Below are 62969 nucleotides of genomic sequence, written 5' to 3'. Positions count from 1 at the left end.
TTTTACTTTTGTATTTAACTATTTAACAGTTTGTATAATTATTTATCTGTGTATTAGTTTATATATCTATCAATCTTATGATGTATGTATCTATTTGCCAACTAATTTTTTACAAATCTATCCAAAGAATTGTCAACTGATCAGTCTGTCTGTATATTATCTAATTTATTATATCATTAGATCTAGTCTTTCTGCCAATGTATTTTTGTATCTATCTTTCTATATATTCTTCTGACTGTCGTTCTCCTAATCTTTCGATCTAATTATTGCATATTAAATTTTTTTATAGGTCAAACCAAATAACTATAATCAATCTGTCAATTCTGTTCAATTTGTATATCTGCCTTTCTTTACAGGACCAATATTCTAAATCTTTGTTTAACTAAATATTTTACTTACTATCTATTAATCTTTTGATCTATTTTCTCATCTGTCTGCTTAATATTCTTTATTGTATGTACAATTTATTTATCTATCTTTAAATCCTTGAGTTCGTCCATGTATCTTTGTGGTTGTCTATCTTTTTATTTATTTGTCTGGTTAATTATTTATGTTTTTCTCTCACTATCTATCAGTCTTTCAATCTATCTATTTATCTTTCCATATATTTATCAATAGATCAAACAATCTGACTGTGTACTTGAAAAAATAATTTGTCTATCTTACTGAAAAGCTTATTAATGTATTTATCTTTTTTTTATGTTTCTTTCATGTCTATCTTGGTATTTTTCAATTAAAATGAACAATATTAATCTTTAATTGTGTTTTCATGAATTTTTATATAGGCCTTCACCGCTTTGTAATTTATTTATTTTAATACTATACAGTTTTATAAGTTTTTATTGTCAATTGACCTTTATAGAAGATACACCGGAGGAGGACAAGTTGGATCCTTGGGTCATGCCCGAGATCCCGTTGAGCTTCGGCACCGCCGCTGAAAGAATGGGAATCACCATCGGCGGCGAAACTCTGACAGGACTCGCACACACTCAGATCAAAGGATTCAGGTGAGCATTACGCCTATTTGTCCTACTCGTTGAAAAATTACAATTTGAAAATTTTTAAGGTCAAATTTGAAGAATAAAAACAAGCTAAGGGTAGAGATTGACATATTCAACAGAAGGTTGAATTTAGAGGGGAACTACACCGCTGTAATTATGGGACCTGACAGTCCTTCCATGTCCGAAGGAGATTTTAACGTCACTATTAGTGAGTTTCTTTTAATTTTCTTACTCTTTCTTTGTAAGCATTGGAATAAATTTAATTAAGTATGAACTAATTATTTATTATAGGTTTGTCTTATAATGTGCAGATGTACAGTAAACAATTCATGTTTAATTTTTTTATGCAATATTTATTATATATATAAATTTGTAACTTAAAAGTTTTTTTTCTTATATTAATTATGTAAATTGTATTATGTACAATTTGTAAATTATATTAATTAGTAAATTGTTCTTGCGCAGCTGGAATACGAGGTACATTGGTCCTTAAAGGACATGTTGTCGAAAGAGATGGTCAGGAGTATCTGAGCATAGATAGGGCTGCGCTGAAACCACAAGTCACAGATTTACACATAGACGTAACGAATGCCAATGACCCGTTCCCTGAGCTCAGTAAGTTGAAATAATAATTTTAAAAAATTAACAAATAATTAATATTTTAATTTCCAGCTGGTATAGTCACATCTCTCGTCAACCAATATTGGAGGTTGGTTTACGCTGAAGCAGTTCAATTCATCGAAGAAGGGCTTGATGGTATAATCAGGTCTTATGTTCAAGAAGCCTTCAACGACGTACCGTTTGACAAAATCGTTCCGGCTTAACTTCTCCTATTTGTTGTAAATTGTGATACAAATTTTAAGTTTAAAGTTTACCTGCAGTACAATTTAACGTGACCTCAAAAATCTTTTGAATCTGAAAAGGAGAAAAAAAACAATAAATTGAAAAATTGTGTATTTGAAGCTTGCTAAAACTTTCAGTTTTCTAGATTAACTAGATAAGCTAATTTTTCAAAATGTTACTAACATATGGAAAAAAAATTATTTTGAAATAAATTAACAAAAATAAAGTCATAATTATCAATATATTCACCTCAAAATTTCCTCCCTTTTTACTGTGTAAAGTTCTACTTTTGTTAACATGCTTATAATAATTTTTGCTGTTAAGCCAGCAGATTCAGCAAATTAAACACCATCTTTTTTTAAAATAACCCCTGATGCTTGCTGATTTAATATCTGAGTGGACATTTTATGAAGCCAACCATTTCATGATTTATTTGAAAAGAAAAGCTCTACATTGAATAAGTTAATTAAATTTTTCCTAGTCAAAATATTTCAAACGACTTTCATCCGACAAATCATGGTTTGTCGATTCAATATCTCGAAGACCATTTTTGTTTTAGCGATTACTTTCTCTTGGCTATAGTGTCTTTTGAAATGGAAATAATTCAATATGAAATAATCTTTAAATTTCATGATTTAATAAAAAATAACAACAAACGGCCACAATGATTAAGGGGTTGACAGCCACTCATCTCTTGGTAAGGTAAAAGGTCCAGTGTTCGAATCCAGCGACCCTGTATTTGAACCCGACATTCACAAATGGGTTTTTAAATAAAAATGATTTTTAAATGTTCGCACATTTGATTGGTCCATTGTTATTTTAAACATTTATTACACTGGATCAAAAAGCGTTGAAACACCCCACTTTTTTCTTAAATTTCAAAAATATAAAGGTTAAATTGTATGACACTAAATTTATTTTAAAACTAGCATTCAATTATTAATCTTTGCTCGCAACAAATTGAGCACATTAAAAATAAGATAAAAATAATAAATATGAGTATGAATTTTAAAAGCCAAAATATATATACATATATTGGCCCAGTAGAGTTTTTTTTTTTTTTTTAATAAAATTTTATACATTTGATTTGCATCAATTACAGCCTGGAGTAGTCGTGGCATTGAGGATACAAGGTAGTGGGTTATTTCAGGGTATTTGTTTGGTACACGAGGTAAATTGTGATTTGCTGATTTAACAACTCCCCCAATGTCGTGGGCTATGTTCAGACTAACCTATTTTTTTTAAATTACTTTTTCTTCAGTTTTTTTTTCTTTTTAACTTGTCTTTGAATAATTAAATGCACAATAATTTAACATACTAAAATTACATTGCTAGAAGAAAGGGCGTACAATAGAAAATTTCAAAAGTTGAGCTATTAAAAAATAAATAAGAAAAAACAAAAACTATTTTACAAACATTTTTTTATTTTTTTTTAAACATTGTATTTTTACAAAGACAATTTTTTGAAATATAATAAGATGAAAGTATGTAAAGGGTTTTTAAAAACCTCAGTGCATAAGTTAGAAGAAAAGGAATCCTTAACATTTACTTTGTTCAAACACCTCCATATTAAGTACAGACTTGTGTTTATATTTATTTTATTAAAAAGGTGTTTTCTTCTAATTGTAGCTTTACTCAAAATGACTACAATTAAAATTCACTCTACTTCTTAGTTTTTTAAAGTATTGCACCTTACTTATTGTGGAATAAGCTGGTTGAATGGGATCTTGAAAGTGGCCATGTTAAACATTGGTGTAAGGATTTCATTGAAGTTCTCTTCGGCGTAAGGAAGAAGCTCTTCGTACATCACCTTCCAGAATTGGTTCATCAAGACGAGGAAGAGATTGTCTGAAATGTTATCCGGTCAAGTATAATCGCCGATTTAGTAAAACACAATGATAATGCACTTACGAAGTTCGGGGTATTTGTTGTTCTCGTTGGTCATGCTGATGACCATGTCTCCGACATCAGGCCTTGAGTTTGATCTGATAACCTGTAGATATTCTTCACCGTCGGATTTTTTGACAATGCGGCCTTTTATTTTAAGGGTACCACTGACATTACCTAATTTCAATTTTTTTTAAAAAGTTATTTCGGTTAAAAAAATAAAATGTGTTAATTATGGAAATGATGTGTTTACACATGATAAAGGTGAGTATGTTGTTCAACTACTTTAAAAGATAGTTGTTACTCACAGTTTGTCGTTTTCAACAAACCGAATTTCAAGCATTAAACATTCATCATCAGTAAGAGTGAACCCACCAACAATGTTCCAATGAGAAGCTGGTTTTTGATGCCACTCAATTTTTTACATGCGAAAAACATGAATTACAACACAACTAAATATTATTCTAATAAATATTGTAAGAAAATAATTTTATATTTAATATGTAATAAAAGTAGATCTTATTCATTTATCTCCATTATTTTTATTCTAATTATTGAAACCAAATGAAATCCAGATCGTTGAAACAGAAAACTATGAGTAGGAACTATGTTTCAAAGTAAGTAATGCATTCTTACTCATGCTGACGTTGTATTTGCCACTGGCAAGGACTGGAACGTCGGAAATCAACCCTTCAGCGTTGTAATCTCCTTCAATGAACACTTTCTTGTTGGAAAAGTCTATTTCCATAGAGATTGCCTCTGGGTCATCGAAGTTGGATCTGGAATGCGGTCGCTGTTAAAAATGAAGAAAAATAGCAAATTTTCAAAAATAATCACCTGACGTTCAGAATCTGAAGTCTAGAAAATCCATAAACGTCCGAGTTCTTCACATGCATACTGACTTTGAAAGGGGTACCCGTTCCGTAGTTAATTGTCAATTTGTCAACCCTCCATGGGTCAAGGCTGGGTACTTTAAGCTGACGGATACCATCTTTAAAAAAAAAATTATAGTACAAAAAAGCTGTTGATGATCATGGAATTTGCATTATTTCAAAAAATTAAGGTAATAATTGGTAGATTTCTAAGTATAACTGCCAAAAATTACATACTTTATAAATATATATTAGCTACTTATTTATCGACAAAGCAGCAAGATTGCTAGACAGAGTAAAACTATGTAAAAAGAATATTTGTGTCAACAATGAAATCATCCTTTGTACATAAATTTTTATTAATTTTAGATGAATATTTGTTGACCTGTATTCTCCAATACTGTTAAATGGAGAATCTTTAAACATGTCTAAAATTGTTACAAACAAAAAAAATTAATGAGTGATAATAAAATATTTTTGGGATGATTAGGGTCAATATATCTTTTCAAAGAAACTATATTCCCTAAACATCCAAATAAATGTTTAAAAAAGTAACAAATTTACTTTTAAAAAAACCCGCATAGAACTTCTTTTTTTTAAACAAAACAATAAAATAAAAATATATGACAAGGTTAATAAAGTGTAAAATATGTTAATATCCACATCTTATATCTTTTTACAAAAAATATAGACCTGATGATGTGCTTAAATTCCCGATTCGTACAAATAAATGTAAATAAGGAATGTTTTTACTGTTTAATTAAGACAAACCGAATGTAAATGCAACATAAGCAAAAAAATAAAATATTGCTTGAAAACGTAGTTCAACTCTGAACTCAGTTTAACCCACGCTCGACGACAGTAAGTTGAGCCAGGTTCATAATTTGTACACGGTTCAAAATAAATTAAAAAATCTTAATTTTTGAGTTCAACTCGATTCAATACTGAACTGAGTTTAAACCAAGTTAGTGCAACGGTATCAGGATTTAAACTGGGTTTACTGGAACCTAGTTCATATTTGAACCAAGTTCAGAGAAAGTGGTGAACAGTAACCTGAATTGAATATTTTTTGATCCTTCATTTCTCTCTTTTTATGTAAAATTTATTTACACATATTTTTTTGTAAATATACTTAATCGAACGTTTTATCTATTGGAAAATTTTGAAAAACAAATTATTGATCAGATCTAACGCTCAAACATACCGAAATGTTAAATCTGACAAGTAGGCCGGTGATTACACAATTTAAAACAAAGTTTAACAATTTAACATTCAAATTGTCATTTGTGTGTTTCGACACGACTTAGGCGATTTAAAAATCAATCACGCGCTTAAGAAATCGCTTGTGGCGAAAGAGAAATTGCAGTACTTTATCTGAGAAATCACGTTACACCGAAAAAGCCGCCTATCGGATCTATGTGATTTATTCTCTACGAAGACAATGTGCTCTCCTTGATTCTGAGAACTGTGAGAATGGGGTTTTATTGTTGATGATCCGTTGTTTTAATCTACCTATCGCATATCGGCCTATTTTTTATTTTGACGAGATTATCTTTCGTGACCTGAAGACATCATCTCATTACATGACTCAACAAGTCGAGTTCGATTAACAACTAATGATTTAAAAAAATATAAATTGTACGCATTACATTCTAGAAAAACTGGTTTTTAATTGTATCTTATGTAAAAATACTATCAACCTCGAATCCCTTTGTATCCCTCTATCACTCTCTCTCTCTTTCTCACACTATCTCTCTTTCTTTCCTCATTCTCTGTCACTATCTTCGTTTATCCCTCTGTCTCTCTTTTTCTCTCTCCAACTCTATCACGTTTCCTCTCACCCTCTATTCCATAATGGGTAAAGCTAAAATTTTAAGAATTTTACTAAACGCATTTTTTTATTTGTTGGCGTAAAGTTTATTTTTTCTGTAACATATACATTCTCTTCCGACAATTCTATCAGTATAAACTTTAGTTTTGACTAAATACAAGTTGACATTACAAAATGGCTAAATAAAAGTAACGACTTGGACATAGATTTTCAGATAAGTTACACGATGATGGTATGGCCTCCACCCATTGTTATAAACTAAAACGTGTATTGTTAATGCCCAGGGCCAATTTTAATTCATCAAGTGTTTAAGTCGTGCTTCAACTGTAAAAAGAAGTCGGCCCGAAGATCCTTGTTTCAAGCAAATTAAGCAGTAGAAAACGTTTAAATTATTGTTTTCGTATAAAGAGATTTCGACCGCACGATTAAATTCTATTGACATATTTAGAAATCGGCCAAGGAAATCTTTTCGTCCATGGTCAAAAACTTGTTTATAATGACGGCCAACAGGTGGAAATGAGGTTTAACAAAAATTTATCGAATAGAAGTATGAAAACAGCAGAAAAAGTGAGCATACAAAGTAGGGGCTAAGCTACAAGGCCGATAGCTACCCAAGAGGTTCAAGGAGAACGGGTAAAGCATGTAAACAATGTAAAACAACGACAGTCAACGGCACATGTCTGTTTCAAGATTCGGTCGAATATAAAGTGCAATTTACAAGGTGTTGTAAAATTGTTGCTGAATTCACATGAAGAAACATTTCTACGGATCTAAGGGTCCTCTGATCTATTGGAACTAAACACTGGACGAAATAGACATAAAAAAAAGTCGGCTGTAAGTGTGTCGAAACAACTTTCGTAATCTTTAATGGCTGGAATACTTGATGCAGTCTAACCCACATTCCTAGTTGGGTGATATTGTTTCATCTGACAATATTTTTTGAAAAAGAGAATCCTTAATTTACATTTTTACACTGTTTGTAGTATCGTTTTCTATTTGAACTGTAAAATTTTATTCGGTTTCCACTCGATAATCAAGGAATTTGGGGGGTAATAAATAATGAACTAACGATAAACTGGCATAATGTTGTACAGCATATATGAAACATGAATTATTACCCATTTTAATCCCGCATTTGGTGAAACATGAGTAAGTTTAAACTTTTTTTATATCGAAAAGTGCGATTTTTATAAGTTAAATAATCATCCTGGGAATCATGTTCGATGAAAAATACTTTGTTGATTCTTGTCTTTCAAGTAGAAGAATATCTATGTAATTTCTCTTGTAGATTATTTCTGACTTTAAATCTTCCCAAAATGCCTTCTAACATTAACTTCTCAATAGTTTACTTCTTAAGTAACTTTTAATGTTGTAATGTTAACTTTTACAACTTTTAACTTCTAACGTTAGCTTCTAAACAGTTAACATCCCAAAGTTTTAACGTTAATTTGAAAAAATTCACATTCCAAAAACCTTTACATCCAATGTTCACTTTACAAAAGTTAACTTCTAATGTTAACTTCTAAAAACCTTTAATTCTAAGTTATCATATACAAAAGTTGTCTCCTAACGATAACTTTCCAGAATTGAGTCGTAATGTTAAATTTTCCAACTGTTAACTTTTAACGTCGGTTTCTAAACAGTTAACTATCCAGAGTTTGACTTCTAACGTCGGGTTCGATAACGTTAACTTCCTACAGTTAACTTTTAACGTTAACAGGACAAAAAGTTAACTCCTAACGTAACATTAAAAAAAAACATTACGTCTAAAGTTAACATTAAAAAAAAAAAGTTGACACCTAATTAACTTAACGTTTCAAACTTTTAATTTTTAACGTTAGATTCTAAATAGTTAACTTTCCAATGTTTGACTTCTAACGATTAGCTTTTGCCATTTTGATAGGATTAACTTTTAACGTTAACTTTTATACGGCAAACTAATAACCTGAACTTTATAAAGTCAATTTCTAACGTTAACTTTCCAAAATTTTACTTCTGTTGTTGGAGTTTAACTGGTTAACTTCTAAACGCTTTGATTTAAGTAAAGTTAATTTATGCCGATGACATCGAACTATAAACTTCTGACATTCAATCCCAAACAATTTTTTCCATTGAATTAAGAAAATGTCTACTGTTGCCTCAAAAGATTATTTATAGACGTTAACTTTACAAAAGTTAACATCTAATATTGATTTCCAACAATTTTTTCCATTGAATTAAGAAAAGTTAATGTCTATTGTTGGCTTCAAAAGATCAACTACAGACGTTAACTTTCCAAAAGTTAACTTCTAACGTTAACATTAAAAAAATACTACTAACTTTAAGGTTGTAAAAAAGGGACCCCTAACGTTAACTTTCGAAAAGTTGACTTCTGACTTGGGCGTCTTCAGTGGAAACTTCTGAAGCTGCCTTCCAATCTGTTAATTTTTGGTATAACTTCTGAGTTAGAAGTAAAAATTTAAGTTTCATGTATCTTAGCATTTTTACACGTATTTATCGAAAAGTTATAAAATTAATTTTTGTTTCTAAAGAGTGTTCTACAAAGGAAAGAAGTTAAGCCAAATTTCCTTATTTGTATTTATCAACCGTTGCATTCCAAAAGATATACATTTTGGAATTTCTATGATTTGATTTGAATATTTTAGTCCGTTTATAATTTGTTTTACTCGGTTTGAACTTTATTACAACGTGATTTAACAGGTTAGCAATTTAAATAAATACAGTTTTATATGCTAATCTTTTTTGAGTGTGATTGTTCAATAATAATTTCAATAATTTAAAATGATTATTGATTGATGATATTTTTTGATAAGTCAAACGCACATGCCATGGTTTTTTTGAAATTTCTTCCCTCTAGAAGACCAGAACTATCACGGATTTCTTAAAAATTCGGCGTTCTGTATTGTGTGTTAAAATAATAGGACTTTTATTTTCTTTGACTACAATGTACTGGAAATAATAGATTAGATTATTTGCATGCAACTCTGCCAAATCCTTCCTAAGTGCCTCAGAAAGTCTTTATGTCACCGGGAGTAGAAAGTCGACAGATATAACGTCTCAAAAGTGCTTAATTGGGCTTGAAGGAAGTACTCGTCGGTGAAAAGTAGTCCAGCAAAACCAAACTTATTTAAACGTGGTTGTTCGTCCCTTTCAATATTTACCAACCAACCATTTAGTCAATCATTGATAACAGAGAGAAGGACAAAAAACATGGCAAAGGTAACCGCATCAGGATTAAAAAATTAATTTAATTTGGGACTTTCTTTACGTAATAACCTTAGGATATTTACGGATTTATATATTTGAGATGAACAGTTCATCAACTTGCAGTCCAGGAATCCATCTAAGGTTTAATTAAAGGATTAATTTTAACATTAATCCTTTGTCGTTATTATATGCTAAATACCAACCTTTGCTGATTTTCTGTATGGCGATTTGAAGTGACTCTCTGAAGCAGGAGTTGAAGTCTATCTGCGACCTTCTACAAACTTTGGCATAGGTCGCTGAAAACAAAAAAACATCAGGAAAGTGTATAAAATTGTTTTTGCTTTTATACCCTGTCAGCAAACACTTACGAATTGTGTCCCCGTTTTTGAGAACGGCTCCATGAGTTAGCGTGGACAGTGCCACGAGAAAAAGAGAAAGCCGAAGTGCCATGGTGTACTGGACTCTCCTGCCAACCAGACCAGGACTTATATACTTCCCCCTCTTAAGTATCATGTCCTTGATGAGACTTGATGCCTTTTTCAAACACGAAAATTCAACTATTTATTTTTTAACCTGGAAACCCACCATAAAAAGAATAACAATTAAAACAAACAAAAAAATTGATGAAACTGACTTACCGCAATCAATCAAGCACAGATGTATTGATGAGCCACGAAAAGAATTCAGACTGCAGACATTTGCACTCAACATATACAACTTCAACGAATTTCTTATTAAAATTGATTGAATAGATCAACAAATGTCTACAACACAATTGGCTATGGTCAAGGTATATCATTGATCATTCGACAGAGTCCTTGTTCTACTTTGTTTCGCACCTGTAGTCATTGGGTTCCACTTGTCTAAATTTTCAAGTTTAAATGATCGTCTCTAAAAACGCTTTTTCCGATCGTAATATCGCTGACATACAGCGGGAATTAGCGGACCAGACAAGAATAAGCGCAAACTGTTAACAGTTAACATTGATTTCATTTAAATTAATTTTACTATAACTGACAATCTCTAGCATGGTGTTAAATTGACTTATATCAACACGAGCATAACCGCAAATCACCATGGTCAAGTTTTATCATCATTGATCACTTAATGAAGTCCTTGTTCTACTTCTTGTGCAGTTCATTGTGTTTCCCTGTTATGATCTCGCATTGTGTACTTAATTACTGTTAATATATGCTAAATTCTAATTGCGTTAGTTAATTAAATCTGTGTGTATTTAATTTTCAAGTCTTTATTATTATACAAAGTATTTCTCATCTTTCAATTAATTAAGGTTTTTAGTTGAGATAAAAAAGTCAGTGTCACGAGCGGGATTCGAACCCACGTGTCAGAGTGGATCGAGGTCACCTCAGCTCAAGTGGTAGAGCAGCGGCTTATCTAGCCGAAGATCGTGCGTTCGAATCCCGCTCGTGCCATTGACTTTTTTATCTCAACTAAAAACCTTAATTGAAAGAAATTAATTGGTCAAGCGGACCACGAAAACTAGTGAGTTTGTCTCACCGTTATGACCGTTTCTGTACTGTCTTTTACTTTTGTATCTATTTAATATGGTTGTCTCAATTTTTTTAAGATTGCTTCGTGCCAAAACGATCCTGTCTTGCTAATTTTGAACCAATTTTGAGGTTCGGCTAAGGGTAGAAAAAGGTGAAATCGTTAAAAGAGCAAAGCGAAATGGGATAGATTCCGGTTAGAAAGCGATGCCATTTCCAATCAATGGGCCTCATATTGTATATATAAAACGTTTTAACAACATTATTGAAAGTACAACGATAAAATTATATGCTTGTCTGGTGGTAGGGTGTACGAAAGGTCGTTTTCTTATGAAAATAGCCGCCATCTAGGAAGTATGATTCTTATGCAGGTAGCGTTAACAACAGTTACATAAAAAAAAAACCAATAGACCTTTTCGCAGTGTAATTAGCCGCTAGCTAATAAAAGGGGGTAATAAAAGGCAAATGAAAAACTTTTTTTATAATTAAACACTAATTTGTTATATAAAGCCCTAAAACTACTTTTTCTCTTTGTATTCTAATTTGTTATTTTTGTTTATTATTGAACGAGTTTTCTCCTTATATGAAATATTTTATCAAATTAGCAAGTTCAAGATAAGAAAAAAGCATATTTTTTTTAGACCTAGGTGCTTTTTAAAATAAGATGTCTTTTTCTTAACGCACATATCGTTAGGGGAAGGATTTTTAAATATTTTGCTCAAAATCCCGTCCGACATCGAGAAATGTAACCGGAGCAGCACTTAAATTTGTTAAACTTATGCATGGGAGGAACTTAGGACAACTTCCATTTCATTGGAATAAGTAGCAAGGAGGGTTACATTTAACGATTGGTTAAGAAATATATAGCTTTTATTTTTGTAGTTTACAAAGGATTTGAGGGATGATTTGGTCAAATACAGGAGCATTTTTGATCTTTGGCACTCCTTGTCAAGAGAAGATACAAGAAACATGATGACACCATTGTATCGTGAAATAGTGACAACACCAAAATTGATGGGCCAGGTTATTATTAAAGGATTGAAGGATGGCAATAATTAGTTTGTAGGGTTTTTTTCATGGTTTTGCCCCCAAATTGATATTACAGGAATTTGGAAAATTTGTCAAGTTTAAGGATTATGAGAACTCCATTGCATTTGGAAAATCGATGGTTGTGTCATAAAGTGTAGTTAAGAAAATTTTAGCTTTTTTAAAATCACAAAGGATTTAAAGGATGATACAATCAAATTTATGAGTTTTCAATTAATTATTCTTTTTCATCTCAGGTTTTTGTTGAGATGAAAAATTAGTGTCATGAACAGGATTCGAACCCATGACCTTCGGCTCAATACGCTGCTGCTCTAAACAATTGAGCTATCATGACTTTGATCCCATCGGACACCAACTTCCCATCTCAACCTAAAACCATTCGAATTTTCCCTCTTTTTGCCATTTTTAAAAATCATGTAATCAGGATACGGTCACGAGGAGCTATTACTTATTTAAATTATTACATTAATCCATATTTTGTTTAATGGCCATAATTGAACATATTAATTATTCCCATTAATTACTCTTTTTCATCTCAACCAAAAACCTTAGATAAAAAATAATAACTAATTGGAATAATTGATATGGCTACTAAATAAATATGGATTAATTTAGGAGTTTTCTTGACCCTAGACCACCCCTTCTCGAGAGAGGACGCAATAGGACTATGTCGAATTGTGGAATGTAATTGACAGCCCAGAATTTTAAAAGAGGATTCCGGAGTTTGTATTGTATTTCCAGGATTTGGCCAATAAACACAGTGATAGGAATTTGGAAGTTCATGACGTCCAACATGTTTTGAGATTGGGTGATCTATGAAGTTTCCAATGTATTAGGAAAATTGATATGAAAGGTCAAGTCATAAAGAGTAGTTAGGGAAACGATATCTTTTTTATAGTTTACGAAGGATTTATGGGGTAATAACGTGAAATGACCTTGATCTTTGACAATCTTTCTAATGGTGTACACAGCACGATGACATTATTGTACTGCAAAATGGTGATGCCTGGACCAAAATTGATGCTCCTGGATAATATTTGAGTAGTGAAGGATGAAGAAATTTAGTTTGTACTGTTTTCCGGCATTTTTACAACATTGTCAATAAACTTGCTAGGAAGTAGGAATTTGAAAAGTCATTTGCAATGTTCTGGGATTGGGGAACTATGAAAAACTTTCGTTGCATTGGGAAAATTTGTATCGAGAGAGGAGTCATAAAGAGTATTTATGAAAAACATAGCTTTTCGTTGTTTATGAAGGATTTAAAGGATGATAAAATCAAATGCAGGAGCTTTCTTCTTGATCCTTGACATTCCTTCTCAAGAGACGATTTGATGGTGACCACAACACAATGACACTTTTGTATTGCAGATTGGTGAGAACCAAAATAGATGGTCTATGACAGTATTAGATTAGAGGCTTGAAGAATGAGAAGAATTAGGTTGTATAGTTTTTCCAAGATTTGGCCAATAAACTGATACAGTGATAGGAACTTGGAAGTAGATGAGATCCTTAATGCTTTGGGATTGTTGCTGGATTTTGCCAAACATTGTCAACAAATTGATGGGATAGTTGGAATTTGAAAAGAGATAAAGTTCCGAAGGATTAAATTAAGTTCTAGAACGAAGTATTATTGTATTGTAAGGATCCTTGAAATTGGGGGTCGATAGTGCAAGTATGTGGGGTAAGGAACAAATGACAAATTGCTTTGTCTTCATTGGATGAGAAACCCATGAGCCTTCATAGTTACTAGTCGTAATCTCAAACTTTTGTGACGTTTGGACGGTGGTTGGAAGTTGAAATTGCAATCCAAATTTTTGGATGTAGAACATGGAAGCTTAAGCCCCTCTTAATATTAGTCTGCCGATGTGCAACGGCTCCAGTACTAATTTCTTCAACATGACCCATGGTCTGAATTACCAGATAGGAATTAGTAACCCTTCAGTGCAAAAAAACCAAGTGTAAAAAGGGCAAATTTTAATTACATCTTTAGGGGTAGTTAAATATTTAAATTAAATGTATCTACAATATTTTTTATCTTGTTTCTAGTTAGTTCCACTAGACGTAAATATTGATATATTCTTTGAAATTGTATCCTTACTGAAATATTTCTCCCGACTTTATAGAACAATCCCTGAAGATTTCTATTCGATATCAAGTTATGTTAATTTTTAAAAATTATTACACAATACAAGTAAAATGATCAGTGTCGATCAGTTCAACATATGTTCATCACCTGTAGACCAACAAACCCTTCTAACATACTATTGTCTTAATAAAGCAAAACAGGTTGAAGGGTAATCAACGTGCGGACGAAGCGGCAAAGGCCGGGATGTCCCACCCTCTAGACCGGACCATCGCGACCAGGCCCTCTGATGCCAAGTTAGCAGTAAATTACATGATAAAAGAAAGATGGGCCGGGTCGTCCGAGAGGCTTTTGCGCATCAAGAGCACGATTCATAAATGCCCCCCCAGAACCTGAGCCGGAAACAAGGAATCGTCCTAACGCGATTAAGAATAGGCCATACATGGTTGACATACGGGCACCTGCTCTTGGGACAAAGCCCACGCAGGTGCCCCTTATGCAGAGAAAGGTTGCTCGATGTGACCCACATACTGGAAACATGTTATGCCTTGGCTCCCCACAGGGAGCGTGTTGGCATGCCATCCAATCTGAAGATGGTACTTGAGCACTGCAGCGAGTTTCAGAGTCCCCTGTTTCGCTTTTTAGGGGAGATTGGGGTTTTTTATTGTATATATGTCTTATGTGTTGTGTGTCTGTTTTGTCTGAGTGCATGTATTTATTAGCATGAATGGCGAGGGGTGAGGGTGAAATATAACGTCATCATCGTTCCTCGAACGTTGAGAGCGTATAAGTGTGTATTCGGGGTCGATGGCGGAATATTTATAAAAGTACTCCATCAACCCCAATCTAGATTAGTCTAAGTATAGTTCAGTGGAGGAATATCAAGTACTCCACCGACCAAACGAAATGAGTGTACTGTATGGATGTATTTATTTGTATGAATGTAGTGTTGGAAAGGGTAAATAGAATATAGACTTAGTTGGGGGCTGAAATGACCTCGTCGGAAGCCGGAAGCCCCAGTCAAAAAAAAAAAAAAACTTTTCAAGCTTTCCATTTATAACCACAAAATCTCAATAAAACAATACAATTTTATAGTATTTGAATAAATTTAATTATTTGTAAAAACTAATATTTAATTAAAATAATATTGTACAATTCTACTTGTTTTATACTTCAACCAGTACTGTAAATATTGGTAATGGTACAAAAGCAAAATGTCCACATCACAACTGCAATATATTTATTTTACAACATAAAAATAAAAACAGAAACAATTCTTAGATAATCATGAAAAAAAAATACTAATATTTAATTTAAAAAAATACAGCATAATTGTCCTTGTTTTATATTTCAACCAGTACTGTAAATATTGGTAATGGTACAAAAACAAAACAAAAATAAAAACAGAAACAGTTCTTAATCATTAAAAAAAATCATAAACTATAAATATTATCACAATAGTTAGAATATAAAAATCGCCTGACTAGAACTGATGGGTACAGTAAACAATTATAAAAAATAAACTAATTAATTAAAACAAGGTATCATTGAAAGTAGGTAAAAATGTTTACCATACATGGGACTGTAATAAAATATTTACAGCTAATGTTGACACTAACACAGTAAGTAGTTTAACATTAACTGCTAAGTCTTCTACTAAATATGCTAATTTTTTTAAAATAAACAGATAAAATATCACAAGCCAAAACAATTGTTTATAGTTGTTCTTTTATATAAACTCTCCCTTTTTTAAGCTAAAAATTTGTTAGAGCTGTTTCACAAAAATAAAAAACAGGTTTAAAATTTTTTTTTCTCTTTTATTCATTTTACAACTGCATACCAAATGCAACAAGCAAAAATGAGGAAGTTTTAACATGCAAAATTCTGAAATAGCCTAAATTAAAACTGTCAGGTTCATAACAGCAGTGTTCTGATCTGGAAAGTGTCTTATAATAAAATCTGGTTATTACAATTAAAAATTATATTTTAGTATTAAAGTGATAATATTTTATACTTTGGATTTGATAACTGCTTATTCAAAAAGTTTCACCCCAAGGAGAATCTTAAGAGTTAAGGCCACAGTTGAAAGCATAAGGTCTCTAAAATAGGTAATTGCACCAGGTATAATTGCTGATAATATTCTCAGCAATGGCAATCATAAATTTGTCATGATGCACTCCAGTCTCAAGTCCATTAAAATAAGTCCTCAAATCCCAGAAAGGTTTAAGATAAGATTACCCCCACAAAAGTTAAAAAAAAAAAAAACATACAGTCTATAAAAATGTCTTGGTAAAATATTTACAAGGTTGTCTTAGTTTAAGTACCAAGAGTAATGCTTTGGATAAATCTGACTTCATTGTAGAGCAACTTAGCCACCCGCAGATAAAGTTGGTGGGCGTTATGCAAAGAGTTGTCCGTTTTTCTTATAAACGTTATTGAAATGTCAATTATGTGCTGCATGTCGAAGTAGATTTTGTCCTTCTGCATGTTTGTGAGCGTGGCCATTGTTTTTATAGCTTCGTTGCTCAGGCCCAACTCCCTGGAAAATGGAGTTTTAATATAAAAAAAACAAAATAAAAATAACAGCATACACAATAGTTTAACAAACTAACATGTTGTTTGAAGTCAAGCCACCAGGCGAGTGTGGCGTAGTTCGGATATATGGTAACTGGTCGGTGGGCAGCTCGCCCTTTCGCTCTGGCAATTGGCACAATACCAAAGTAGAAAATATACTGCATAGCAGCTTGCACCTAGGTTAAAAGTTAAAATCACACATTTTTCAATTATGTTATAATTGAAGTTTACAAAAAGAAGCACAATTTCTATCCCATGACCTTGTATCCAGTGAATAATAATTAATCTATAAACCAACAGGGATAGGCCAAACTACAAGATTTAAATAATTTAAATAATTAAACAACTATATTGTACAGTGTAATAAATGACCTAACTTACTTGTTTGATAATAATGGTTGTTTCTTGATTCCGATGGCTCCTAGAAAACCCCATGATGGCTTGTACTCGGCCCAGTTATCAGCTGTGCGGACTAGAGTTTTAAGGTGTTTTTCTACAAGCTGCGGCTTTTCATCAGCCAACCTCGACGCCATCACAAGGCACAGATGAAATAGGGGCACAATTTTTGTCTCCAAATCAGGACTGAAAAATATCTTTATTGTAAAGTCTCATAAAAAAAAATATATATAAATAAAATATTACAATTAATTAAGGTTTTTAGTTGAGATAAAAAAGTCAATGACACGAGCGGTTTTCGATCCCACGATCTTCGGCTAGATACGCCGCTGCTCTACCACTTGAGCTATTGTGCCATTGACTTTTTTATCTCAACTAAAAACCTTAATTAATTGTAATATATTAATTGGTCAAGCGGACCACGAAATTAGTGAATTTAATGATTTAAAATGAAGTATACTTCACTAAAGCTCTCCAGGGCCATTTAATTTGTCGTCGAGAATCCAATCCGATTACATGACATTTGAAAAATGGCAAAAAGGAAGAAAAATTCAAAAGGTGGGGTTGAGATGGGAAGGTAGTGCCCGAGTGGATCGAGGTCACGATAGCTCAAGTGGTAGAGCAGCGGCGTATCTAGCCGAAGATCGTAAGATCGAATCCCGCTCGTGCCATTGACTTTTTTATCTCAACTAAAAACCTTAATTAATTGTAATATATTAATTGGTCAAGCGGTCCACGAAATTAGTGAATTTAATAAATAAAATAGTTAAATTTGTGAGATATATGTAATGTTATTCACTAATGCTGGCTTTTTTTTTTTTAAATATAACTTTATTTAAACTTTTGTACATACCTTACAGTTGTGGCATAATGTTTAACGGCATCAAACAGTTCTTGGATCTTTAAGCTTAGCAGCTCCCCCCCATTAATTATTTATACATGATTTCATCTAATTTAATCACAGTTTATCACAATTAATTAGAGTTAGTTATCGTATCAGTGTGTCGCTTGCGCTTGAGTCTGCGGTGTGAACTCCAAGCAACAACCAAGCTGGCTTTTTAAATATTTCTTTAAACAGTTAATATCATTTTATCAATAATTGTAAGTTTTGAGAAACATTGAGGCCATCCATTCACCCTTAGCTTTTTTTTTCACCTGCCCTTAAAATTGCCATTAAACATTTTTTCTATTTACCTAATACAGTATATTTCCCCCTTTCCATTATTATTATTTTATTTATTTTTTATTTACTTACTTTTTTAACAGAAAACCTACAAACAACAACAACAATTCATTTTCTATCTGGCTGTCACGTTTCTTGTATGGACCCAAAATTTTTGTTAATTTATTTGTACTTATAGAATGTTGTAAGTGTACTCACTTTTCTTTTAATGATGCAAGACTCATTACAAGTCCGCTGAAAATTACCGCTTCTCCTTCAAGATCAAATATGGTAGCTAGCTGTTTATTCAAAAGCAAATAGAGTGAAAGAAGGTGTCCTGAGGACGAGAAAGCCTCTTCTGGCGAAGGTCTACGCGGCACAGGCTCCTGAAAATATGAGATCATGGCGTTCCACCCTCCTCCACTTCCTGAAAACATATTTTAAAAAAATTAATTTTACATTTAACCATCTCTGGTAATGCACTTACTATCATTGAATGCAGCTTCAAGGACTGATTCTAATATTTCCCCAAGTGGAGCTGCGGGCTCGAGGGTGGTACCGAGGGTCCGCAGTAACGCTGATGATACGATGCAGTCACCTCTTTTTGACACCCATGAGACTATTGTGTCAGACGAGAGCTTTGGTAGCGGCCCACTACTTAAGTTCACAAGTGTTAAAACTTCACCGATGTGAAGTCCGGCTTCGGCATGATTGCCTCCAGCTAAAAAAAAGTTTCAGTATTTAAAAAAAATTAAGTTATTATATTAAACATTAAATAAGTATAGTATGGAATCATTAAGAACACAAATTATAAAATTAATCTAAAATTGATTTATGCCAATAATTAAAATCACTTACACTGTGGCACAACGGTGTTAATAATGATCAATATATCTTCGATAGCTCCTTGTACTTTTCCCTGGTTAGACATTACTAATGACTTGTATTTACTTAAGCAGGAAACTATCATCTTCATACATCCCCTGACATAAACCTGCCGTTTGCTAGGTGTAGAGCTGTGGTAACATGATTCACCGTGCACAAAGCCAGCTGCGTACCTGAGCAATCTGTAAAAGCAGGTTAAAAAGGTATTCAGAATTTACCGTTTAACAAAACATACTCCATGACTGCATGGTCGATCTGGTTTCCTTCTTCCTCGAGATTGAGAATCACCCTTGGATCGTAGCTCATCACAAACCAATTAACAACAGATTCATAACTAGGGAAATCCACATGCTCCCAGTGAAAAGACTTGCTTGTCCGTAACAAATCTAGAATCTTGCCTGACTGTAAAATAAAAACAAATAAATCATCATCAGTGCACACCAAAAGGTAAATTGTGTTTTGCATCTATAAACTATGTATATCAACATCCTGAATCATTTCTTCTTTATATAAAAATATTTTATTTAGAGTAAATACGAGTACATAACCAATTTGAAATTCTTGATTTTAATTACCGAGAGTTTTAAAGTTCTTAAAAAGAAAAACTCACTTGTCTGACATTAGGTTCATTTGAAAGTTTTATAATGAGATGAAGGAAGGATGATAAAATTTTAGTTGAATTCTGCTCGTTCCAACTGGTCATCGTGTCAAGCCATGAAAGCCAGGGTATCTCGATAAAAATTGCACCAAGCAGAGTGTGACAAAAAGGTACGTAGGTATCTGAAACCTGACGAAGTGTGTTGAGTAAGAGAAAAAACTAAATGGCGAGGAAAAATACTTTGAGCATCAGTTCCAGGTCCAACAAAGAAGGAAAGAACTTATTCCAAGGCAAGGACAGTAAGTTGTCATTAACAACGCTGAGAACGTGTTCAGGTACTGAGGGATTGGCATAAAAGTTGACGTAATACTGCCAGAGCTGACTGAACATATCGTTTGTTCCTATAAAATTCAAGATGATTGTAATAAAAACTGATTTATTAAATCGTTAAATCTAACCTTGAACTGAATCTAAAAAGAAACGTATAGATTCGGTAAAGATGGCTAAGACCTTATGAGCATGGCCTGAATCTGTGCTGATCCAGGGGAGCAAAATAGAACGATCATCTGTTAGTTGCTGTATCCAAGTTGCTGTCGGCTGTGTCATGTTTTTTGTATAGTAAGGGCATATCCAAGGAGAATACATATTAATAAAGTGTTGCCATATATCCGTTCCAACTGAAAAAAATAAACATATCATTTTTGAAAATTAAACATTTTTGTTTAATCTCACCTTTGAAATTGTTTCCTATTCCGTTTTTCTTTATAGTGAGAATAATAAGGGCATGGCTGATGGTACCGAGAACAGTTGTAAGAGGAGATATGTACACCCTGTACTTGGGATACAGACCGTAAAGACCATATTGGAGTCGTTCCGATTGGAAATAGTCACTTATTAAATTTGATATTTCTATTGCCTGTTAACATTGTTACATTTACATTAATAAAAATGTTCAAATTGAAAATAACAATGAATAAAAACCTCATGCAAGGTGATGACTGTTTGATCAACTGCAAACTTTGCCATATTTCCAACCACTTGCGCCAAGGTAGAATGAGGTCTGAACTGAACTCCAGTCTGCCATACTATTGCGTTAACTATGTCGTACCAAACTTCAATTGCAAGACTGTGAGACTCTGAATACTTCAAGGCTACAGACAAAGAATGTGTGAAGTGCTGAGGTGCTTCGACCATCATCAACAGACAAAATTGCCGTCGAAGAACCTTGACCAAAACCACATTAGTAAGTAAAATAACTTATTTTATTTTTTTAATATTACCTCATGAATCATTATAAACTCTTGATGTGGAGTTTGTCCAGCAGATGCTAAAGCCTGACCAACTAGATCGATTAAAACAGATCTGTCAGAAGATCTTGGTTTTTGTGTTTCTATCCAAAGACCTATATCAAACTACAAAAACGAATCAAACAGATTAAAACAGTACTCATTATAAATAATATTTCAATTTAACAACCTTTGTCAGAAAGACAAATGTAAGATCATAATTTGATGCAGAAATCGCATTGAGCAAGGTACGATAAAGTTGAATATAAATTTGGGGCGAAGAGGTTGTAGGTGAAAAATGAGTGGACAGTAATGATGTCAGCGATGGTGTTTCCAAAACCCTACTGAGAAGTAGGGGTCCTTGTGACTCATCAACACTCACAAAACACTAAAAATTAAAGAGAAATTTTTTTACTTGTTATGTGTAAATTTTTTTTAATCTTACTCTGCCAAGGATTTCGATGCATGTCGTGATTAGTTGCTTCATTGGTGGATGAGCAATGGCTTCTTCTGTATATAAATAAGTCAATTGGTAAAACAGGCTAACACCTGTATCATGAATCCTCTCTAATAAATGTACATCTCCAATTTTTCTTAGCTCAATACATTTTTCTTCTAGTGCCCTAAAATTTAAAACAAAACCACAAATTAACACATATTTATATTTTTAAAAAAATCCCTTACCTGACAGCTTGTTGAATTTGCAGGCTACTTATGACCACATTGAATGGTGACGGGTGCATACTACGTTTAATCAAGTTATGAGCCTCGACCCTATTGTTGTGAATGGCGAGGTCAACAGGTTGGTTCACCCTCACTTCCGGAACTTTAATTCTAATCACAGCCGGACCAGCACAGTTGAGAGAGTGCATATTGGTCACTTGCATTCCGGGGTTGTGCGTGTCACAGGCAGCATGCAGAGTCACGTTAGTTTCAACAGTATCATAAAGAAGCGGAACAAGCTCGATTAAACAATAATCAATGCTTGAATGCTCACCTGAGCGAACTTTATGGACCCTTGAAAAGAATAAATCGTAACGTTATCAGTAAACCCTTAAATAAATAAAATAAATTTTGAGTTATGAAGCTTTCTGATAAAAGAACAGTAGGAAATGTTAAAAAATAACAAAACAAGAATAGTTTCCAAAAAAAAAACTGTTATCAAGGAAAGTTTTAAATCTGTAAAATCGTAACTAAAAACAAAAATAGAAACTCACTGTGCAAAACTTGAAAGTGATTTAAAAGGCTCTTTCAACATTTCCAAGAGCTGTGATTTATTAAAAAGTGATTCAATGTAAGTTTCAGGCATGGCAACTTGGATATTTACAACTGCAGGTGGTGGCAAGGGAGATTCATACTTTTGCAATCTAGAAAAAGATCATACAAAACATGTTGCGTCTATAGTTTTTCACTAATTGTAATTTTTTACCACCTTTTGACTGTTCTTGTTAAAGGATCGGGTTCCACTGGGGAGTGTAAGGGGTTACAGCTCAAATTGAGGTGCCGGTATGTGCACTGTTCCCAGTTGAGGACGCTTTGCCTTTGGTTGGCCCTTACGCCTTCGTAATCAATGTATTCGTACCAAAAAGACTAAAGTTAAATTAGAAACTGCACAAGTGTTTTTTTTTCTTTTTTTTAACTTACTTTGTCCCCCTGGAAAATAGTTGATAGTTTTTTAATATTGTACATCGGAGGTAAAGAAGCTATGAACACAGAGGGTTCATGAAGTCCTGGAGAATCCAGCCATAATGAGAATGATGTATACAGCCTTAAAATCATATATGTTATAATAATAGCGATAATCACTAATATTTTTATATTTTTCACAAAAAAAGGATTAAAATGAATAAAGAGTAATAACAACTTTTTGGAAAATCATAACATCATAATTATAACTATTTACTTACTTTGCCATATTGTTGTACCAGTTTTTCTTTTCATCTGATACTATATCTGTTGGGTTGTTGCATTTGGCTTCAAAAAAACTCTGACAGTCGTTCAGCTTTTTTTTCAACTTTTTCAACAAGGCCTGATTTGTTGAACCTTCGAAGAACTTCAAGCCCACAGATCCTAAATCTTTCCTGCTACAATAGCGAAATACAAATTGGAAACAATTTATCGCAAATTTTTATTATAACCGCTTACCTCGTTGTCGGCATCCTTGACAGGAAGAGGAAAAAAAACTTTTGCCACAGTACTGGCATGACAGGATGGTCAACAGGAGTTTCCAGGACTTGTTGCGACCATCTATAAATGGGAAGAGTACTGCACGGTACATAAGACAGTTTTAAACTTGCACAGCATCTCTGCGATTTAACAAAAAAAAATTAAATAATAAATTTTAAAATAATTTTAAAGCCACTAGCCTTGAGAGACGCATCAATGGTTGTTTTGCCTGACCAGCATGATAGGTCGATTAAAAGCTCTGTCCAAAGATTTGTCATCGAGAAGAGTACTTTCTCTTCAATTTCTATGGCGAACAACGAGAACCAAGGGGTTTCGGGTGTTGGCTTATTTAAAAGAGACGTCACATTGCTGTTGCCAGAGACCCAATTAAGCAGAGAAAACTTCTGCTTTGAAGCATGTAAATGTGCCTATGATAAAAAATAAAACAACAATTTTTAAATGCAAAATAACCATAAACGTTTTACAAAAAATCAATATTAATATTAATTTCCTCGTTTTATTAACTGAATGTCAGAAAACAATGGGACGACTGCTATTACAAAAGTGGTAGGAAATAAAAAAGACAAGCTTTCTGAAATGGACGGTGGCTAGCTTCTACACTCATACACTATCCTCCTAACCTCCTTCAGACCTCTTTTAAGAAATGGCCGATTCCATTAAGAGAAATAATTCAGATTTATTGAAAGGCAAAAAAACTGAAGTAGAAGAAACTTTTTCAATTAAATCCAAAAAGTTCTATTGCAAGGAAATTGAATAACTGACCATACTATAAAGTATGATGGGGTTATACTTCTTCATTTGAAAACAGAAGTATAAAATAATTTAAAATTGAAGTTGAACTCACCCCATTAATTTAACTTGAAAAATATGTTATAATCATAGTAATATATTAAATTTAACAAAAATTAGTTAGGTGTTTATATGTATTTGGTGTGTTATCAAGACATATAAATACATCTTTTTTGTAAGTTGAAAAAAATAGATTCAAAGGACCGTGATGGCCGAGAAGTTAAGTCATTAGGCCATCCAACGGCAACACGGATTTGGCCACACCACATCCCTTGGAATTTTAATTAAGAGTTATTAAGGAAAAACAAACAAATATCGTAAGGCCTCGTCAGCAACACCCAATGGGTTTTACACATTAACCTTTTCGGGACTCAGGATGAGTTATCTCACCAAATCACTCCCCGAGATAAAATGGTCCAAAATCTTGGGGTTTGTGAACAAGTCCAAGAGGTTTATGCAGGACACGTGAGCCGACCAAGTCCCGGACCTTTTAAGGATGGGGTACGAGTCTACCCAGGCATTTAACCCCTCGGAACTTGGTCGCCAACCCTGCATTATATATATAGCNGTTATATATCATTCAGGCTTATATGGTTCCTAGGCCTTGTGACTCATCTCATTCTAGGTTTTTTTTTTTTTCCCCCAATTTAAGAGCTCTAACTGGACACTCATGGTTGAGGTTGTATCCACTACGTAGCAGTCACCTCGATGGTAAATGGACACCTCCCAAACCCTTCCTTTCATCATCAATGAACCACTTTTTCTCTCCCTTCCGTTCACAATCTGGCATTATCGTTATGTCAATTGCAACATACTTATTAATGAATATTTTTTGTTCATTAAATTTTAAGAAATAAATTTTCTATTAAATACAACATTGTTTTTCTTTTTCTTCCATTTACTTCCGTTCAAAACTATAACATGTGAGGAATGTGCTGTCAAATTTTTTACAAGTTCGATAACTTGGCTAATAAAGATTAGAGGTGAATTACTCTTCTTAAATAAAAATCGTTTAGATGACGGCATTAAAATGTGCCCATTGTGTAACCTTGAGAAGGATGAAGATGCTTTGTGCCCTATCCTAATTGAATACCGGTTACTTTGATTGTAATTTATGGAGTTTTTTGAATATTTAAATGGAAGGAACTTTGGTTGTTTACTTAAATACTGTAAGAACTCCTGGTAGTACAGGTACAACTTAGTAATTCAATTTAACTTCTAAAGTGTATACCCTATACCTAAAAAAGTATTTGTTGATGGCTATTTTATTAAAATGTCTTCCATCTAATTTTAGATTAATGTTTTGGGTACTTAGATGTGTCTATATATGTAAAAAATTTAATTTTTTGGCATTTGTTTTTAATTGTATTCTATTTACATTTCATTATTATTTCCCTTTATTTCTATCAAGATGATTGTTTTGTTTTTTGTCGTAAGACAACCCCTCAAACCTCAATGGCTGTGAGTAAGTCTAGCGTATGGAATGAAGAAAGAAATGTATAATATTGTATATGTAATTTTATTATTATTATATTACTGTCAAAATTTGAATGGAATTGTTGTACTTCAAAAGGTGTACGAGCAATTTGAATGCCTCCAATTTTGATGAATGATGCAAAATAAACCAGGCAGGGAGGTCATTTAGTGGCTGAGAATATAGACGCGGGAACTCATTTTAGCACCCTAAAATCAATCCTGAATAGGTTAAGACCTTCTATAGGCTAGAATTTGTTTTACTTCACTTTAAATCTATTCCAGGCATTTATTCTGCCCTTCAGTCCTGTTTTACTTTTTGTGTTTTTTTTTGTATTGATATTAAAACTTAATTTTGTCACATGGCTGTTTCCTTTTTCCAATTAAGGATTGATTAAGGATTCTTCCAATTAAAAGAAGAATGTACAACTTACAGGAAGATATTAGAATGTAGGAAAACAATTCCAATATTAATAATTAAGTATTTTTGAATCTTTTAATGTTCTGACAACGAAAAATTTAATTGATAGATAACTGATAGAATTATTTGTTTTATGCAGATTTTCTAATTTACCTAATATTTGTTTAAATTACAACCACCAAACATTAATATTTAAAACACAAACATGCATATCTAAGGATAGATGCATTAAATAAATTCATTTTGAGTTTTGACATTATTCCAGTCTATGTTGAACACACACTTTCACAAAGCATGCCGGGACTATTTTAAAAAAAGAAATAGAAATATGATACAATTGTAAAATTTATGGGATATATAAATTAATGGATGGGAAGATAGAGATGTGATTAATGGATATCAAATTGGAAACAAATGTAATCATTGGAAGGAAGTCTTCAACCTTTGTATTAAAGCTAAATTTCAAAGACTTCATGCTACTATAGTTTGTTACTAATTTTCTATTATATAAAATGTTAGTACTAGGGTGCAATAGGTGAAAAGGCGGTTTGTTCTTAATATTATATGTGACAAATATACAAATGAATAACAAAGTGTATTACATTAATTTTACCGAGTTTCATTTTTCTGAAGATGTTTGATTTTGACATGATAAACTGTAAAAAAAAATCTTTTTATGGTGTGTGTGTTTGCATTCGCATGATGCTCAACATTAAAAAAAAAAATTGGTGTCCTGTTTGAATACAAACTTGCTAGTTAAGTGAGCAACAATCAAATTAAATCCCTACCTCTTTCTGGCAGGCCTCTATGATTTGCTAAAAGAAAATAAATATTCATATACAAACACTGGCAAAGACTTGAAAGATTTTTTTTTTAATTGTAACAACAAAATTAAATTTACATCTAAGTGCTTTTTAAAAAACCATCTCAACATAATTACAGGGGGAAAGAAATTACAATGAATTTGGATATAGTTTAACGACAATATAGTCAATTTTATTTTACCTGGAGTAGTTCAATGAGTATATCACTTGCAATTTCTCTTGTTTGTGTCTGGAAAAAGGCTGCCCTCAACACAATGTCCATAAGGTATGTTGTAGCAGAGGGATTCAGTATCCAAACGTTTGTCAATGCCCGCAGCCAAAGTTCGATAAAAGGGCTAGGTGATTGGAATTTATATTTCCTTAATAAATAAAAGGATCGATTAATAAAAACTTTTTTTTTAATGAATAATATTAACTTACTTTCGGTAATTCTCAATTTGAGATTGTATCATAAAACCAAATTGTTTGAGTATTATGCCAGGAAAACTTGATGAAATGAGACCTAAAGTGTATTTTACGAATGTTTTGTCAGCTGTCAGAAGGCCTTTTATTATCTCGTGAAAACTAAAAAGAAGATGAGGGTCAATGAAAAGAGTGCATACGAAAATCTTTTATCAAATTAGGAAGTTAACTTTGAAGCAATTAAGGCTGCTCTCATACTGGAACCGACTACGTCTGATTTTTTAACGTTCATACACGTTTATACATTGATTTTTCGTGAGTAGCCATGGACATAAAAATCAGTAGGTAATTATTTAAATTCAATATTCTTTTAATTCAAGAAATTGCTTTTAAAATATCTAAAGAAACCTAAAAATTCGATAAAAGAAATTATTCCAAATACATGCCAACCAAAACTGAACCACCTCTACTCTGGAAAAATGTCTCTGACAGGTTTGTTCCAATGTAAAAACTCTCATTGGACAAGTAAGTTGTCCATAGCAGTCAGATATAATTGGTTCCAATGTGATAAAAAAACCATACTTTTCAGATTGATGAAGGTTATCTTGAGATCCTAAAAATAAAGGTGTGATGTGCTCAAGAAGGACCAACACTGCTAGGTAACGATGGCATTGGATTAAAACATTCATCATTTTGAATCCATTCTGTTCAATTAGTGTCAAATTATGGCCAGTCATTGTCATAACCAGTGACACAAATATTGCTGTTACTTCTTTTTCTTTAACGGATCTCGTAAGAGGAGAGAGTTCCTAAAATAAGACATTATGATAATAAAAATCCGATAAATTTTTACAAACTTTTTACATTCGGAAGTGATTCCAACGAAGGAAGTGTGAAAACATTCTGCAAGGGATTCATTACAGAATCAATGGATGCATCTGGTTGATCCATTAAATGCAATCTGAGTTTGAAAAGCAGGGACCAAACCCAAATACCCAGACTTTGTTCCGTGATAGAACGATCCGATGAAAAAGTCAACTAAAATAAACAACTTAACAATTCATCTTATAATTAATAACTTAACTTGTTAATAGGATGTTTAACCTGTTTAATAGTGTCGGCGATGACTGTAGAATGGGCTGAAGTTGGAGTTTCAGGACAGTGGATTATAGACAACCTGACAACAAACAGTGCCACTTGGCAATGGAATTCTCGAGGAAGAAAGAGCTCATGAGAATTGCTGAAATAAAAGTACAAAATGTTATTTTTTCTAGAATACATTGATGCATGGGAAAAGGCCTTACTTCGGATTTAAGCCCCAGTTCATGTAATACAGAATGAATCTTGCTAAGGACGCCTCGATGGAATTCAAAGGGCACGCAAGTAACCAATGTTCAAGCAGGCTTAAATCATCTTCTGTCGGCCTCCAGGAATACAATGGGAGGTCTTTAAATATGTAAAGGCTAAGCTGAAAATTTGGAAAATTTTGTAAATTGATGAACCTGTCTTGAAACAGGTTTCAGCATGGCTTTACTGGTTAATTTGTTATTTATTTTGTCAGTTGTGTCCTCTTTGTTAAATGAGTACTATTTTTATTATGCCAGTGTTTTTGATTTATTGTAGATTAAGTCTGTTATTCTGGTTATTATGTTCAAATGTTTAGTGTTTATTTGTTAAATTGTCACAACGAACAGACCCAAATAGTTTTTTTTTATTTTTTTTTTTTATTTACAGCTATTGTACTCCTTCCTGGTACCATTTTGGCATTTAGGAGCTTGCAATATGTGTGTGAATTGAGCCCCCGGTGTGCCGGTGTTCTTCCTTCTAAGAAACTCATTTTCAAAGGGAGTTGGGACCAAAATCAGGGTCACTGAGATCCGATCCCGCCCCAGACCTTCCATTGATGAGTGCCGTGTCAAATTTAATTGCGGCCAGTGCTCCCCTTTTGAGTAAGAAAAATATAAAGGCAAAGGTAGGAATTGAACCCATGACCACAGATCTACTAGCTGAGAGTCTGACGCCCTAACCACTTGGTTACCGCGGTCCCCTACCCCAGCTGACAGTTAAATCAATATGATCATAGACAATTATGCTACAGAAAATTAAACATTTTTGATACTCTATTTAGGAGGTTGATGATATCAGACCACAATAACACACTTTATTACCACCTAAACAGAGTATTAAAGCTGAGGCCCACAACATCCCACCGCTATATCTGATTAAACATTTTTGATTGCAATGTCACAAAGAAAAATTATTTTCAAATTGATGATGAAGAAATAGTAAATAGTTTATCACATAAAAAAACTCACATTTCCAGTTTGAGGTAATAGGACTCTAAGCTTCTTTAAAACGACTGTAATTAAAGAAGGATATTTTGTAGCCATGTTGGACAAAAGTGATCTGCAAGTTTTATAACAAGTGTCCCTGGTTGAAATATTGACGAACCCAATCTAAAATATAGGATTAATCGATTCAGTAAACAAATCGAAATTATTTATTTAAAAAAATAAACTTACTTGCAAGAGGGATACGGTAACCATTTTTATAAAAACCCAGTCTGCGAACATCCTAGATAATGCCATATTGGAAACTGATGTGAGAATATAATATAACTCGGCATCGGAAAAGTGAACAACCTTTTCTTCCCAGCTTGCCGACCACTCTGCATAGTTTTTGCAAAGTTTTCCTGTTGATGTCATCGATGAGATGCGAAATAAAAACGATCTGATAAATTATTACCTCCGGCATCCGTATGCATCACCATGTGAAAAAGCTTCCACAGAGTGTGCATCGAAACAAGTCCAAACGGAAGCGAAATGAGAAACTGAAGAACAGATTTTTGCGCTGTCGCTTGAAACGCAGAACATGCGCATATAATTATGTTGTCGTATTCGGCCTGTAGCCTGTCCATAAAACTCTCATCCCTGTTCTCACCACCTTCGAACCTAATTATAATTGCGTCAACGATTAAACATCAAAACAAAATTTAATGCAAATTTTTAACAATACTTATGAATTTCCCAGGCATCAGTGGTATACTGGGCTATATGCAAAATGATGCTGGCTAGTCTTTTTGCAAATTGTTGGTACCTGATGGAGTGGTACGTGATTATACCCTGCTCCAAAATTTTAATCAAGTATCTGCTTATTGCAAATATCTTTAATAAATGGCTGCTACTTATTTGTGCAAATACATCATTGTTGTCATTTGTTATTATAAGGAATGTCTGAAATTCAATGGGTGCAATCAAAATCAATTCAACAACTGATGAATCAGTATTATCTTTCTTTATTGTTAATAATTAAAATAAATATTTTTGTTAAAATTTACCTGTCTAAATAAACTGTCCAATGGAATTTGATTAAAAATAGAAATAATGTCATTTTCTTTTAAATTTGCCTGAGAATTGTTCGCATTTTCTTCTTCCTCCTCACCCTCCGAGTCAACGATGACCCATACATCCTCACTTTTGATATTAGAGTTTAACTTTTCAAGCTGTAAACAAATTCCATTAATACAAATACCAACCAAAACAATTTCCGCACAACACACCTGAGACAGAAACAATTCTCTATCCTTAATTGGAGATACGATGATGGAAATTATTGCAATCATGTGGTTCAAGTAGGCAAGTGGGTTGATGCACTTCGGAGGAGGTTGGGGTATTTGAATAAAAGGAACTGCCCACTTTGACATACCTCCTGGACACCTACAAAATAGATAAACCACTATATCAAAACTTCAAATTTCCTAAATAAATCACATGAACAACCAAAGTTACGATTCAAGAAAAAAGAAAAAAAAATTGTAATACCTCTTACCTCAAAACATGACTAAGAATGAACACTTCTAATTTTGTAATTTGCATACTATAAATAAATAATGCATGTTGTTCATGAACTTTTTCCCTAATTGTTGCCAGGTTTGTTACTAACTTAACTAAAGAAAATAAATCGATCATTGTGATCATAGTAATAGAGAATCTGGGGTCAATTTGAATAATTGCACTAATGAAAAGTAAAATATTCATTTTCATAAATTAACTGGCATGTGTAGGCTGTAGAATGCAATAATTAAAAAATTGTACTGTTCACAATTCATTTTTAATAGCACTTCTGCTAATATAAAAATTAATGCGGATTCTGCTTGCAAACCGTATTAATAAAAGAGATGCAGCTATGACTATCTGCACTGACAGCTTCTATTGGTTCCTGACTATCCTAGAAAATTAATCGCCCACCTGGTTAAAATATTCATGAACCCTGTGTCAGTTTCATACTTTTCTCTGACTATCTGACAAAATAAATTAATCATTATGATCATAGTAATAGAGAAATTAAAAAAATTAAAAAAATGTACTGTTCACAATTATTTTTAATAACAATCATGCTAATATAAAAATTAATATTTTTTCTGCTCACAAACTAAATAAATCACATGCCATGACAAAAGTTAAGATCCAAGAAAAAAAAAAAAATTGTAATACCTCTTACCTCAAAACATGACTAATAATGAAAACATGATCATGCCAGGAAGCTACCCTGAGCAGGATGCTGATCAAGTTACTCAACCACTGCCTTGCCTCTTGAATAAAACCTTGGTCTTTGTGGTGTTGCCTCTGAAAATGAAACAGGACAGATATCGCCTGACACAGTTCATTGCTTTTTCCATAGTTTTCCTCCATTAAAGAGACAGGGTAGTTTGACTGAATGTTAGGAAATTTCTGAGCTATCTTCTGCACGTAACTGTCTATCTAAAGAGCCAACAATTGATATAAATTAAGCAAATTAGTTTTGTAATCTAGATCTACAATCTAATTAACGATATACTTACTTCTAATTTTGTAATTTGCACACTATAAGTAAATAATGCATGTTGTTCATGAACTTTTTCCCTAATCGTTGCCAGGTTTGTTACTAACTTTGCGAGGACATCAGTGTTAAAAGATCCAATTTGATATTCATGACTTGCTTCAACTGGATTTCCATCCTGAAAAATAAAAATTAAATAATTAAATAAAAGCATTCTTCTTCAAATTTACTTACTTGGCACTCTCCAGATTCAGTTATTTTTGTGATGTTTAGAATCCACAATTGCTGCTGTATGTTTTTGCTATCTTGAATTAAAGTTTCAACTTCTTTAGAATTTGAAAACTGTTTCTCTCTGAACTTGACATAATTGGCGAGAAGGTCGTAAAGGGGGTGTCGCAGGGCAATACCACCCCTTAATTCACCATCTATGAAACTTTCAATGTAGTTATTGCACCTTCCCACTTCATTGTTTATGTATAAAGAGAGCAGTTGCGCCTCTGTGAAAGAAGGCAGTTCCTGAGTCTGTGACAGGATGTTGGACATATCTGCAAATTCATCTTCAATATCACTGTAAGGAAATTGTATGTCAGTGTCGATATCATCTTTAGCTGTTAATTCCGCTTCAAGACGTTCGTCAATTTCATTTAGCGGATTTGATATAAGATTTTGGAAGTGTGTCGAGGCCAATTCGGGTACTGTTGGTACAACATTTGCAACAATTTCCTCTAATTCAGTACTACCGGAGTCCTTCTCATTTAAATCGAGCTTGTTCAAAAGTGCAACTGTCTTAACAGACTCCACATCTGGGGATTGACAGTGAAGCAGCCTTTCCGTTTCTTCAGCTGATGAATTTTTATCATCATACTCAAAGTGACTCTTGGGTTTTACTTCATCTTCTGTTTTTACAATGCACCCAACACCCACCTCTTCCTGTTCACAAAGAGGAGCAGTTTCTCCTAAATTTACTGTACATTTTTGTTTGGACTTTTTATGTTTGGTCTAAAAATAAAACGTAACTATTATTTAATTATATGAATAATTAATAGCTGAAGAATACAGCTTTTCACATTTTTAAATTTATATATTAAATTCTTTAATGATGTAAAGGTGATCAACCAGCTGTTATTCAACAATATATTTGGTAGGATGTAAGTGAAAATCAAACACAGACACAGTGGCAAAGAATCTGTAAGTTGGAAAAGCGAGTTGATTTTTGATTTTCACTTACACACATGACAATTATGAAATATTATATGTTGTAGAGCCCTTAAGAAGGTGAAATAAAACACTGAAAGCTTGGCATAGTTTCAACACTAGAACATTCTGTGGACCACATCCTCGATCCTACCAAATATATTGTTAAATTATTTAAAACATAAATTTATCTAGACAACGTATTGGTTTAGTTAAGTAATTCTTGAAATTATATGTAATATATAAATCCTCATACATAAAAGATTGTCAGAGACTTATGATTTTTCCTTCTCGAAGGTAGGATAATAGGTTTATTATCCCTATAGGTTCTATAATAGGTCTATTATCCCTAGGTTTATTACCTAAAATCATAAGTTAAACTGTTGAGGTCGAAATATAACAAATTGTCAGGGACTTTCAACGCTAAACACAATTTAAAAGCAAAGTAATTCCTGTCATAGGAGGGCTTAACATTCAACTATCCATCTCAGATGAGGGTCAAACCACTTTACAATACATTTTCTGATTATTCCATGGATTTTGCTGGTGTTTGAACCCGGAACTGCGCTAGTATGGCAAATACTAGTTGGACGCTCTAAAAACAAATTCCAAATCACTTTCTGTCGTATATTAAACAAAATCAATAAATCTTTTTTTTAAATCTACAATATACAAAAATCAGAAACGTACTGCACTTACAAGCAGGAAGTCTGCAAAGCATAACTTTCAACTTCAAAATTTTTAAAAAGGAAAAGCTCAAAAAAATCTATCAAATAGTTACTATTAAAAGTTGAGATTTTCGTATTTTTTTAAAATTTCGTTATGTTCTTTTCTTTAGAGCTTTCCTCTTTCTTTATCCTAAAGTTTTGAACTATTGTTATTTACATTTTCTTTTTTAACAAATCATTGATATTTTCATTTGTTTATTCAAAATATTGTTTGCATTATCAAATTGCTGGGTCACATTTGTACACATAAACAGTAAGATGAAGATGTGTTAAAAACAATTCCTTATAACTGCTGAATCAGTAGCATCTAGACATTAGACTAAAATAGCTATACCAAATCAAATAGTAATGTTTACAGTGGTTTCAATAATTTTGCATAACGTCGTCTTTGAGTTATTTCTTTTTTATTTATATTTATTATATTACATTTTTTATTTATTTTGTCTCAAAGACATTTATATATAATGTGAAGGATAAAGAGAGAATAGAGAAAGGAAGATAGATGGCGACTAGAAAGACTAATAATAAAAAATAAAGAATTAATTAAGGAGATGTAATGATAGGATAGATATATAAGGTAGTTAGAGGGAAAAAGCAAATGAGAGGGAGAAATTAAATGAGAAAAAAAGAGATGCATGCAGAAGTACACAGACTGACATAGTGAGTGTATATGTGTGTTTTAAAAAAAGTGAAACAAGTGAGTGAGTTTTAGTGAGAGACAGCGATTTGACAAAGCGATAATAAGATATATAGACATAATTAAATTTATATAGGGATATAAATATAGATATACGTAATAGAGGGAGAGAAAAATGAAAGGGAGAACACAGAACAAGGTATTTGAGTGTGTGTGTGATTGATTCTAATACCAAGGATTAAAATGATTGATTGATTGTTTTATTTAATCATGCAAAATTAGGACTCTTGGACCTCTCTATCATTTAACATAAGAGGGACAGACACCTAACAAGTCTACTACTTCAGTCCCCGGTAATGGTGTTATCTTTGTCAATTTGTCAACAAACACATAATTCAAAATGGTGAAACGTGACAGATAACACTGAAAAATTACTAAACTGCCTAATTAACTGCTTAAAACTATATATATGAGAGTCACGAGAAATATTCAAAAATAAAAAGTTTGTAATTTTGTATTTGTTTATAAAATTGGTTGCATTTTCTTGAATTAAATGTTGAAAACGTCAATGAGTCTGTTTTAAACCAAATGACCTTCTTGCACCTGTCAACGGCTCAAGTAAGAAATGAGGGATTAAAATATCTTTTTATTTCTTGCCTTAAATTAAACATACAAGAATAAATAAACACTTTTGTTTTTGTTTATAAATATATATAATTTTTTTAAGTTTTGTCTCTATACTGATTGGTACTGAGTCTTTAAATAGGCATAACAATGGATTAGTGTGAAGTGATATCTGTAAAGAAATGACAATAGAGTCGATGAAAATGAAACATATCGACTGATTACACTCACCTTGACCTTTACAGCTTCCATTGCAACAATTATTTCAATTAACAAATGCTCAAAGAACTCTGTAAATATATAAAATGCGGAAAAATCACATTTTTTCCTTTACTGAAACAATAAAATGCGATGAATAGGGCTGGAAGGTAGTGTTTGATTACAAAGGCTACCCCAGCCTGATAAGATTTCCTTGGCATTCGGTTGCTATGCACAGAGTTTATTCTTTGATCTCTTCTCTGATTTTATCCTGGGTGAATAATTAGAAATGATTAGATCGTAATATTTATTAGAAGCTTGAAGCATTTTGGTGTAATAAACTTTTCATTGCGGTGATATAAATTTAACTGGATTGTCTTGAGAGAGAAAGAAAAATTCAAAACTTTTCACATTTGTGTCAATAGAGCATGTCTTAGCTGTAAATGAACTTTAAACGATTGTAAATCAAATTTTCTCATTGAATTCGATCCATCTTGAATGAAAATCCATAAGATTTACAGTCTTTTAAATCTGATGTAAAAAGAATGTTTAAATTTATTAAACGACAAGTACGCTTTATAATATTCTAAGGATCTGTGATATGTTTATCGCTCACTCTCCATCCTGTCTCATGGCCTATTTTCCATCTATTGTACAAACTTAGTCAAACAGTGTGATCCACAAATAAAAAGTCAAATGATAAATACCTGGCTTGTATGGACTGCAGAATGCAATTATTGTAAAAAATTGTATACCGTTTACAGTTTAGTTTTAAAATAACGCCATTGATGTATGAATGTTTATTATGCTGACAAACCATATAAGCAAAAGAGATGCAGCTATTTACTATCTGCACTGACGACTACTACTGGCTCTGGCTATCTTAAAAAATGAATCGTCCAGCTGGTTAAAATAATCATGAATCCTGTGTCAGTTTCAAACTTTTCTCTGACTATCAGACAAAATAAATCAATCATTGTGATCATAGTAGTAGGAGAATCCAGGGTCAATTATTCAACTGCACCAATGAAGTCAAATAATTACAAATTAACTGGCATGTGTAGGCTGTAGAATGAAATAATTAAAAAATTGTACTGTTTACAATTCAATAGCAATTCTCCTAATATAAAATTTGATGTGGATTCTGCTGACAAACTATACTAGTGAAAGAGATGCAGCTATCAATATATGCGCTGATGACTCCAGGCTCTGGCTATCCTAAAAAATGAATCGTCCAGCTGGTTAAAGTAATCATGAATCCTGTGTCAGTTTCAAACTTTTCTCTGCCTATCAGACAAAATAAATCAATCATTGTGACCATAGTAATAGAGAATCTGGGGTCAATTTGAATAATCGCACTAATGAAAAGTAAAATATTCATTTTCATAAATTAACTGGCATGTGTAGGCTGTAGAATGCAATAATTAAAAAATTGTACTGTTCACAATTCATTTTTAATAGCACTTCTGCTAATATAAAAATTAATGCGGATTCTGCTTGCAAACTGTATTAATAAAAGAGATGCAGCTATGACTATCTGCACTGACAGCTTCTATTGGTTCCTGACTATCCTAGAAAATTAATCGCCCACCTGGTTAAAATAATCATGAACCCTGTGTCAGTTTCATACTTTACTCTGACTATCTGACAAAATAAATTAATCATTATGATCATAGTAATAGAGAAATTTAAAAAAAAAATTTAAAAAATGTACTGTTCACAATTATTTTTAATAACAATTATGCTAATATAAAAATTAATATTTATTCTGCTGACAAACTATGATTTTAAAGAATATACAAATACAAATGATTTAGACATTGTCTGAAGAATGATTGTAAAACAGAATCAGCATTGTAATATTCTCAGATCTAACATATTGCTCTCTCTCCATCATTTCTCACTCTTATGACCTTTCCTCTGACTCATATGGAATAAATTTAATATTGTCATCAATATATTAAAGAATCCTGATTCAATTTCAATGGAAAATGATAATTGGCTGAATAAAAAGTCAAATAATAAATAACTGCCACTCATAGGCTGCAAAATGCATTGATGAAAAAAAATGTAATATTTGTAATTAGTTTTTAACAGCAATCCATTGACAAATTAACATTTACTTTGCTGACGAACTATACCAGTAAAAAAGATGAGGCAGGCTATAACTATGCCCTGTCGACTATTACTTGCTCTGGCTATCCTATAAAATGAATTAGCCAGCTGGTCAAAATAACAAATCTTGTCTCAATTTCAATTAAAAAATTATTTTAATAATTGGTCAAATGAAAAGTAAAGTAATTTTAAATTAACAGGCATGTTTAGGCTAAAAATGCACTGATTTAAATTTGTAAAAAAATTGTTGCTGTTCACAATTAGTTTTTGAACCTGCCATATAATTACTAAATGGAAGTATTGTATTATGGTACTTAGTTGCAAGAAAAAAACTTTAAATTGTTGCTAATCAATTGTTATTAATGTGACTTTTCTATATGATAAAAATATACAAATATAAATGATTTATATTTCTTAAAATTATCTGGCTAAGATTATTTTAAATCAGAGACTGTATTATAATATTCTCAGATGGGGACTGCAGTAACTGAGTGGTTAAGGTGTCTGGCTCGTATTTGCCACCCTATCAGTTCTGGGTTCGAATCACGATAGAGCATGTGGCTTTTTATGAAAAGTGAAAAATGTAAAGTGGTTTGACCCCTCGTCGGCAACACCCAACAGGTAGTTGGACGTTAAGCCCTCCTGTACGATTGGAATTACTTCACTTTTTACTTTTAATAGTCTAAGATTGGTCATACAGTTCTCCCTTCTTTCAGATCGATTGTAATCATAATAATAGAGAATCCTGGGTCAACATAAATAATTGGTCAAATAAAAAGTCAAATAAATAAATTAACTGGCATGCATAGAGTGGAGAAGCCAATTATTGGGGAAAAAAGTATACTTTCACACTTAGTTTTTAATAGCATTTCATTGAAATATAAATGTTTATTTTGTTGACAAACTATGATTTAAAAAAATACAAATAAAAATGATTTATCCTTTATACTGTCTGGACAAGAATGATTGTAAAACAGAATTGGCATTACAATTCTAAAATCTTTCATTTTATTCTTTTTCTCACTTTTATGTCCTCTTCTCTGACTATTTTACAAAATAGAACAAATTAATAAGAAATCCTAGGGTTTTGAATGAAAGGAATTATTATTATCATTTGAATTATTGAATGAAAGGTCAAATAATAATAAATAAACTGGCATGTTTAGGCTACAGTTTACAAAAAAATGTGCTCTGTTCACAATTAATTTTTAAAAGCACTTCATTGATAAATAAATGTTTATTTTGCTGCTGTCTATAAAAGTAAAAGAGATAAGTCAGGTCTTACTATCTACAGTGACAAATACTGCTAGCTCTGATACCCCTATAAACTGTATCAAACGTGATCAAAATAAAAATGTACTGTTGACAATTAGTTTTTAAAAGCACTTCATTGATGTATGAATATTTATTGGGCTAATAAATTATAAAAAGAAAAAAGTATATTCACTAAATGAAAGTTAGGGTGCAAGAAAATGTTTAAATGAATATAAATATTTTTTTCCATTTGTGTGTGATTCTTTTCTATATAATCTAAATGATGAAAATTTAATGATGAAATAGGAATGAAAGAAGTCTATAATTTTATGAAAACAAACTGTGCTCCTCTTCCATCCTTTTTCATTTTCATTTGCTGTTCTCTGAATAGCCACCTAATCTTATATATTAAAAAAAAACATTAAAGAATACTGGATAAGTGAATATAAAATTTTTGTAAAATATGTTGTTTTTTTTTTAATTTAGAGTAAAAACAAAGTTGAAATTTATAATCAATTAACTGATATGTTTTGGCTACAGAATTGGTTTATAAAATCTGTGTATAGGTTGCAATTAAAAAACTAAATGGATCGTAAATTGAAATGTTAAGTATTTCTTACTTCAATGAGATGGGAAAAAGATGAGGCCCATACTTGACCAACTTAGCAACCAATTTAGCAAAAGAACTTGATTTGCCTTGGTACTTCAGCTCCAGGTAAATCTTCAAAGAAAATTGTTTTAATCATGTTAAATAATCATTGTGAAATATGAAACAAATCTTATTTTATAAACTTAAATGTGATGTTTGATTTGATAAATTTTTAATAATGTAGATTAAAAAATCAATCTACTTGAAACATTTGATTATAAGCAATTATTAAATATTTAGTAATTAATTACACACAAAAATGAAGTCTTACTTCATGATGAAACTTTATGTATGCCATATTATAAAAAGCCAGGATTACTCATGACAAATTAATCTGTTTTAAGATGGCCTTCGGATGCACCTTGGGGAAGCTGCGAGGCTTAGCGAGTCCTTACAAATTCATTCCTTTTAGCATCGATGATTCGTTTGTCGCCAAGGTCATAGGCTGCCTGCCACCTGCCCTCATCCCTCCGATCCATATAGCGACACTTTACTACGTCTGGCAATCCTTTTCCAGGAGGGTTGATCGGAGATATTGCTCCTGCTCGTGCTGGGACACAGTCTTTAAAGGTAGATCCAGCTAAAAGTTGTTAAGTTTTGGTTTTGTGGCACATGTTCCCTATGCGAAGCTAAATTTTTAAAAAATAATTGCAACAATTAATTAAGCATAGCTATTTTTGGAAACAAAAGCTTTCAAGATTTATTTCTCACAATCACCTTTGTTTTAAACATTTTTCTTTATTAACTCTTATAATGTGCTTTTATTTTCTAATTATTAAAATTTATTAATTTTTAAAATAAATATGTGATAAGAATTTATTTAAATGTAGTAATCACTGTTAACTAATAAAAATGTAGAAATTTTTGGTGTTATGTAGGTATCAGAATACGTTTTTATTTTTCATTTTTATTTTATTAATGTTTTATGGTGTATTATTAATAATTCAGTTTGAAAGTATCATTTTACTGATATTTCCAAATTCTTATTTATGATTGATTTTTTGGGGGTAGCATAAAATATTTAGCTGACCAAAAGCTTTACTTACTGAACATGGTTGATTCATAACGCATTTATTTAAAATATACCCAAATTATTACTTTTGTTTTAATATGTTATTTTGGTTTTAATTTATATTTATGAGTTATAATAATATAAAATATTTCATTCATATTCATTAAAAACATTAAAGTTCATATTTATTTTTCTTGTTGCAATACAGTTGAGCATTGATTAATGAGCAAAATTAATTTACTTTGCAAATATATAATTTTATTTATGGATTTTTTTCAGAAGTAGTTTTTGTACTTAATTATTAATTATTATTAAATAATACAGTTCTATTGTTAATATTATACTTTTTGATTAGAACATTGCTACATAATTATGATAAAAGCCTTTTGTACTTTTTATGATTAAATTTGTATTTAACATTAGGTACTTACGAAACAGGAATTGCTTCATATAAGCACATTTATTTCAATGCATCATTAAATATGCTGAAAATTTGGGCTATGACAGTAATTTGTATCATAATGTTTTATGAGAGTATAAGAAGACTAATGTCATTATGCCTTCAAAGTTATTTAAGATATAGCATGCTGCTCCTTTTTATATCATCTATATTTTCGCATTATTACTCTTGGTAAGGAATATTGAGTAAGCTGTTTTACAATGTCTAGGACTTTTTACCTGAGGGTCAAGTTAATTTTTATAGGTGGATGTATGTAAATTACTGGAATGATGATTACTATGCCCAATGGAATCATCAGTTGTTTTTTACTAGCACAGAATTGCTTTCTTCCATTTTGGTACTACAATTAGCGGATAGCAGGTCAATTGTGACACAAAGGAAAGCTTTATGTATAGTCAGCATTGCAGTTCTGCATGTTATTGCCGGAAGCTTAGACCAGTTTATACTGAATGTGGTAAAAGGAGAAGGCCACCTCCACCAGGTAAAAACATAGTAGAATTCTATGGGTATGATAACGACCATTGAACAGTAGAGTTATGTTATTGGATGCTTTGTATTTAAGTATATAAAACAAGCTTCACATTTGGGAATCTTATCAAACCAATGCTTCATGTAGATTGTAAAATTTTGCAAGAAAAATAAAAGCACATGGACATAAAAACAAATCAATCTTAGGCAAAAGACCCATTATTTTAGCTGAAAGTTCAAAAAGTTTGTGAGTATTGGGTAACCATTTTAAATCAAAACACTTCTGGTAATTTAGAAAATGAAGGTTTTTGGTTTTTAAAGAAGTGTGTTGAGAAAAACAAGCAATTTTTTATCTTTAATAATTTATTTATTTCATTTCACTTTATTGATACAGGTTTAATTTTAACTCCTTCTAGTTCTTATTCATTGCATCTGAATCTCTGATGCTAAAATTGCAATAAAAAACATGATTAAAAGGCCATAGCATTGGTGAAGGTGGGCCGGGTCAGTAGAGAAGCTCCCACATATCAAGAGCACTGTCCTTAGAAAATCTGAATCATAGAAGGCTCATCCTCACACGATTAAAGATGCTAGATTGACTCACAAACACTTACTTTTGGGCCAAAGCATGCATATGTGTCCAGCATGTAGAGAAAGGTTGCTCGATGTCCCACCTAATTGAAGGGTTCAAATCCTTGACTCTATATAGAGAGCCTAGAGGATTGCTGCCTGATATGAGAGTCGTGCTTGAGCACGGCAGCAACTATCTAGATCCCTGGTTCCAATTTTTGGAGGAAACAGGGTTGTTTTATTGAATATAGTAATGATAGTTTTGTTTCCCTAGTGTATGTTGAGAGTGAATGTATTTATTAGTGTAAATATGCAGTGGGATGGAGGAATATGGAGTACTCCACCACCAGTATTGTGGTATGGTATTTAAGAATGAGTGAGAGGGTGATGGGTTTGGATTTAGGAACTACATGCGTTGGGTGCTGAATAGTTGACATCCTGAGCCCAAACTCGGTGGCTGTATGTATAATAATGAGGTCTGACCCCGGACTGCCAACACCCAACTCCCGAGTGGGTGGTTCTTGAGGCCTGCTGACAATTTATTGTAAATTGCAAAAGCTTGACTCTGTACATGTGTGTAAATATGTGCAGATTTGAGCTTATATAAATTAATTTTTCAATCATTTTTGTGATTTTTGCAGCATGAAATTTTATGTCTGTTAATCTTGTTGCTTAATGATTGCTTTCAGAGGCTAATATTTTTGTAAGCATGCCAACTCTTTGAGTTCCTCTTTTATATTTTTGTGCACGATAACCTACAGTTTATTTGTCTTATTTCACATTTTCAAGCAAATATGGGTATTTATTTAATTAAATTTCTACTATGACATCTCTTATTACATTTTCAAAAATAACAAAATTACTATTTACAACAAATGAAATCACAATATTGATTAATTTCTTTTATTTAAATAAACTTTAAGAAAAAGTTTAAAAGATTTACTTACAAATTACAAATTCACAATCTGTGATCAATTCACATTGTAAGCAGATCAGAAATGGTGAGGTGAGACACATCTTTATACACATTCCATAAAAATCAGAGGTGATCCTGCGCAAGGCAAACGTTCAAAGACAAAGCTTCATGATATTAAAAATTCTATATTTTGTTGTTTGTAAGGAGTAAAAGTTCAATATCAAACACAAATCGATAATTTTAATTCAGTTGATTATTTTTATAAACCACACACAACTTTAAAGTTAATTATGCACATTATTTTAATGAAAAAAAATTAAACTTGTCTTTGAATGTATTATTATAAGGGAGACATTAAAAACCTAAAGATGTGAAATGTGTTTTTATTAAAAAAATTAAAACCCTTCTGTTTAAATGTATGATTGTTAATAACAGCCAGCACTTGTGTTTAGCATCTTATATAGTTTGTTGTTTAACGATTAATCCAAGTCTAAAATTTATTTTTATTTTTCTCCAGGTGCTTAGAGATGTCAGTTTTATGATACCGGATTTGTTGCATGTAATTTTTCCTCTGATTGAACTTAGAAAAGTTCAATCGATGGAAAATTCTCTTGTTCCTATGAGTGATCTGAAACGTGACTTCCTTTTTATAACAGCACTTATAACTGGAGGATTGTTTCTCTGTTCATTGCTATAAATGACACGACAAATAGGTAAGTTAATTTATTTCTTTATAAGGTAATGAATTATATTTAATATCCTGTTGCTTTATGAAATTATGTTTAAAAAACCAATAGGTATTTTAAAATTTAAAATTGTAATTATACTAATTGCAAACATAGAATAGTAATAAAACTAAGTAAAGGCACATTAAATCACTTGTTATTTACAGATGGGTATTTGAAAGGTGTAAATTTTCATTGGACGGAAAATTGATTCCAGTTTGGCTTTGTTTTTTTAAGTCAGCTTTAATTTCTGTCATTACACTTTTTTTTATTGCCATTAGCTATAGTTATAGTCATTTTTCTCTTATTTGGTCTTTCTGGATTTTTATTTTTTATTTTGATTCTAGTATGTTTCATCAAACTATTTCTTTAAACAAGTGGTATTATTTTAGTGCACTATTTTATTTTTCTCAAACATCATAGTTTAATAAAGTTCTAATGACGATTGTTTCGAACTTTTTGTGAAAATAAAATATAATTGTATAGTGCAATAATAAAATAATACCTCTAGTATGAACTAAAACAACAAATAAATATTTTTTTACATTCCATAATTTATTGTAATCCTTTCAAACCCTTGTGAATATTGCTTTTTCTTTACTATATTAAAGTGTGCAGTTGTTAAATATAAACATTGTTTGTAAATCCCAGGCCCTGAAGATGATTTCAATAAAAGATCGAAACGTTGGCACGATAAAGAAAGTTTTTCTGAAACCTACATCACACCCGACTGCATCTCACGATATCTGAATAACTACCAATTTTCCAAGAAACTTTCCAGGGCATAAAATAAAGCCTTTTGGTCGTGAGCCCAAAATCAGCGATTTACCAAAACGACAAGTTTTTATATACATCCTTTTTTGGATTGTATTGACATTAATCAGTTTATTGTTTTTACTTCACATTTGTCACTTTGCATCTGGGTGCTAACCAGTGATTTTTACACGCAACAGTAAATTAATCAAAAATAATATTGTATAATAATTTTTTACAGTCTATGTTATTGAAGATCAACTATCCATTTGAGGGTTTTCATGTTGTTCTTAAGATGAATTTGAAAAATTCAGTTTTCCCTCTGCCTAAAATTTATAATTTGACATTTATACAGCCTTTACTGGTTGGTTAATTCCAGTATAAAAGTTGTTTAACTTTTTTTTAACTACGAAAAACCTAAAATGGACAGTTGATCTTCAATAATATAGACTGTTAAAAAATATTATATACAATATTATTTTTATTTCAATTATATTTTTTATCTAAAGTCTCGGTTGAAATGAAAAAGTGTCACAAGTGGTACTTGAACCCACGACCTTCGGCTAAATGCTCTGCTTCTCTATTTTGACTAAGTGATTATAGCAGTGACATATTGAGCTGAAGGTCGTGGGTTCAAATCCCGCTCGCCACACTAACTTTTTCATCTCAACCAAGACTTTTCATAAAAGGTATAATTAATTGAAATAATTAAATAGGTCACTTATGACCTCCAAACTGTATGATTATTTTTGATTATTATATATATGACATTCATGTCACTTATATTAGTCAATTAATGCCTATTTATCGATTTCATTCCACTACGAAATTAATAATTTTTGAGTACAAGATTTGAGATAAACAAATTAATGTCACAGATGAGATTTGAACTCATGGTCTTTGGAACTGGAAAACTTGGAACCTGATTTAAACTCTGGGGTCCTTTTCCAAAGACTGTCAGTTTGAATCCCATCTGTGAGAATGACTTTTTTTTATCTCAAAACTCAATCTCAAAAATTACTTATATTAGTTGTAACAGATTTTTTGCATAACAAACTTTACAAAATGGAAATGTCAATCTACTTTGCTTTAAAGACAATGATTTCAATTTTACAGAATATTTTTTTATTGTTTTACTTTTCTTTACAATAGAAAAAAAGGAAAAGATTTGTAATGTGTGTACTAAAAATATAATAATTCTTTGTAATCTGTAAATACACAAAAGAATAATTACTTGAGACTAACAATTTATAAATAATAATTATGTTCACGAGTTAATAAAAATGCAATCAAATTGATATTGTTTTATTGCTTTTATTATTGTTTGTACTAAAAATCTATACAATAAATACAAAAATCCACTTAAAAATGTTAAAAATGTATAAAAGTTTTTGAATTGTAAAAACAAGTTTTTTGTACACAATTTTGTTTGTTTAACTACTGTACCCATCAGCAGTATAAACAGTTTGTACGTTAAATACAGTTATTTCTTTGTCCTACTTAAATTGAAGTTTTGCACAGCCAGGTGCAAAATTCTCTAGTACATTTACATTTGTTTTAATTTTTTGTACTTAAAAGGATTTACAATACAAATATTTAGCTAAAATTAAAATACACTAAAAACCAGTTGATTTTCATGTCGGCCAAATTAATAAAGTTGTAGAAAAATATTCATATGAGGTAGAACACCAATAATTACATCTAAACTTTGCATGTTAATATGAGATTGATGATTTTGTTGGTTCGTACCAGATTCATATTTTTTCTCTTGTAAGAACAATTTTTCTTATTTTAAACATACTGAATATATTGAAGAACCATCTGGAGAGAATGTCTGAAATCAATCTTCACCTTAATTATACACAACAATTGAAAAGCCTAGATAAACATGAAAATTATGAATGTGGTGAGTCATGAGGTTGGAGCCACATTAAAAACAAATTTGTCTTCCCACAATTTTTATATATTTTTTTAGCAAAAAAGAAAAATAATAATATGCATAATAAAAATTGTGGGCAGATAACTTCTTTTCTAAATAAAACATGAAAACAACATTTTTTAAACAATAAATCATAAACACTTATGAAATTAAAAAATAAATGCATTAATATATTAACGAACAAATAAAATTCATTGTGTTTTTAAAGCTGATTTATATATAATCTCTAATCAAAATAATAAAATGTAAAACTAATCTTTCAAAACTATGATAATAGGTAAAATAGAGGAAAAATGTATTTAGTTCCAGCAATAGTCCTATGATGGAGTTCCACAACAAAAATACTTCAACCTTGACAAAAAAAAGTATGATTGTTCTAGCCAGTCTTTAATTTCTACCTACACCAGCAAGTAATCACAATCTCACAAGTATTAACATTAATAACTAGCAAAACTCAAACGGCACAATTTAAAATGTACAAATAATTAAAATTTAGATGTAATTGAAGAGTATATTTTTTTATCTTTGATCCTTATATTTAAACTTCAAATTTTTTAAAAATCAGAATGCTAATATAGCAGATTTTCTCAGTACATGTAATATACACATTTGTTATTGTATAAGTGATAAACTTTTCTGTAAAAGTCATATTGAAGAAGCAAGATAGACTTAGATCAGGTCTAACTAAAGTACTAACATCTAATTGAAAACAATATGATAAAACATTTTTCTTAGTCTTACAATTTTTATTATATTTTCTTCTTGTTTTGATGGCACTTTCCTAAAAGAACAAATTACATTATGACCACTAACTACAAACCTAATGTACAATTTACAATCACAATTCTTAACATTAATTGTAGTAATTTTAAACATAGATGCTTGTTTTCTTTTTAAGTTCGCCTTAACCGAACAACAAGTTTTACAATGTCTTCTACCTAGTACCTTTTGGTTCCTATGATTCAGGAACGGTACAACTTCATTTTCAGCTTGTTAATAACTCGCACGCTCTACCTCTTTGGTGTTTGCAAGTTGGAGGTCAAATCCAGGCTTACAAATTGCTTTTCAAGCCAAGCCTAACAAACAAGAAAAATTAATGAAATGATGCAAACGTAAACATGTGTAATTAGTCATTACAATAATAAAGTATACAATAGCTTGTGTGTCATTTTTTATCTTTGTCATCATCAATTAAATAAAAGTTTATAATTGAAATAATATATGTTAAGAGCACATAAATATTGGAAAAATTATGCAAAATTAAACTCAACCTTATATAAAATGTCAATTAATTATTCTTTTTATATAAGGTTTTAGTCGAGATGAAAAAGTGTCATGAGCAGGATTCGAACCCTCGACCTTTGATTCAATATGCTGCTGCTCTAACCACTCAATGAGCTATTGTGACTTATTTTTGGTACAATTTCTGGAGTGATGGGTAACTGAGATCTAATAGAAATAATGGAATACATCAACATTCAAACTAGCAACTAACACCTCCACACTCCAGCTGAAAATCTAAAATCAGGTTAAAACAACTACTTTTTCGATTTTTTAAAGATATTTTAGATGTTTCATCAGTTTAATAAAGATTATATTATAATAAAGATTATATTTAAATTTTGGGTAAAATTTCTGGAGTGATTGGTATCTGAGATCACGATAGCCCAATTGTTAGAGCAGCGGTGTAATGAGCCGAAGGTCATGGGTTCGAATCCCGCTCGTGACACTAACTTTTTCATGTCAACCAAGACCTTACATAAAAAAATAATTAACTGAAATAATTCGTATGGTCAATTATGACTATTAAACATAAATTTATTTTTCAAATATATTTCATTTTTTCTAAGATCTATTACATATTCACCACTTATTGAAGTTTTCTTGTAATTAATTATTTATTTACTTTAAAAATATTATTTTAACGTATAATTATTATGTTTTTCCATCCCATGTTTTAATTTTATAAAGTTTTATTGATTGACCAGTCTGTTAGACTCTTGTCTGTGTAAAGTCTATCTGAAGGTCAATCCATCTGGACTTTGTTTTAAGCATTTTTAGCCAGGGCCTGTTCTCACTCCTAAGCTAATTGTATAATGTATTATTTAGTCTATTAGTCTGACATTAGATGAAATTTTAATGGTTTAATTATTTCATTGTTCATTTGTAACTTGATTGTCACTTGTCATCCAGGTTTGCCCATTTTGGCTAGTCTGAACGCATTTCTGCATTATTTCACCTCCAGTGGTTGGCCTGTGTGCTGTTTTATCAATCCTGTCCTTTTAAAAGCTGAATTTCACAAGCAAACACTGAACTGTTACAAGCTTAAAGCTTTTTTTTTTTTTTAATTTTCACTATTAAAACCGTCACTAAAACCCCTAAGAAAATTGTCTAAACTGCAAAATTTTGATAATATTTTGTGTGTGGTAAAATTGTGAAGACTGTGAGGCTTCTCATTTTACAGAAATATGTCTTCAAGGACACATCCATAAACAAGTCATATAAAAAAAACTCAACTGGCCAAGCAACATCAACCAACAACTAAAGGTCCAAAATGAAAGAACATTTCTTACCATGATAAATGGAAATGACCAAGCTAGAGGTTCACACCATTGACTATATATTTGTTTCAAAATATGTGAATTTCTATAACAATCCATTTTTTCTTATATTTGCATAGGTTTTGAATAGTTAGTTTATCTATGTATAGCACTTCACAAAAGTTTTAAAGTTGTTTATTATTTTAACATTCGTCATCATTCCAAATGATTCTGTATAAATCATTTATTTACATAAAGAAAATATCAGGTGGCCAGAAAGTTTGTGCGGTGATTCATTTGTTAATAAACATTTCTATTTACATACGAGGATTAGGGGTTTACATCATGTGATACGAAGAAGACAATGCGTCAGTTTATAAAGAAAAAGTATCTTCACAGTAAATTATAAAATATTTTTTTCTTCTCATGGCTTCAAAACCAGCCATTCATGTGTGCTTATTAGATACGAATTTATCCTCAGCACTATGGAGACCAAGGCAATTCGTAAAATTCAGAGAAGAAATAATAAGTGAGCGGAGTACCTAAAAGTGGTTTCAAAAGTTTGCTTTTGGGAATGAGGGGATTGAAGGCCGGTAGACCTTCCTTAAATGATGCGAATTGAGGGAAGCTATCAAACTTGTTGGATTGCCATATGCGACAGAAAATGGATCCTGTACAGTCATCCTGTCCCAATGATGCAAAAATCGCATATCCACCAACAAAAGCTGATGCTTTGTGTTTGGTGGAGTTTGGCAGGCAATGTAAAAATACGATGCCACATGGCCAGATCATCACCACAAAAATCCACTTAAATGAAAAGGTGGAATTTTCCACCAGGACAAAGTGAGACTTCACACAACCAGAACAATAAAGGTGATAATGAACTTGGTTTGGGAAGTCGTTCCACACCCTCTGTACTGTCCATTTCTGGCTCCAACTGATTTTCACCTTTAAATGGACAATCATATGCGCAATCAAGAGTTTGATAATGGCCAACGGCTGAAAAAGAGCTGAATTTAAAATTCTTGGACCCAAACTTTTATAAGGACTTAACTAGGCCAGGAACTCAGAAGAAGGTTATAGACTATTTCCCTGAATATTTCTAAACTGTAATTGTGACAAATTAATAAAACCCTTCAAACCAGCATGAACTCTTCTGGTAACCTGGTAATTTATATCGATTTCACAGTTTTCTTTAGGTTTAAAAAGACAAGAACAATCACGAAAGATCTGTGAGGTGATAAAATTATTGTTCGTTCATTCTTATTACCTATTCATACTGGTTTTGTCTGTCAAGTGCTTTTTATCTTTTTTGTAGTATTTTATCTTCAGTCAAGACACTTATAAAAAGCACTTTACAGAAAGCAGGAGAGTTACAAAATAACACTGAACATAGCCAAATATCTCAATGCCTCTGGAAAGACAAGCCAGGGTGATCGGTTTTGATCAAGCTACATATTGAACAATGATTTAGGTTCATTGATTTGTATGTATTTTCATTTTTTATTGCAAAAACTTTTCAAATTGAAGTATTTATGATTAAAAATTTACAGATGAAGGAATATAAAAATGTAATCAAGTGGTCACATAATAACATTGTTAATTTATATTTGAAAAAAAAAAAAACTTACCTGAAGGAAAAATACAAACAAGTAAATTATTAACAGATTAGTTTAAAAATAAAATAAATGCACTGGAGCCAAAAAAGTTGCATTGAAAAGAATAGTATCATATTAGATAAAAAGTGATAAGCCAATACCTTCAAAGACCTTTACGGTCAAACATTTGACCTTATAAAATACTATTCTTTGTATGAAATGTAAAAAATTAATGTGGAGAGCTTGAAAGGAAGCATGAAAAAAGGTGCAAAATAATAAGTTAAAATAAAAGCTGAAAGCATTCAAAATAAGTTTATTATTTGTTTTGATTTTGGGTTTCTAAGTGACAAAAATAATTATAAAACTAACAATATAAACAAGTTGGATGTTTAGTATTTTCAATTTTTCATGGTAACAGTTTATTAGATGAGGATTATAAAATCTAATTGGTTTCAAGCAAGGAGAAAATAAAATAAAAATTACATGCAGCATTTCACAAACCAGTGCTAGGCTTATACCAGAGCAATATCACCGTAAATAAAATAAAAACAAATGTTTAAAACCAAACCAACAGAGCATAAATAATATAGAACAAACAAAAAATTAAACAGAAATATACCTAATATTGAAGGTCAGACTAGTTAAACAAGTCTGATCACCAATTGACTGAACAACTTAAGGAAGAAAATAGAGATACAACTACAATTTAATAACTAATATTCTACATTATACAAGACCACTAAACAGTTTTAACTAATAAATGGTACTAAATCAATATATAGTAAAAAGAGGAGAGAAAAATTGGCACAAAATGGTATACTCAAATTCCTGCCACTGCAGATAACACTTACTGGTGAACAGGGTGGTCTCTAAGGGAGTCAACAAGTTTTTCTGCCTTGATGGTACCTATGCAGATCTTGTGAACGGTTGTGAAAAGTGGGAACCTAAACAAATTTATATTAACATTGTACGTTTGACTTTTTGTATTATAAAATTTACCTTTCCTCAGCATTTTTATATTTGAGGAACACGTTGACCTCTTCTGCAGTGATTGGCCCTTGCAACTTTTGCCCATTCAGCATGTCTCGTTCCAAAACCGCCAGGGGCTGAATAAATTACAGCTTAGCATTCAAATTATAGCTGGTAACTTATATTATACTCACTTTCGCTGATTTGACAAAAGCCTCGGCAATCCTCCTGTTACGCCCACCGTAACAAGTGGTGACAAGATCAGCAATACCACAGCTTTCAAAGAACGTTGAAAGGCGCGAGGTCGAGTGGAACAAGTTGACAAAGCTGATCATTTCCATAAGACCCAGTCTAATGATTGCAGCCTTTGTATTGTCTCCTAGTAGCAATCCATCGCAAAACCCAGCAGCGCAAGCAACGATGTTCTAAATTAAAAAAAGAACAGTATCAAAATGGATATCTTTAATAATAAGTTTATTTTAAATTGTGAGTATATTTCTTTTAGATAAAATGTTAATACAGCATTAATTAAATGGTACTTACTTTCAAGGCACCGCAAATTTCAACTGTCTCAGCATCATCGACAATGCTAACTCTGAAGAATGGTGTTTCGAAAAGTTCTTTTAACATTCCATTGTATTTTCTGTTCTTGCAGCCTAAATAAAATTTCATGTAACACACCGTGAACAATTAGATATAAAGAATGCAACTAATTCACACCAATGGTTGTCTCGCAGAACTGCCCGTCTGCGACTTCATTTGCTAGGTTTGCCCCCATCAGTACACACACTTCTATTTTGAGCATATCGTGTATTAAGTGTGAAATGAGCTCGATACTGCCCGATTCAGTCTTTTCAAATCCCTGGAAAAATCCCAATATTCACCATGTAACCGGTGTACAAACAATAAAAGGAGAAATCTTCAATTTTTCTCGCCCTCTCTTTCTCTCGACTAACCTTTATCAGGGAGATGGCGATTGTTGTCGGCTTGACTAGTCCACTCAAACACGTGCATATTGTTTTAACATATTGATGTGGAATCACAAAGATGAGAATGTCAGCATCCATTGCAGCATTTTCAAGTGAGGGTACTGCAACCTAGGAAAAAATTAATTAATTTAAAAAAATGCAAGTATGATGGTGCCCAATAGCAATTAAAATATTGGTAAGTGATGGTTTGAATCAACACGTGTGTAAATAAATTGATTAGTATGTTGAATATTGTATTATTATGTTAATTTAAATTCCAAAACTCGAGTAAATTTTTGGTATTATGCTGAGATAAAACAAATTTAACGATAAGCTGATTATCTAAACTAAAAGGTCTTAGTGGCTAATTTACTCGTGTTGATAACTGAAGGAATTTGCTGAGAAAATTGTTGGCAACTGATAAATTTTTATCATAAAAATGAAATGAACAGTGAGTCCTTCTCACAGTCCTATGATTTGGAAGAGACCAGCTCTGTTTTCTTCACCCTAGGCAACTTGTGGAATCAACATCTCCTTCCAACAAGTGGTCAGTATGATGTTAGATCCCGAGGAAGAAGGAACACTTAATACTCTTCTGCAAAAAAGAAAAAAAAAGAGGAAACCCAGTCAAAAAAGCCTTCTCACTACTTCTACCATGCCGATTCCCACTAAGCTTACACTTTTTAATTTTGTCGTGGTACTCCTCACACTTCATGTCCCATATCGCAAGGCCAATTCTAATATACTCATTAAACTGTTCCGCATTGAAACTTGCAATGACAACGTTTTCTATGGTGAACTCAGTTAATTCAAATAGATAATGAAGGACGAATGCTGAGTTGTGCCTTTTGAGTTGAGTCAACCAGTGAGGATGACGTGAGCAACACTTGTGCCTACCTAGGTGGACGAGTCGCATGTGAAGGAGTACTGAACACTTCAGTCAGTTCCCAAGCTTTTGCAAACTTCACTCCTTGATACCCTTCGTTTAACTATTTGAGACAACTAACTGCCTCGTCCGACAGTCTAATTTTTTTATACAACCAAGTGTTAACAAAGAAAATAAACATTCTAGAAAGTAAATTTGTAGAAACGGTTGTACAACCAGGCATACATTGTATAAGAGAACCTAAGAGTCAAACGATTCTTTAATTCTGCTTCCTGTTTTGGTGCTAAGGGATAAAAACTGCAATTATTTGATAGTTGAAAAAAAAAATTAAATAAACTTTTAAACCACGCCAACAAGTAAGACAAGACAGCCTCGCCCAATTTGGCGTCAGTGTACTTAATTGAACACTTAATAATAAATGTCAACAAGTTTTTCGCATTAGACCTTGTATTTCTGATAATAATCAATAAATTTGTAATTTAAGTTATTTTCAAATAAAACAGCAGAAAAATGTCCTAGTAACGTTATTTTTGTAGTAGGGTCGTTACCGACTATTTTGTCTTGACAGTCCTAATTGTTTTTGTCTGCCAAAATACACGAACATCACCCTAAGGTAATTGCTAACTATTATTATTTTTGCTTGTTTAATAGGTATAGGTATAGGCAATAGGTGTTTAATAAATAAGAACCACGAATAAATCTACAAAATATAATTAAATTATTAGTTCGTTTTACTGCAAGAAAAACTTTAAGGAAACAAATATACAATGAATCAATACAAGAAAACCGATAATCTTTGCTTCCTGTTCGGCTTTTTTTAAAGGCCCGTGCCGTTATTTAGTCAGAAAAATATGCAGGAATAGTTCTTTCATTAAATGAATTTCTATTTGTACAAAAACATAAGAAAAATATTTGGAAAATGTGGTGAAAACTGTTTGTAGAGTTGTAGAAATTGGTTTGTCGAGTACTTTCGATGGTAAATATCGTTTCAAAACGGCCTTTCTCGAGTAAATTAGTTTTGCTTCCTCCGGCCGACATAATTTCTGGACTGGTCTACACATATTGTCCTTCGGGCCATTATCTATTGACAAATATTTCTATTTAAACGTTCCTTCCTTTGTCATAAAGTCAAGGCTGACATGGGGAATAAAGCAGCTTATGTTATTCTTTTGATGGTGCCTTTTCTTTTGTTTCACATCGGTTGCTAGGAGGCTTTCCGATACTTTCGCCATCAGCTTAATGATTAATGAAATGTCAATGAAATCAATCTATTTTTAACGGGCAATTTTTCTTTGAGTTGTAGCGTTAGTTTAGAAAAGCACGATGTTTATAATTTAAATTTCACGTTGAATTTGTTTCATCATTCTGTGTTAAGCTAATGACTAAAGAATAGAGCCTGCAGTTTTATACTGTTGCATATTCTTTGTACTAACACTTATGACCACGGTAGTCACATAATCCGAATCATACATATATGGTACGGTGATTCAAATTTTATTCTACATATTTTTGCATATTTGAAAAATATTAAATTTGCATATGTAAGTATATTGTGGCACTCTTAACACGACACACAAGAATGACACATCTACACGGAAAACAAACACTTTGAGCCCTGAAGATGATCTCAATGAAGATCGAATTTAGTGTATATAAATCCGGGTTCTACCAATGAGTAATACACACAACCAGAAAAAATGGAAACAAGGACATTTCTATTTTTGTATACAAAGAATCCGATATTTTGTCATGTGTCAACATTTCTTTTGTCAATAGAAAATTCAGGCTGAATCGGCGGAAATGTAAACAAAATGATGCGAAAGAGATGGTGTTCAGATGACATCACAATAAAATCAAAATGGTTCTCACCTACCAAGGATAAGAGCAACAAAGAAAATAAGAAACAAAAGGATGTTGTGAATGACTTAAAACTTGACTGACAGATTGCAGCAGAATATAAACTAACTATCCTACGTGAAAAACTAACTAAAACTAAAAAAATACAAATTTTTTAAAATATAATTAGAACATTTGTGTCCATAGTGTTACAGAGAAAGAATTATGAAACGTTCTAGTTGTTTTTTGGGATACCAGGTTGTTGACCAATAGAGTTGATCTCATAACAACTTGAAACACGACTTATAAGTTTAGATTTCTAAAAAAAAATAACAGGACAATTCAAAGTAAAAAAATGCAAATGTGAACTCCACCTTCGAACCTAATCCAAGGTTCAAAACCTGTTCTAAATGCATATAATCAAATCGCCCTTCCTTTCACAATCTAGAAATGCCAATTAAAAATTAATGTACGCATTTTATTCCTTACGGTTTTTTATGCTTGGTGGGGGGGGGGTTGAATAAGGATTTAAAAAATCCTTTTCTCCGACTTAGGAAAATGCGCGTTTTCCTTTAAGCCTAAGCACTTTCCTCGGTGCCACTTCGCGCACCTGTTTTGGTGTGAGGATTGCCCTACCGAAATGCAGTACCATAACCAGGCTTATACTCGACATTCACAAAAGACATGTGCCGATGTCTCTGGTTCGTCCTGACTGTCATGTTTCTGTCTTTGCTTTACCCATCTTTAGGTGCTTGTTAAGAGGGCAGTGGTCGGTATATAGGACTATATTTTTTCCCAAATCCTGCCTGCTGAGAGAGAGAGGAGTTCCTTTGTCATTCTTCTTGATTATTTATAAATCTTTTAGCTTGCCTCATTCCCGGTGCTCAAGTTTCTCTGTCTCAAGTAATTTTCCTGTTTCAGCTTAAGCACTGGTCCACCAATGGTTCTGGGTCCCATGGTTGAGCATGCTGCTTCTTTGGCTAGTTGGTCAGCCTGTTCATTCTATACGACCATGTCCCGGAACCCATTTTAATCTTGTTGTCTTTTCCTAGAGAGCCATTAGGCAATTAATGCCTCCCAGTCAAGTTTGGAATTGAAAGGCATTTAATGCCTTTACGGCTGTTTAAGAGTATGTAAATCTGTGCACCTTTCATATTTTTCTTCATTACTCACGTGCACAAAATTTTCCTTACAGCTTATTAAATTATGAATCCATTTCAGGGCCAAGAAATAAATATATATAATGCCATGGAACTTTCACTCATATAGTTTGAGATTTCGATAAAACTAGGTCACACGAGTTTAAATTAACCTTTTCTAATTAATCATATAGATTTATTGTTATCTAAACCCACTGGTAGTTAAAGAAGTCAATTGGAAGATAATGCCCCTGATTCGTAGACTATTTTCTCGTTAACATTTAAGAAATGGTAAGAGATAATTTTGTTAACATAATTTAAGGGATACAAATCTGGTTAAATAACTTGAGAGTAGCGTCTGATCATATCTAAAGGCATAAAACATATAAGTCAAAGTTGAAGCGAGGTCGCAAACCGTTAACCACCCAGATTAGACAAGAAATTAGACGTCATACGACCTAGGCTAATTAATTCTGTCAACAACAAAACAAATCGTACCAGTCCTTGACAGCAGCGAGGCAATGCAATCAAGAATTAAAAAGAGAAACGTTATCAATCATTATCACTACGGAAATTACAGATAACGAAATAAATTCCTTATTTAAAGAGTTTTAATTTCTCAATGCACACCTCTAATTTACGATAAAAACTCTTTGGCAATGGCACCTATATAAATAGCATATATAAACTCGTGAATGATAATGAAAACTTCAATACATAAAAATAAAGGGAAAAACAAATGATAAAACTTAGAATTCACAAACAACAATTGTGAACGAAAAATGAAAATTAGAACAGCTAAAAATTAGAGAAAAATAAGACAAGATAATAAAACAAGTTTGATTCCGTTGAACATTTTTAAAATAGTTGGCATACGAATGGGCTGTTTTTTTAAACAATAAAAATAAATAAATTAAATTAAATTAAAATAAAGAAGCGAAAAAAGAGAGTTGGATATCGAATGAAAATATTTGCTTGAAAATAGATATCTTTGCTCTTTCATATATGTGATATGTGTTATTGATAAAAACGAAATATATTTGCGTGAAAGGCTTATCCACAATTACCCCGAGGAATATCGAGTACTCTGGGGTAGTATGAACAAATTGTAGTGTATGATGTAATTTATTAGCGTGAATGGAGGGCTTATCCTTAAATGCAACGAGGAATATCGAATACTGAGATGGTGTGAATGTAATTTATTAGCGATATTTATTACTCTCAACACGACGCAAGAATGGCACAATTACACAGAAGACAAACACTTTGAGCCCTGAAGATGATCTCAATAAAGATCGAAACGTTGGCATGATAAAGAAAATGTTTTTCTGAAACCTACATCACACCAGACCGCATCTCACGATTTCTGAATAATTAAGTAATTTATTAGCTTGAATGAAAGGGCTTATCACCAATTATCCCGAGGAATACCGAGTACTCTGGGGTAGTATGAACAAATTGTAGTGTGTGATGTAATTTATTAGCGCGAATGGAAAAGCCTATCTCTAATTAACCCGCGGAAGATCGAGTACTCTGGGTTAGTGAGGACGAAGACTGGTTTGTGAATGCAATTTATAGCGCGATTGTTGTGCTCATCCCCATTTACTACGAGGAACATCGAGTACTCTGGGGTACAGTGAATGGTAACCGGAGTGTGCGTTTTTATTTATTATGTTTGTGTATGTGTTTGTTATTTGTGCATTAAAAAAAAAAAACAGTCGGTTACCGTTACAAAAACTGGCTGAAGAAACATTAAAGGAAATTAGAAGGATTACAACGCGAGAAAGAGAGGGAAAGAACTGAGGGGACGATGACCATTGTAGGTCCTGAAATAAGTCAGGACATTAAGAAAAAGTTCGGTTCCATTGTACTAAATTTTAAAGATAGTTTGAATTTTAAAGAAAATTAATTGCTAAAGTATGTAAAAACTGAAAATTAGAAAAAATAAGAAGGCAATAAGACACGCAAGAGAGTTCCATGAAGCTGGTCATTTTAAGCCATAAATCAATTCATACAATCAAGTTATGACAAGTTTTTTTTTTAATTAAAGAAAAATACGATAAGACCACCAAGACAAAGTTTATATTCATTTTCAATAACAACCTAACGAAGAAAAATAAGAATAACAAAATTATCCAGTTATGATTTTTTTGTTAATTAGCGAAAAATAAGATAATAAGGCCAACAAAACTAAGTGTGAATACATTTTTAATAACAACCTATTGAAGAAAAATAAGAATAACAATATTATCAAGATATGCTAATTAATTTTTTTTAAATTAATATATAGAAAAATAAGATAATAAGACCACCAGCAAGAAAAAGTTTGACTCCATATTTAATAACAACCTGTTGAAGATAAATAAGAATAACAATATTATCAAGGGACGGTAATTAATTTTTTTTAATTAATATATAGAAAAATAAGATAATAAGACCACCAGCAAGAAAAAGTTTGACTCCATATTTAATAACAACCTGTTGAAGAAAAATAAGAATAACAATATTATCAAGATACGATAATTAATTTTTTTAAATTAATATATAGAAAAATAAGATAATAAGACCACCAGCAAGAAAAGGTTTGAATAACATTTTTAATAACAACGTATTCAAGAAAAATAAGAATAACAAAATTATCAAGTTATGATTATTTTTCTTAATTAGCGAAAAATAAGACCAACAAAACTAAATTTGGATCCATTGTATGACAGTTTTAAAAATAGTTGGCGTTGACACGGCGCTCATCACTGTAAGTCAAAGGTCCCGGGATCGAATCCAGTGGCCCTGCATTTTAACACGAAATACAATTTTTTTTTCAAAAAACCGGCAACCCCCATCCTCTTTGCTGTTGCGAACACTCGTAAAAAAATAATATAAAATAGTTGGATGTTGAATGACAATGAATTAGTAAGCGATGTAAAGACAGAAAAGTACAATAACTAAAAATTAGAGAAAAATGAAACAAGATCATAACACCAACAAAACAAAATTTCATCCATTTTAATACCATTTTAAAATGAAATGTAAAGTGAAAAGTAAAGGACGTAAAGAAGAAAAACTACAATAACTAAATATAGGGGGAAAAGATAAGAATATAAACATAAAAACACGAATAAATAAATAAAAAAATTGAAATTTTGTTTTTATTTATTCAACAAGAAACCTGAAAACAACTCAAAAACCCTTTGTTATTTTTATAATTCCCGATAGTCCAAGTCCCCCTGGTCTCGTTATTACAAGCAAATCACTTATTTTCTAAATTCTGTATCAACAAAATTCATATCGACTATCAGTATGATTCAACTTCTGAAAATCCGTAGTTTTTACCAAATTAGTTTAGAAATTTCCCAGGCGTACTATTTTTTTGGATTATCATTATTATTATTAAACGTTATTATTTATTTCACAGTTGGGTTAATAAAAGATTATGGTAGGTATTTAGCCACCTTTCTTTCCCTATTTCATTAGATTGATTAGACATTAGATTTGTTTTTTATTTTTTTAGGTATGTGGATCAAACCTTCAAAACATATTTTATACGTATTTCCGCTAAATCCATGGAATTCAAGGTTTATTTGGCGATTTTACAGCATAAAATCCAAGTGTAATTTCCGACGAATGTTACAACTTAAAATAGATTTTGTTTGCTTACTAATTGAAACGCCTCCATGCCAACTTGGCATTTCCAGGAAATGTTTATATTTGTTTATTAATAAGTATAATTTGTTATGTTGTACCTGTCGACAAAGCAGCATTAAAACATTTTAAACCTGATCAATTTATATAAAACAACTAAATATAGTTTTTTAGACGGGTAATTCGGTTTTGCTCAGGCATTGATTTTACAGAATGTACAACGTAATGAAATTTTCTGTGGGATAAATAAAATCAGTTCCTGTCTGAAAGAGAGGAAAAAAACCAGGGCATTTATTTCAACAATAATAATTAGAAAAATTGATCAAATATCAGGGATTTCTGTGAAGAATCGATCGCTTAACTTTATAAAATTGAATGTCAATCAACACTTTTTCCAGAGGAGAGTTTTCTAAATCTGTTTTTCAATGGAAAATCTATAATTTTTAACTTTCATTTTATTGGAAGCAGGAGTCGATTTATTTCTAGTAATCGTGTATAACAAATTAAATATATATAGAATCAAAATTACCAAAAAGTAAAAGTTTTTTTATATATATTCACCCAACAGGAAAATATATGAAATGATTTGTTGGGGAGGAAATGCATTGAAATGTTAGAATCCTTACCACCTTAAAATGTTATACACTGTTTTAAAAAATGGCTAAAAAAAGTTTTCAGAATCGAAATGTGTGAATCAAATAGCACTTTTTTTAAATTGATACTTTTAGCAGTGGATAAACATTTTTTGAAATGCTGTTATGCATAGTTTCTACGATTAGAAACGATTTATTAATAAGAAAAATTTCTACAGACAGGCATATTTTAAAATGTTTTAATTAATTATTTCTTTAAACTAATTAATACATTTTAGAACAGTGAATATACATTCTGTAACTCGTTCTGCACGATTACTCAAAATGGAAAATGCTTTTAAGCAAAAACGAAAACAGACTGGAAATTTAAACAAAAAAAACTGTTTAAAACTGAGTACCAATTTATGTTGTTTGATTAAATATGGAATTTTTAAATTAATTATTTCTTCAAACTAATCAATAAATTTTAGAACAGTTAATACATTCTTTAACTCGTTCTGCACGATTACTCAAAATAGAAAATGCTTTTAAGTAAAAACGAAAAGAGACTGGAATTTAAAAAAAAATCGAAACTTTAAAACTGAGTACCGAATTTATGTTGTTTGATTCAATATGGAATTTTTAAATTAATTATTTCTTCAAACTAATCAATAAATTTTAGAACAGTTAATACATTCTTTAACTCGTTCTTCACGATTACTCAAAATAGAAAATGTTTTTAAGTAAAAACGAAAAGAGACTGTAATTTAAAAAAAATTGAAACTTTAAAACTGAGTACCGAATTTATGTTGTTTGATTCAATATGGAATTTTTTAATTAATTATTTCTTTAAATTAAGTAATAAACTTTAGGAGTGTGAATAAATATTCTTTAACCCGTTCTGCACGATTACTCAAAATGGAAAATGCTTTTAAGTGAGAAAAACGAAAACCGACTGGAATTTAAAAAAAATTGAAATTATTTAAAACTGAGTAACAAATTTATGTTGTGTGCAATATACATTTTTTAAAATAATAAATTCGTTTTTTAAAATTAATTAATACATTTTAGACAAGTGGATAAACAAATTTAACTCCCGCTCAGTTACTCAAAGTGGAAAGTGTTTTTTTAACTGAGAAAAAAACGACTACAGACCGGAAAATTTTACCAAACTATTTAAAACTTGGTACAGAAGTTTTTTTTTTTAATAAACTTGCACTTTTTATTTAATTTGTGTTATTTGAGTACTGTATTATTATTTTTTTTTAGCTTGTTTTGCACAGTTCCCAAATTGGAAAGAGATTTTAAGAAAACGAAAAGCCTTTTCAGACGGGCGAATTTTTTTAGTTGTTAAAATAAATTTGAGTTGTTGAAAATGAGCACCAAAATTTTTTATCTTGAGAATCCTTGCACTTTTTTATTGATATATTATTTGACAATTTTTTTATTTTATCATTGCTTTTATGGTGTGAATCAACTTGAACTTTTTTCTTCGCAGAAGTCTATATGTTACTTTTTTTGTACTTACAACGTTTGCTGGCAATTTCCTCCCTGGCAGGTACTTGACGTTTTCGTGTTCGTTGTTGATGATGTCGCTCAGCTTCTGTCCGTCGACTATTTCCTCGTAGACGTACATGTTGACCGTCTGGTTGAACGTGTTGAGGGCCTTCATCGCGTTTGTGCCGACGATCATCGCGATAGCGGATCCCCTGGGATGAAAAGCTTCCGTGAAACAAAAAAACCCATCCCATCAAATAAAAGCTGCATACGAACCCACCAGTTTCCAGAGCCGATAACGCAAATCTTTTTCGGTGCCATGTCGATGGGCTGTTCGTGGCGAAATTCGGGCTGGAAGCAAAAAAGTCACGCTACTCGCCGTCCCGTTCCAAAGGAAAAAGTGCCTGTTGTTGCTTCGGGTCTTGAGTTCTGAGTTCTGACTCTTGGGAGTTATCAGGGACGTTTGGTGTGTTGGTGGGAGGGAGTAAAGTCCACATGTTGATAAGCAAAAGCCCATTCCCGCCTCCATCACTACCATGATTCAAATACTACTAGCATTCTCTACTTTAAAACCTTCTCTTTTATTACAAACCCTTCTAAAATAATATAATGTGGATTCATTCTTTTCTAAACAAAATAAATAAGATTTAGGTATCTAAAAAACGCCGAACGATCGCGTTGCCTCGGTGTGGCCGGATTAAGAAAACCTCAAACGGTGACAAAGGTAATTTTTTTTCTCATTTAAATCAATTTTAATAATTAGTTTCTATGTATTCTTTCTGAAATATACAAAGTACGCTATACTCCCGCTTTTCTAAACGATTAGGGAAAACAATAGGAATTCAGCTTCCTCAGAAGTATTCCATTGCTTCAGGATGACAACATTGATTTTTATTTATTTAACGGGCAGCCATACCCTTTATTTAAATGAACAAAATATAAAAAGTAACAGTTTACAATGTAAACTAATATTTACAATAAAATGATAT

General features: G+C 31.8%; 5 protein-coding genes across 7 annotated transcripts in view; 2 read left to right on the top strand and 3 right to left on the bottom strand.

The window, feature by feature from the left end:
• The window catches only part of LOC106664677 (circadian clock-controlled protein-like), a 6270-nt gene extending 4200 nt beyond the window's left edge, over positions 1-2070 (top strand). Inside the window, exons 3-6 of the mRNA XM_014390611.2 lie at positions 863-1007; positions 1067-1209; positions 1467-1616; positions 1674-2070. Coding sequence (XP_014246097.1) covers positions 863-1007; positions 1067-1209; positions 1467-1616; positions 1674-1825 — 590 coding nt within the window. The 3' untranslated portion in view covers positions 1826-2070. The remainder of the gene's footprint in view (positions 1-862; positions 1008-1066; positions 1210-1466; positions 1617-1673) is intronic.
• Positions 2071-3248: 1178 nt separating this feature from the next.
• Positions 3249-10169, bottom strand: LOC106664645. Its single transcript, XM_014390563.1, has 6 exons — positions 10010-10169; positions 9845-9937; positions 4569-4722; positions 4368-4510; positions 3756-3908; positions 3249-3692 (listed from the first exon to the last, which is right to left on the bottom strand). Exons 1-6 carry the CDS (start codon positions 10152-10154, stop codon positions 3541-3543), a joined length of 840 nt encoding a protein of 279 aa, XP_014246049.1. The 5' UTR covers positions 10155-10169; the 3' UTR covers positions 3249-3540.
• A 5146-nt stretch (positions 10170-15315) lies between these two features.
• LOC106664529 (ectopic P granules protein 5 homolog) lies at positions 15316-35620 on the bottom strand. The gene is made up of 39 exons (XM_014390335.2): positions 35509-35620; positions 32329-33093; positions 32117-32272; positions 31777-32036; positions 30836-30992; positions 30614-30778; positions 30292-30509; positions 30022-30227; positions 29799-29968; positions 29592-29732; positions 28581-28744; positions 28381-28516; positions 28141-28314; positions 27859-28085; positions 27295-27438; positions 27056-27233; positions 26839-26865; positions 23547-23774; positions 23326-23486; positions 23088-23264; positions 22825-22948; positions 22613-22770; positions 22398-22547; positions 21865-22197; positions 21626-21803; positions 21371-21568; positions 21175-21306; positions 20876-21118; positions 20627-20810; positions 20353-20571; positions 20135-20295; positions 19907-20083; positions 19532-19698; positions 19270-19478; positions 18899-19132; positions 18631-18838; positions 17235-17435; positions 16892-17029; positions 15316-16818 (listed from the first exon to the last, which is right to left on the bottom strand). The coding sequence occupies exons 1-39, from the start codon at positions 35527-35529 to the stop codon at positions 16596-16598; spliced, it is 7512 nt and encodes a 2503-aa protein (XP_014245821.1). The 5' UTR covers positions 35530-35620; the 3' UTR covers positions 15316-16595.
• LOC106664530 lies at positions 33212-44334 on the top strand. 2 transcript variants are annotated; one of them, XM_024224727.1, is made up of 6 exons: positions 33212-35271; positions 39838-40063; positions 40929-41136; positions 41209-41446; positions 43437-43632; positions 43812-44076. In XM_024224727.1, exons 1-5 carry the CDS (start codon positions 35242-35244, stop codon positions 43614-43616), a joined length of 882 nt encoding a protein of 293 aa, XP_024080495.1. In that variant the 5' UTR covers positions 33212-35241; the 3' UTR covers positions 43617-43632; positions 43812-44076. The 2 variants fall into 2 exon arrangements, with proteins under 2 accessions (XP_024080495.1, XP_024080496.1); XM_024224728.1 differs by lacking the exons at positions 33212-35271; positions 43812-44076 and adding exons at positions 39380-39559; positions 44296-44334.
• Positions 44335-46885: 2551 nt separating this feature from the next.
• Positions 46886-62630, bottom strand: LOC106664485 (glycerol-3-phosphate dehydrogenase [NAD(+)], cytoplasmic). 2 transcript variants are annotated; one of them, XR_001340191.2, is made up of 10 exons: positions 62261-62630; positions 62012-62192; positions 52400-52540; positions 52164-52305; positions 51987-52099; positions 51638-51868; positions 51474-51580; positions 51326-51418; positions 47282-47412; positions 46892-47117 (listed from the first exon to the last, which is right to left on the bottom strand). XR_001340191.2 is itself a non-coding variant. In XM_014390230.2 (9 exons), exons 1-9 carry the CDS (start codon positions 62299-62301, stop codon positions 47388-47390), a joined length of 1074 nt encoding a protein of 357 aa, XP_014245716.1. In that variant the 5' UTR covers positions 62302-62630; the 3' UTR covers positions 46886-47387. The 2 variants fall into 2 exon arrangements, 1 of the variants encoding a protein (XP_014245716.1); XM_014390230.2 differs by having other exon boundaries at positions 46886-47412.
• Between the last annotated feature and the right edge of the window lie 339 nt (positions 62631-62969).

Source organism: Cimex lectularius, unplaced genomic scaffold (assembly GCF_000648675.2).
Source record: "Cimex lectularius strain Harlan isolate CLEC.00 unplaced genomic scaffold, Clec_2.1 scaffold8, whole genome shotgun sequence".
NCBI classification, from domain to species: domain Eukaryota; kingdom Metazoa; phylum Arthropoda; class Insecta; order Hemiptera; family Cimicidae; genus Cimex; species Cimex lectularius.
This window is presented reverse-complemented; position numbering and strand designations above follow the sequence as displayed.

What these genes read in the sequence shown, in the direction of transcription:
- LOC106664645 (XM_014390563.1), bottom strand. Translation starts at nt 10,154, where the DNA reads ATGATACTTAAGAGGGGGAAGTATATAAGTCCTGGTCTGGTTGGCAGG. An exon ending in CAAAAACGGGGACACAATTC is followed by an intron (nt 9,938 to 10,009) that starts GTAAGTGTTTGC and finishes TTTTGTTTTCAG; the next exon opens with CGACCTATGCCAAAGTTTGT. An exon ending in CTTCAGATTCTGAACGTCAG is followed by an intron (nt 4,511 to 4,568) that starts GTGATTATTTTT and finishes ACCGCATTCCAG; the next exon opens with ATCCAACTTCGATGACCCAG.
- LOC106664530 (XM_024224727.1), top strand. Translation starts at nt 35,242, where the DNA reads ATGACCTTCTTGCACCTGTCAACGGCTCAA. An exon ending in TTTTCGCATTATTACTCTTG is followed by an intron (nt 41,137 to 41,208) that starts GTAAGGAATATT and finishes TAATTTTTATAG; the next exon opens with GTGGATGTATGTAAATTACT. An exon ending in GAGAAGGCCACCTCCACCAG is followed by an intron (nt 41,447 to 43,436) that starts GTAAAAACATAG and finishes ATTTTTCTCCAG; the next exon opens with GTGCTTAGAGATGTCAGTTT.
- LOC106664529 (XM_014390335.2), bottom strand. Translation starts at nt 35,529, where the DNA reads ATGGAAGCTGTAAAGGTCAAG. An exon ending in CCATTGATGCGTCTCTCAAG is followed by an intron (nt 23,487 to 23,546) that starts GCTAGTGGCTTT and finishes GTTAAATCGCAG; the next exon opens with AGATGCTGTGCAAGTTTAAA. An exon ending in AATAGGAAACAATTTCAAAG is followed by an intron (nt 20,572 to 20,626) that starts GTGAGATTAAAC and finishes TATTTTTTTCAG; the next exon opens with TTGGAACGGATATATGGCAA.
- LOC106664485 (XM_014390230.2), bottom strand. Translation starts at nt 62,301, where the DNA reads ATGGCACCGAAAAAGATTTGCGTTATCGGCTCTGGAAACTG. An exon ending in TCGCCATCTCCCTGATAAAG is followed by an intron (nt 52,306 to 52,399) that starts GTTAGTCGAGAG and finishes GGATTTTTCCAG; the next exon opens with GGATTTGAAAAGACTGAATC. An exon ending in AGAGACCACCCTGTTCACCA is followed by an intron (nt 47,413 to 51,325) that starts GTAAGTGTTATC and finishes CTTGTTTGTTAG; the next exon opens with GCTTGGCTTGAAAAGCAATT.